The 72,089-nt window shown below is 42.8% G+C and overlaps 1 protein-coding gene across 1 annotated transcript; it reads left to right on the forward strand.

Annotated features, from left to right (window-relative positions):
- The first annotated feature begins 1,186 nt into the window (after window positions 1-1,186).
- On the forward strand, window positions 1,187-40,962 carry LOC142196568 (serine palmitoyltransferase 3-like). Its single transcript, XM_075266537.1, has 12 exons — window positions 1,187-1,351; window positions 13,955-14,143; window positions 14,405-14,559; window positions 15,722-15,870; window positions 17,715-17,839; window positions 25,811-25,904; window positions 34,519-34,624; window positions 35,168-35,387; window positions 36,295-36,415; window positions 36,642-36,777; window positions 38,510-38,639; window positions 40,733-40,962. The coding sequence occupies exons 1-12, from the start codon at window positions 1,250-1,252 to the stop codon at window positions 40,844-40,846; spliced, it is 1,641 nt and encodes a 546-aa protein (XP_075122638.1). The 5' UTR covers window positions 1,187-1,249; the 3' UTR covers window positions 40,847-40,962.
- Window positions 40,963-72,089: the final 31,127 nt, after the last annotated feature.

Here is a 72,089-nt window from a genome sequence, read left to right on the forward strand (position 1 = left end):
CTGATGCGGCCTCTGCCTCAAGTTCCGGTCCAAAAAACCCCGCCTGAACTTACCCCAAGTACAACCAGCAGGAGTAGAGCGGAGTGGGTCATGTGACCAAGAGTCATAGTGCCAACAAAGACGTGGGATTTCTGACTCCCCGATGTTCTGTTAGGATGCGTCTAATGGTCCATTCCATTCCGATGAAATAAAGGAGGTCCCCCAAAAATGGATGCATAGGAGAATGTACTTGTATGTGACTCCAAGTGTCAGTCGACTATATTCCTCAGCAAAATTGGCCCCAACTTGGATGCACACATGGTGCATGGGAATCTAAGTGTACTTATATATTTAGTACACTGCAGAAACATTTTATTCCCCACATAACCCTGTTAGCCCCTATTCACATGTGCGTTCGGAACGGAAACCTTTATGCCTTAAAAAGCGGTTACTGGGAATCCCACAGACCCCATAAACTATAATGGGGTCCGTGTGGTCTCCCCTCAGGTTTCTGCACAAAACGTGCAGAGAGAAAATTCCTGCAAGCAGCACTATTCTCAGGTTTTGTGCGGAAACCACACGGACCCCATTATAGTCTATAGGGTCTGTGGGTTTCCTGAAAGCAACCACTTTTTAATGCATATAGGTTTCCATATGCCTAAGTGGACTCCTTGAACAGAAACCCGAACTCAGATGTGAACCGGCCCTTAAAGTTACGCTGCACACTAATGATACAGTTCTTACTGCTGTCCTGTGTGAACCTGCTTCTATAAACTATTATCCATAGCCTGCGGTGAGTGAATACTAGATCCCCAGTAGTAAATGATTAGCTCCTACACATTTCTCTAGGTCAATACCTTAAACTATACTAAGGTTACAGGTGCCGTGACCGTGCAGCAAACACTCTCTCTTTAAATCAATCTCCTTCACTCTTCCAGCAGTCTTATGTGTCTTGGCAAGGGGCTCCTTAGAAGTGTGTGTTGTTTAGCAACCCTCTCCATCTAGAGGGACATGAGACAGCTGCAGATGAAGTCAACCTGTTGCTATACAGAATGCCTTTCATATGCTCAGAGGACTAAAGGTGTACAAAGGTGACAGTTGATTCAAGGAGTGAGAAATAGGATAAGGAAGGGCTAACTGGCTTCCTCCTCCCCGCACTACCACACCCTTTCCCTGGACAAGCTTGACAGACTGGTTGACTACCTGCGGCTGATCACTTTATTTTCTGTCTATGTCTCTCTACTGCTCGGGTTTAGCGTAATTCTCTTCAATGGCTCAGCCTAAGTTTGCTCACTGCAATGGGACACACAAGCCGCACCAAAGTCATCTAAATGGGATTACCAAGAAGAACGGATATCATAAAACTTTACAGGTAAGTGATGCGACTTATGATGTATCTCAGTATCCGTATACTAACAAAGGGTTTGGGTGCAATATCAAGCACTGCCCAATATAAGGTACAATTCATTTTTGACCCGTATATCACTGGTTCATTTTCTTTCTAAAAGCTCCTCAATCCTTAAAAAGCATCTTATATATTGAGATTATTATTCAATGTACTTTATATCGGGGACTTATTCTAATACCCAGCACCTGCCGGTTTGGGATACATGTGTACTCTGTCACTAAGGAAATAGTAAGCCGGTATCACAGGGAAGAGGTGTTCCGAATTAGGGGAACTTCTGATAAAATGAGGAAGTAAACGTATGTCCTCGGACTTGTACACTAAGCTCTGCTTCTCATTGTGAACACGCCGGTATTGTTGCAAAAGTTTCCGTAACTGGAATTCACATGCATTCATCTGAGTCAATTCATTCTTACACTGTGCAACTTGTTAAGACCAATGTTTTATATGCCAATGTCATTACCCTGCTGGCAAAAGATGTGCTGCAGTTATAAAGATGTGTCCCTGGCCATGCATGCGTTAGATACCAGGGGGGGGTAGATTTTGGGTATAATTGCAGTTTTCTCATAGTGTGTTAGATAAGTTGAAAGCGAGTTATACAACCTTCAAAAAGTTGCTTCAAGCCAGCATGTAGACTCAGACTGACCCACGGGGGAACCAGTGAATACCATTGATCCAGGAGGGCTATTACTTTGCCAAAGTGATGCACGCCACTGGTGCTTCAAACAGCTGATCAGCGGAGGTTCCAGCTTAACCGCTAAACACACACAACCGAGGTGCAAAGTGGCAGTGAAAAATAATCTTGCACCCGTTTTCAAGCATCTTCCATATATTTCCGTGCATGAAGGGATCCGTGAAAATGGCCAAAAATAGCACATGACCTATATAGTGACGACGGAACGTCAAACTAAGTCATGGGACGAACCCTCATTTACTGATGAATGCGGTCAGATTTCACTGTCATGTCAATATAGCCTAAGGCTCAGTGCCCACGTTGCGGAAACGCGCCTTTTGGTGTTGCAGGTTTTGCTGCATTTTTTTGAGCCAAAGCCAAGAATGGCTGCAAAAGGAATAGCAAATACATAGGAAGCTCCTAAACTGTTGCTTAATTCATTCCTGGCTTTGGCTCAAAAAAATCACAGCAAAATCTGCAACAACAAAAAAAGCTGCTTTACTAGAATGTGGGCTCGTTAGGCTTAGGCCCACGTTGCAAAAACGTTGCGTTTTATGGTATCTCCAAAGTAGATGGGGTTCTGGCAAACCCCGTCCACACATTGCAGAATTTTATTTTTTTTTGCAGCATGTCAACTATGCCCGTGGAAAACCTAGCATTTTCCCTATAGGTCTAATAAGGGCAGAAAGTCCACAGAGAAGAACTATGCATTTCTGCTTGAGTTATACCTATAGGGAAACCTCCGGCATTTTTAGTAGGTATAATTGACATGTTGCGTTTTGGAAATTGCAGCGTTTCTGCTGCCCTTATCTTCCTGAAATGTGTGGATGTAATTCATTAGAATCCCATCCACTTTGCAGTGACTGTGAAATGCCACATGGGGCCCCGGCCTTAGGCTAAGGCCCCACATTGCAGAAACGCAGCTTTTCTTTGTTGTAGATTTTTTTTGCATTTTTTTTTTTTTGTTTTTTGTGTCAAAGCCAGGAGTGGATTGAGCAGAAGTTAGAAGCATAAGAGCAATCTTTATATTTCTGATTCCATATGTGGACATTCTTGGCTTTGGCTCAAAAAACCGCGTCAGAATCTGCAACAATAAAAGCTGAGTTTCCGCGATGTGGGACCTCAGCCTTAGGCCGTGGCCCCATAGGGGAGAAACGCCACGATTTGGCCGCAGTGGAAAAATCGCGGTGTTGTACAGTACTTTCAAAGTGGATGGGATTCATGCGAATCCCATGCCCACTTTGCGGAAAAAATCGCAGCGCGGGCACGCTGCGATTTCCAAAACCCTTGCGGTTTTTTAAAATCACAGCATGTCAATTATATCTATGGAAACGCCAGCAGTTTTCCCATAGATATAATTCTCGTGCAGGAAAATTCTGTGAACTTTCTGTTCAAAGCACTGCAGGAAGAACCACAATTCGTTCACGCCAAAATACGGGTAGCCGCTACTGCACTGCATCGGCATCCAGTTGCGCACTCTGCTCCGGATTAGGCCCAATGTATAGGCCTAGTTGGGAGGAGGAAGTGTCTTCAGGCGGATTCGAATGAGCATGTCCGTTCTTTTTTCAGGGAGCCGGAACAAACAGCCCCCAGAAAAAAAGAACTGACTGGCTCCCATTGACTTCAATGGGAGCTGTCTTTTTGGTCAGGATTTTAAGGCGAATTCGGCCTCAAAATCGTGACCAAACAACTACATGTGAACTCGGCCTATAGCAGCCTATAGACCACAAGTTTGCTATTAAAACGCTTAGTGATTCATTACAATAAAAGTTTGCTAAACCAATTATTTCTTTTTGTGCGGAGTCGCAGCACACTTCTGCACTATGTGCTCATGCACCAGTATTTGCCTTACTAACACTTATGATAAAGTCTCTACGGTATTGACTGTACTGGTTTGGACATCTTCTCATTCAATACTGGGACTCAAGGTTTGAATTACCCCTCCCAGACAGGGAATGTGATAGATAGATAGATAGATAGATAGATAGATAGATAGATAGATAGATAGATAGATAATCTATCTATCTATAGACACCTCCTCATAACCTATATAGTGATGATACATTTATAACATAGAGAAGGGTCAGCCAATCTGGACCCCTGTCTATTAGACTCTGTTCACACTAGCATCATCACTTCTGTTCATAGTATAAGCTGTGGTGCAAATATTCTCTAATTGATCCAAACTGACTCTGACTATTGACGCTAATGGGATCTGTCATGGTTTTGGTATTATTGACTTAAAAAAAAACTAAAATCATTGACAGAGGCTCCCAAAGGAAATACAAACAGAGTTTCCGACCCCAAGCACACAAGACAATCCACCCAAAACATCCAGTCCATGTCGTTGGGTTTTCCAAGTCGAGTCCCAGACAGTAGATTGGAACACCCCACCTCATAGTGGTCTATGGGAGACCTGCTTGCCCATGCCTTCACTGTGTATACTATATACCAGACCTGGGCAATGTGCGGCCCTCGGGCTACATCCGGCCCTCTGACTGCTTCTATCCGGCCTGCATAGCTAGTGGAAGGTTTTTCAAGGACCTGTGATGTCATTACAGTCTATCACTAGGATAGGCTATGACTCGTTAGTGGGCGGGGCCACACAGGACTGTGTGCTTTCTGCAAGCTGCCAGCAATAGGGGCTGCAGGATGATAGAGGGAGAAGAGACAGCATGTATGAGCAAGAGGGGGGACTAGGGGCAGATGTAGGGGGGCAGTTACACTGAATGTACATGTAGGGGGACATTAAACTGGGGCTGCTGGAGGAGGATATTAAACCGTGGAGGTAGCTGGAGGAGGACATGTCTGCTTCTAGTTGCCCCCAGTTTAATGTCTCCCTCCAGCTGCCCCAGTTTAATGTCCCCTCTAGTTTCTACTGGGGCACCAGGAGAGGGACTTAATACTGTGGCACATTTGGAGAGAAACGTTATAATGTGTGTGTGTGTGTGGGGGGGGGGGGGTATAATGTTAGGGTGACTGTAGGAGGATTTTACTTTGTGGGGCACATGGAAAAATGATTGAGAATGGGCGGAGTCAGCGGAGAAGTGGGTGGAGCTAAATTTGCCTGTCACGGGATGGTTAGAGTCTATACTATAGGCAATGTGTAATATATATTTCATGTGGAATGTATTCTCTAACCTGTTATATACATCAATGTGTAGTTGGCTGATTAGGGTCTAGTGTGTTAGCACATTGTATGCAAATACCTCTAACTAGTGAGGACCAGTGAGGACAATGGGTGGAGATAATCTGATCAGTGTCTCCAAGAAGATGTTGGATGGTGCATTGTCCATAGTAGATAGGGAGTCTGCTCTCCTTGGTATAGGTGAGGGGGGAAGGATCTGTGACTCAGCCCTTCCCACCCACAGATATAGGTGTAACAGTCTTAGTATATAGTTGTAGCTGGAGTTAGTATGTGTTAGCCGGCCTGTGCACAGCTCTGCAGAGAGCCAGGACTTAGTTACAGGACCAAGGAACCAAAGCTATCATTGGATTGTGACTTCTGTGGACTTATTGTTATTACGGTTGATGTGACCGCCGCCGGCTACTAACTTTGTGGATTACAATAAATTGCTGTTGTCTCCCGACCTCTTGCGTCCGTGTTGATTCAAAAGACCATCCGGAGGAAGACGTATACCTTAGCTCCGTTACAACTGGTTGGCAGCGGTGGGATCAACAGCGGACAGCGAGATGGACTACAGCAGCCCAGCGATTAATGGAGCCACAACCTCAGAATACAGGAACTGGACTATGGCAAGTCTACAAGTAAGGGCCCGGGAACTAAACCTGAGTTACCAGGGAAGAACGAAAGATCAACTGATCGAGGCACTGGAGGAGATGACCCTGCAAAGCGACCATGAGGAGGGCTGCCCCCAGGAGACTGGAGAGATACGGGAGTGGCAGGTACAGACCCAAAAGAGCAGATGGGTTGTTTTGTATGAGGAGGAATTGGCAGTGCTGGGGCTAGGAGCAACTGCAGAGCAAAGGAGTAGAGCATTACAGAGGGCTCAGGAAACGGAGAAGGAGGAACAGAGAATGGCGTATGAAAAGGAAAGAATGGCGCATGAAATGCGAATGGCTGAGATAACTACGCGGAATTATAATCAAACGTCGACCCCCAGCCCAACAGTAAGAGAACCACCATATGTCTCCCATAAACACTTCAAGACCTTTGATGAAGCGGCTGGGGATGTTGATGGATATTTTCAGGACTTCGAACACCAGTGCCACCTGATGGAAGTCCCAGAGAAGGATTGGGTCCGGTATCTGGTGGGGCACCTACGAGATGGGGCTGCGGAAGCTCTCAGAGCTATGGACCCTAGTGATCAGCGGGACTATGAGGCCATTAAAAGAGCGGTGCAGAAGTATTATGCCGTCACTCCAGAGACCTACCGAGTTCAATTCCGCTCTTTGTCTTACAATGGGGGAAGCTCCTTCCACATGTTCGCCCACAAGTTGAAGCAAGCATGCAAGCGCTGGCTAGAAGGAGAGGAGGCTGTCACAGTCGATAAGATCCTCCAAGTCATACTTAAGGAACAGTTCTTTTCCCAGTGCCCCGCTGAGATCCGTGAGTGGGTGCTGGAACGGAACCCAGCCACAGTGGAGCAAGCTGCTTCCCTTGCAGATGAGGGCCTGACCATCAAGCCGCAGTGGAAGAGGTTGTTTGCAGAGGAGCGGAAAACTACCACAGTCCGCCAGACACCCTTCATCCAGCCACCCACCTTTTGTGCCCGGCCTCAGGATTACAATTCCCCCTCTACCCCTGCCCCAGCCCATCGGCCTCCAGCTATGAACAACCCTGTCCCTAGACAACGACCTACTGGAAGAATGCTAGAGCGCAGATGTTTTGGGTGTGGGCGGCCTGGACATTTGCAAGCTAGTTGCCCTGTTAACATGGGGGCACGGGCCACCGTGGCATCCCGGCCTATTCACTACCTGGGAACCACCCCTAGGACTGAAAGTTTGGCCCCATTTCCAGATGACTCCATGAATGACCCATCTGTTCCACCTCCAGGGGTCTATGGGATTCAGCCTTCCGCCACACATCCCGCAAACCTTCAGCGGAAGCACTTGCAGGAGGTCCTACTGGATGGCCGAACAGTTGTTGGATTCCGGGACTCGGGAGCTTTCCTAACGGTAGCGGACCCCCGAGTGGTTCGACCCGAGGCCCTAGAGGAGGGCCCTGGCCTTTCTATCGAGTTGGCAGGAGGTACTCGGAAACGTATTCCTAAAGCTACCGTGGAACTCGACTATGGTTATGGACCAAAACGATGCACAATTGGTGTGATGAGCGGGCTGCCGGCCGATGTTCTGTTAGGCAACGATGTTGGAAATCTACAGTGCCACTTTGTGGGAGCAGTGACCCGAAGCCAAGCTCAGAGAGACGCCAACATGGATCGACCGGATTTTTTGCCAGATGCCAGCCCTTCAACTCTACAACTTTACCATTCAGTACCGCCGAGGGAACCAACACCAGAACGCAGATGGGTTATCCCGGCAGGAGGACATATGAGCTATAGAGACTGATGTGCATTCCCCAATTTACCTGTGTAGGCCAATTGTGTCATGCACATGTTTTGAGAGGGGGAGGGGTTGTCACGGGATGGTTAGAGTCTATACTATAGGCAATGTGTAATATATATTTCATGTGGAATGTATTCTCTAACCTGTTATATACATCAATGTGTAGTTGGCTGATTAGGGTCTAGTGTGTTAGCACATTGTATGCAAATACCTCTAACTAGTGAGGACCAGTGAGGACAATGGGTGGAGATAATCTGATCAGTGTCTCCAAGAAGATGTTGGATGGTGCATTGTCCATAGTAGATAGGGAGTCTGCTCTCCTTGGTATAGGTGAGGGGGGAAGGATCTGTGACTCAGCCCTTCCCACCCACAGATATAGGTGTAACAGTCTTAGTATATAGTTGTAGCTGGAGTTAGTATGTGTTAGCCGGCCTGTGCACAGCTCTGCAGAGAGCCAGGACTTAGTTACAGGACCAAGGAACCAAAGCTATCATTGGATTGTGACTTCTGTGGACTTATTGTTATTACGGTTGATGTGACCGCCGCCGGCTACTAACTTTGTGGATTACAATAAATTGCTGTTGTCTCCCGACCTCTTGCGTCCGTGTTGATTCAAAAGACCATCCGGAGGAAGACGTATACCTTAGCTCCGTTACATTGCCTCTATGCGCATGGCCCTCTAGAACCGTTACAATTTCTCATATAGCCTCATGGGAAAATTAATTGCCCACCCCTGCTCTATACAGTTGGGACAGTGAAGCTGCGGACAGTCTGGAGCTCCCAGCGTCATAGATTAAGGAGCTCTGTTAGTATTAGGAAATCCTGCTGATGTACATGTCACGGGGTGACTAATGCTATACAGTCTCAGAACACTTCTCACTGACAAGTGTGTGATGTGATAATAGCAGTGGTAAAAGGAGATGTTTCTGTAATGAAAAATTCTATTGTAGTAATTCTTTTTGACCACAAGATGCCGCTGTGTTAGGTAAAGGAAAAACCAGGAAGTGACGAGTTGAGGAAGTGGACTGCTGTAGTGGGGGAGAAGAAGCTGGCTGTGAGCAGTGAGAGATCTGAGGGACAATCCATTGCCATCCGCTGCCCTGCAACGCTTGTTTCAGGCCAGGGCCAGCTCTGGAGAAGCCCGAACCTGTTGCTGGTTCCCATGTCAGGAGAGTTGGAGACGATTGCTGTGCAGACGCCGCGGAGCGGATGACAAGAAGGACCAGCCCTTGTGACACCGTGTTCCAGTTGCCTGGAGGCAAAGAAATTCCTGTTTCCTTCGGAAAGTCCATCTGACTGTTCGCCCCCTTGCTAACCCGGGTAAGCGGAGCTCCGATTCACCTTTCATAAGGGTGAATAGTGTATACACGCAGTAAATAGGTTTTTTTTGGCGCCAAAAGCCTAGCATAGACTGGTTCCGGCCATTTTGCTTTAAAGCGAGTTCTATCCAAACGGAGATACAGCACGTGTTGTCCTGCTATTCAAAAGAGACACTATATCCTGGATTATAGTACCAGAAGTATGTCATAAGAGGAGTTATTTGTTTCACTAAGACTTGTGCAGCTAAGCACCAACTTCTGATAAAACAAAACCGGTTGCTGAAGTCTTCCCTGCAGGGTTGGGGTAGTGTGTTGAAATGTGGATATTGGGGAGTGGGTAAGTTAAATAGTAAACTGTGATATTGTTAACCCCAGTGTGACACCGCAGGTGATCTTCCTCTGCATACTTACATTGTTTTGTTAGCTTGGTATTAATAGGTAAATTGCAGCTGCTATATATATGTAGCCGCTAGTTAAAGGCATAGTTCACTAGTTCTGACATATTAGGTCACGGTGCAGTGTCACTCAGGGGTCTCAGCCCTCGGCTGAGTGTCTTGTAATTATTGATTTCATCAGGCCTGTTAGCCTGGAGTTCACCCCAAAAGGGTATAGAGTAAAATTTATATTTCTTACTTCGTGTCTGGTGTGGTTGTGCCTGTCCGTGGAACCGCTGTATCCTAAAAGTTCCTGCAAGAGCCCCGGTAGCCAGTCGGCTGCCGTGTCTTTCCCTTCCTCCTCCCCCCTTACATACAGACTGGCAATCCCATCCAGAAAATCCAATGTACATGGGGTCTTCCAGCCCTAAGACCATCTCTTAGTCTGGTGGATTCACACGTGGCAGTTTCTGTAGTGTCCCATTTTTGCTGCCAAAACAACCCCATTCAGATATCTAAACTAAATTTTTTGTTATAAAATATTTCTTCAACAAAATCTTCCATGTGTGACTGCCATCATTTCTCATATATCCGCAGCCTTACAGCCCCATCACATATTATGTAATAGAAGTTTCCGTACCTTATAATCGGTTCCATTTAGCTTAAGAGAACTAGTGGGAATCCCTGTGTGTAACAAAACCTGCCACAGTCACCGTCCCTGCCTCCTACCTCGCCATAGAATAAATGATTATCTGCCGAGCCTCTGTTTATAGTCGGTGATTATAGGGGACGGTATAGGGGTGAAGATTGAGATTACATACATTTACCCTGAATGGTTTATCGAATGTGGTTATCCACATATGTCTTTCCCTAATAATAATACACGGAATGCACTTGGTAAAGAATATTTTTGAAAATTCTCTAAAACTTACTCTGTTGTCCAATGCAACTTTTACTTTTAAAGAGCCCTATAGTAGATAAAAGCTGCGCTGTGGTTGTTATGGGAAAGTCGGGAAGTTTTTTCTTTTAGACTATTTCTTACATTGCTTTTTTTGATTTTATTCTGTAAATGTAATACAATCAGTGTAAATCTATATTCCAGAAATTGATCAGCCAAAGGAGATCATGAACCTGGTCAAACTCAGTCTATTGTTCGCCTCCGTCGTTCTGAGTATTGTGTACTGTCACCACGGTGACCTAACTGCACATCCTGCCTTCCTTGTTGGTCCCTATTGTTAAGTGTCTTCACGATAAGCATTCGCCTTTATGCTTGTCATATACATTGTGTGTGTGTGTGTGTGTGTGTGTGTATATATATATATATATATATATATATATATATATATATATATATATATATATAGCAATATTTAATGTATCTTGCCATCACAGATCCCACAATGCTTAGCTGTGTACTATATTCATAGTGTGTAAAGTGGCGAATAGTCTGGAACTGACTTATTGACATCCATGGGCGAGTAGATAAGCTTGACATCATTTATGGGTCAGCAGGGGTGTTATCTTCCATTGCAATACCGTTTGCTATATAAATGAGGTGGCTGCTTCAAAAAAAAAAAAAAAAATCTCAACAGAATTGGCAAGTGTCTGTCTATTATTAGGCTTAGTGGTCAGAATAATAATTGCAGGATTTAGTACTTTTTGCCAAATATAGATTGTGACATGGAAAATTTAAAGAATAAATAAATTTAAAATTAAAACTTAATAAAAATATAATTTCTTCTTTTTTTTTTTCTGGTGACCTAAAAGTTAGTACAGCTTTTGATTTTTCCGGCAGGATTTGTGATTATGATAATTTTATTTATATAGCGCCAATATATTCCGTAACACTTTACAAATCAGAGGATACATGAACAGACAATATCCCAAGGATGTTTTGAGAGCTTTGGGACCCTGTGGGCTGCACATATGACGCTCAGAGGGCCTCCCGCGACCCCTGCTTTATAGTAATAGAATGTAGTGCTGCGTTCTCATACATATCAATATGAGATGAAACACTTTCATGTGTGAAGATATTTCATCATGAAGCACTTTGTGTCATAAGGACATGAATATTTCTACTCTCCGGTTCTAGGAAATGCTCCAGTTTTCTAGACAATTGCTATACCTTTGAGATACAGGATATCTATAGAGTTATTCTCATTCCAGAGATATGGTCTTTGACCCAGTGCCAATGCGGCTCAGGAACATGAGGTCACTCCCTGCTGACTTTGTGCAAACAGTTCCAATAGGGAGCGACTGTTTACTCTGACAGAGATTGAACCACTATAGCGTGTTTCCTTTAGGATGGGCTAGTGATGACAACGGCACAATGCAGAATTCACCTGGGTGCATTATTGGTGCAAACTGCACTGCCACGTATAGAAGAAGCCCTATTCTATTCCTGCATGCCAGCCTCTGTAGCAACATTTCAAAGGGTCGCCTATAGGAGGTTCAGATCAGATTTGGGAATCCTTTTCAGCTTCCTGGAGCAGTCTCGCTTCAACAGCACTGTCGGATTGTGATGCTGGTAGTGACAAAACCAGTTGTCCGTGGTAGAGTCAGACCTCGCTGCCAGCAGATGGTACGCCTTTAGTACTCCGGGTACCAAATATTAAGATAACAGAATATCATTTAAGATGTCAAAAGATGTGGAAGGTGCAGATCTATTGTATCATGAAATACAGGGAACGGTGAGACCCCACAATCCCCTGTAAGGGCTCGATCACATCTGCGGCCCGGCACTCCGTACTTAGGTTTCCGTTTCCTGCCTAAAACACAGGCAGGATACGGAAACCTGCAGGAGACTTTCTCACCCATTCATTTGAATGGGTGAGAAAGCTGTCCGGCCGTGCACGGCGGTGAGCGTTTTGCGCTCTCCGCCGCGAAACCGGGTTTTATAATCCGGACACAGAGTCGGACATGCAGTACTCTGTGTCCGGATAAAAAAAAATTCGGTTTCGCGGCGGAGAGCGCAAAACGCTCACCGCCGCGCACGGCCGGACCCGGTCTATGGTTTCCGTCTTCTGGCATGCAGAAGACGGAAACCATAGAACGGAGACCCCAGACGCAGGTGTGAACCCAGCGTAATGTAGAGAATAATAATAGTCGCAGTTCTGATCCCATAGCGCCAACAATATAGTGTACCAGTGCAGCATTCTTAACACTTCGGGCATGATTCTACACGACAAGTCCAACATTCTTTATACATATTTGTGTCACACATTGTGTAATTGCTTATCATTATGTAATCACTATCACAAGTATGTCCACAACTGAGTCACAGAGGGAAACAAAAGGATTATTGAAGACTTACATTTTTACTCTTTAAATGGTCTGTAAGCAAAACCCAACATAACAGATAGGTTAGTGTCACCAGAACCAGCATATCACCCCAGCCCTGCAGATAGATAGGTTAGTGTCACCAGAACCAGCATATCACCCCAGCCCTGCAGATAGATAGGTTACTGTCACCAGAACCAGCATATCACCCCAGCCCTGCAGATAGATAGGTTAGTGTCACCAGAACCAGCATATCACCCCAGCCCTGCAGATAGATAGGTTAGTGTCACCAGAACCAGCATATCACCCCAGCCCTGCAGATAATAGGTTAGTGTCATCAGAACCAGCATATCACCCCAGCCCTGCAGATAGATAGGTTAGTGTCACCAGAACCAGCATATCACCCCAGCCCTGCAGATAGATAGGTTACTGTCACCAGAACCAGCATATCACCCCAGCCCTGCAGATAGATAGGTTAGTGTCACCAGAACCAGCATATCACCCCAGCCCTGCAGATAGATAGGTTAGTGTCATCAGAACCAGCATATCACCCCAGCCCTGCAGATAGATAGGTTAGTGTCATCAGAACCAGCATATCACCCCAGCCCTGCAGATAGATAGGTTAGTGTCATCAGAACCAGCATATCACCCCAGCCCTGCAGATAGATAGGTTACTGTCACCAGAACCAGCATATCACCCCAGCCCTGCAGATAGATAGGTTAGTGTCACCAGAACCAGCATATCACCCCAGCCCTGCAGATAGATAGGTTAGTGTCACCAGAACCAGAATATCACCCCAGCCCAGAGTTGTCCCTGCCTCACCTGAACACCAACAATCAGTCAGTCGTAACTTGGCATTACAAATGCCAGCCATTGTATTGTTCTTGTTCTTCGTGTGTACTACATGAGTCATGTCATCACTGTGTTAAATTACTATTAGGTTACAATTTGGAAATAGATTTCTAAGTTCTCCAGCACCTATTGGATTAAAAACCTGCTAATTAACCTTTTGTTATTGACGATACTATTTGGAGGCCTAAGGCTACAGTCTTTAAAGGGGGTGTCCCCATATGGAATCTTAATACTGATAATGTGATCTCTCGGGTTAAGACACCTGGACAGATCATCGGTTCTACCGTAGCAGCCTTTAGAACTAATGGACGGGCAGCTCCTATACAAACAATAGGATCGGTGCAGCAGCTCCATCCACTGCATAGCGGTGGTCCCAGTCAACTGCTCCTATTACTTGTATTCTTTCTAACCCCTAACCCTAAATGCTCTCTTACTTGCCAGATCAGTAAATCTATAGTCCCACTTTATATTCTACCACTCTACCAAAATGAAGGTATCGCTATGTATTTGTACAAAACTTTTAAGTAAGTTCTTATTTTTCTACAGAATGGAACAGCAAATGGACGTCTATACAAGAAGGAGTTCAAAGAGTCCTTTGAAGAAGCTCCCCTGTATGTTGCAGTACTTACCTATATAGGCTATGGTGTTGTCACGCTGTTTGGCTATCTACGGGATTTCATGAGAGCATGGGGACTGGAGAAATGTCACATGGCTGAAGAAAGGAAAGAACAAAAAGTAAGACTTTGCCACGTAATGTCTTAGATTGGTAATCTCTTCTCTTCACTAAGTGTTGAGCAGGCCCTGGGGAGGTCTTACCCTGAAAGACCTGGGAATAGATGTCTTGCATTATCCTTCTTGCTTATTGCTATTACACTTCTTACGTATTGTTATTAGAACTGCAAACCACAATATTGTCCCTCAAGAGACACATTGGAAACCTCCATCTTCACCGTGAGAATGAACTAATGTGTGACCCTTTCTTCCTTACAATTGTAGAACTTTGTTCCTCTCTACCAAGACTTTGAGAACTTCTACACAAGAAATCTTTACATGAGAGTCCGAGACAATTGGAATCGCCCCATCTGCAGTGTCCCTGGGCCTAGTTTTGACCTTATGGAGAGATTAACTGATGACTACAACTGGACATACAGGTGAATTCTTCTGTCATAACATGGACTGGGGTCCTGGATGTAAATCCAACCAAAAACCACATGTCTATGGAGATTATATATTATTCATGTCTTGATATGGGGATTCCCCCAATGTGCTTGTGTGACCAACGTACTTGTGCGCTATGGGGCTGCTGGGACTATAATCTCTGGCAGCCACATAGAAGTGTATAAAGTGCTAGTCCCACAAGCGCACTGGCAGTCCATTCACAAGAAGACTTTAGGCATACGTTCAGTCTCTCATCCTTCTGATCACTGGAGGAACATGGTGGTCAGTCCCACAGCGATCAATCAATTATCCCCTGTCCTGTGCATGGAACATATGTGTCCATAATGGCACAACCCATTTATTGATTGTTACTTCTTTACTGATGGTAGAGTATGGGTTTGTGAGAAAGTAAATCAAATTGTAAGTTGTGTTATAGGATAGGGACTGTTGTGAAGGATGTTGAGAATATGTAAGTTTTATATAAGCAACAGGCAATAAGAAAACACACCAAAGCTAAAAAGATGGCTATCGTGATGAGACAATGATAGATACACTATCTAAGAAACAAACCACAATGCAGGTTGAAGAAGTCCAGTCTCAACAGGCGAGGTATGCTCTTACCTGGTCTCCCACTCTTGCATGAACTTCCAAGTTAATTTACTATAACTGGCTTCTCCGTAGCTGCCGACCACCATCTACTCCACGTTCCCACCACTGGACCAGAAGTACCATCCACTGACTGCCTTCATCGACTTTGTATGCCTTGTATGCACCAATGGTGATATGGCCTGGACCACCTAGAGAGCCAGCGACCGGCTGCAGTCTCACTAGTGAGACCTTAGTTGTTAAGGCGCCCAGTATGTTCCACAGGTCATGTGTATAGTTTAGGAGTAATATATTTGACTCCTTATTTTAATGCTCAGGAGATAATTGACAGATGTAATGAGTAATATTACCATGACAATGGTCACCAACTCCTATTGAGACCCAGGCATGTTCTTACTAGTATGACCCCAGCAGAATACATTTGGGACACCCTGATGTTGGGACACCCTGATGTTGACTTTTAACACAGATCTGATTTACAAAGAGCTTGATTTATTGTATAAGCGATAGATAAGACAATAAAGCAATATAACTTGTGTTAATTTCAAGGTACACTGGAAAAGTCATTAAGGATGTTATAAACATGGGATCATACAACTATCTGGGGTTCGCGGAGAATGATGAAGAGTCACTAGAAAGTGTGAAGCATGTGCTTGAGAGATATGGTGCTGGTGTCTGTAGTACAAGACAAGAAATGGGTAAGTCTGTCACCCCAGGGTGTTAGTGTGATGTTCTGTTGAAAACGTCAGCTGATCAAATTATTGTTAAATCAATATAAGCCGATTTAATCATTGTTAAATTATTGTCTGGACAACTGTAGCAGCATCGCTCTAACCCGCGCACACACCGTCAATCCATACTCCACTCCACTGGCCATTTCCTCTTGATCCTTTCCTATATCTGCACTGTGCTGCTCTCTTCTCAGACTACTTGCTACCTAGTAAATTTGTTTGCAAAAAGCATAAAATCTATAATTTGGCAATATACAACCTATTCCCTCCATCTTTACCTTAACTGCCTGATACATTATCTCTGGTAAACTTCATAATCTCAGCCCTAATCTTTTCCTCACATTAATCTTAAAGATTTCTTCATTGCATCTCCTAATATTCAATACTATAACAAATTAGATCTTTCTCACCATCGACGCCTTCAAAAGCAACTTGACAATCTATATGGGTCACTTTGGAGGTCCCCATATGGTCAAAATTGTCTGTCTTTTGAGAAGAATGAGGGTGTTTTATCTCCCATTCTGGATTTGAGATTTGGAATGGGGAAGGAATTTTTTCCCCTAACAAGGGCATTTGGCATACGCCTCTTGGGTTATGTTTTTGTCATCCTCTAGATCAACACTGCAGGGTTATAAGTTGGACTTGATGGATGTGTGTCGTCATTCAATTTCATGAAGTGTATGCACCTATCCATTCATTTCAATGAGCGTGCTGGAGTTAGCCAGGTGCTATACTGCGCCATTGAAATAAATGAGTCGGTGTGCTTACTGCCCAACCAGCACTCAATTCAGAACACAGGGCAAAAAACCCATTCTCTAGATTGGTCAGGTCCAACCACAGGGACCCTCACCAATCTGCAAATTATGTCTTGTCCTTCAGATATATGTTCAAATGGGAAATCCTTCCATTTCCCAAGAAAAGTTCTCACCTACAGAACCATTTTGTACCAGTCTTAGCACTTGCCGATTACCATAACTTTTATAGTACAGACCGGGTACAATCACTTGGACCTTATGTACAATGACCTCTATTAACTAAACATTGTCCATATGTACATATTCCATCTTCCATGCAATTTATAATAAATTATAAAATTAATATTCCTCAAATTTGCCAAATGAACTTTGACCCATTTTAAGTCTTGTTCTAGACATCATCAAGTATGTCTCAGAAGTACTAAGTCGCACTGTTTACATCACATTATGTCTTCTATCATGTTACATTTCCCTTAAACACTGGAAAAACCGGTTGCAGTATGGAATGTGTCAAGCTTCTAGCACAACCTCCTTGACCCGGCAACTATGTTTTCCCAAGTGTATGACATTTCTACAAGATTTCCTCATTATTCTCATATACTTCTAATCCTCAAAAATTTTGCTTGCCAGTGGCACTTACCACATATAGTCCAACATTTTCATTAAAAATCTAGATTTGAGACCTTTAATCTAAGACACAAAATATTTTTATTGTTGACAAAAAATTTTGTGAATGCCTTAAATGTCCGTCTATGGTATTGGGCTTTATTTTATGAGATGTCCATGTATGAAATGTAAAAAATATCCTCATGATTTCTTCTAGATATATAGGTGAAGGTGGCCGTTCAGTATAGTCAGTTTGGTTTAATTTTTTGTAATTGTAAAAATCTATATTTATTTAAATCCCTACTCATGCTGAGTTTTGGAGTCCAGTGGGCGGTGCTAATAAGTGACCTAATAAGACCACCAACTGGACTCCAAAGGCAAAATTTGCAAGGAAAAAATAAATCTTTCTGAAAACAGTAATTTAATTCTAGAGTTCTTTCTTTTTTTCAGGACACTTGAGTATTCATCAAGAGCTGGAGGATTTGGTTGCAAAGTTCACCAACACAGAGGCGGCTATGGTATTTAGTATGGGATTTGCTACAAACTCAACAAACATTCCAGCTCTGGTTGGGAAGGTACGACTTTATACTTTATTATAGAAAATGACCTGTTTATTCACCTATTTATCTACTTCTGTGACTGATCAAATCTGTACATTAAAATCTATGGAGAGGGAAGGGGGAGCAAGAAGGCAGAAAGACCTCTGCACTGTAGAGAGACAGTTTATCAGGAATTACTATCCAGTTTTCTCCCACCAGAAATGACTCCTTTAATTCAGTAGACAGCCACATATCCGTGTCTCCTTTCCCTCCTCCCCCCTCCCCCCTCCCCTCTCTATAGATTCATTGTAAACTGATACTGCTTGCGTATGGAATGTGGACTGAAGTTACACAAATAAAGGAAGCAGTAATGGTTAAAGACACAGGTACTTTCCTTTAGTGAAATAAACTCATTGACAAAAAATAATGCGGAAAGAATTCAAAAATGTCAAATTGGTGCAAAGAGCAACATGCAGTTGTGGCTCAGATATGTAAATGCTTATAGGTATGGTGTAACTAAACACTAGGTCTTGCCACAAAGGGGCTTAAAAAAGCTTTCCCTGCTGCCCCGTGAAAAGACTGATGATCTGGGGAGCCATCGCATGTGACATCCGTTACCCTAGTAGTGATATGATGGACGCTAACAGTGATATGTGCAGGAAATTCTGCGGCCATGTGTTACCTCTCATGACAGGGCTTCCAACTGGCCTTTTTCCGCAGGATAATGCTTTCCCACACGCAGCAAGGTATTCCCAGAAATATCCACCAACATCTGTGGGCAAATGTGCTGCAGGATAGCATACAGAACCCGCACTCAGTCATTATGCCTTGATGGGACTTGGCAGCACTGTCGGTGACCGTCTGCTTCACCCCAAGTGTGAGAAGGAGCTATCGCAGGTCCTTCCTTCCAACCACAATCAGGCTGTATAATCTACATCAGACCAAGCGAAGACACTCCGCACAGTAAACTAATGATTATGATTATGAAGTCTTCCTTCTTTCTTCTTCTGTTCCTTAGGGCTCTGTGTCCGGTTTTAAAAAAAAAAAAAACGTTTTTGCGTCGGAGAGCATAAAACGCTCACCGACACTCACAGCCAGACCCGGTCTGACAGCTTTCTGTCTTCTGCATGTAGAAGACAGAAAGCTGAGAACGGACTCCGGGCGCTAGTGTGAACCTAGCGTTAGCTGCTATGGGCTCCTAGTATATCTTCTCTTCTCAGCTTATGTGTGTCTACATCTGTAATATATTATCCTGTATCTGTATTACTATGCTGCTGTAACATACTTAAATTTCCCCACTGTGGGACTATTAAAGGACTATCTTATTTTATCTTATTAACATCTTAAAAAGAACCTTAAGGGATTATACGGGGTAAAACATTTATGAAGGCAACTGCAGGGGAGGGTGAAAAAGGAAAAAGTCAACTCTGTTCCTGTGTCTGTGCTCCTGTCATCACCGCTCTCTTTGTATACATAGAGGATACAGCTTGACTACAGCATGATATAATCTATCAATGGCCTCACTACTGCAGCTTTATACAAGCGACTGGTGACCGGAGCCCAGACGCAGAAATAAAGTTGAGTACAGAGGTCTATATAACCCCTTTTTTGCATGCACATCCTTCTCTGCTGATACCCACATAAAAGTTTGATCCAGGACAACCCCTTTAAGGCCATCTGCACTCAGGTTTTTGTGGTGTTCAAAAAAAACGCTCCGTATATTGACTACATCCAGTGCAGTTCAGGAAATCTAGCCAATATATGGACCATTTTTTGCACACCAAAAAATTTATCAAGCCTTGATTTCCAGAATTATCGCAGCCTCCCACATGACCATGAACTAGGGCCTCAAAATATGGAACCATTCCTATTCCTGTCTGATTTTTGTGGCCGTGCTTCTGTGACTCCTATTCATAGAAGCTAGCTAAAAGATTGTATAAGCTATGACTAGACAGTCTGAAGAAGACCCACCAGCAGCGTATGTGATAAATGTATCTTAATACTGACTACTCTTAGTTTGCACTGTCCTACTATTCATAAATCTGGGCCAGTGACTCTGTCAGAATGACCAGCGTGTATTACAGCATTCTGTATAGCATGCCGCCGCCAGGGGAATCTTAGTGTTATATTTAGAAATCTTTCCCCAGGTGACATACAGTAAATCTGATACTGCCAAGTGAGTTGTTTCTATACTGTCTTGCTTGCAAATGGTTGATAATAAAGCTGACTTGCAAGTGCCCTTCTGCTACAGTCTTATTTTGTGTTTTAGTACATAGTGAGTAGATTTACTAAGACCATATTTTTGGTGAACATTGGGTGTGTTTGACACAAAACAATTACTAATCAAATTAGGATAATGGCCAGTTAATGTCTGTATTAGATAAAGGTGTTACAGTATAGGTATACATACCGTATATACTCGAGTATAAGCCGAGTTTTTCAGCACAGTTTTTGTGCTGAAAAAGTGCGCCTTGGCTTATACTCTCATCAATACGGTAATTGAAAATGTCGCATGACTGGTCCGCAGTGAAAGACATCTGTGGGAGGGCGCTGTAGCAGCGCTGCTGCCGATAGGTGAGTGGTGAGGCGTCGCTGCCTCCAGGACCGCCCCAAGATGTTTCCAGAGCATCTTCTCTGCCTTGGAAACATCTTAAGGCGGCCCTGGAGACAGCGCTGCCTCACCACCCACCTATTGGCAGCAGCGTTGTTCCAGCGGCCTCCCACACATCTTTTACTGCTGACCAGTTAAATTACCACTCGAGTCAATACGGTAATTGACTCGAACGTATTGACTCGCTGCAGTGGGCCTCCGCTCCAGTTCCGGCCCCCTCCCCCAGCTATCAACACACGCCGGGTGACGTGGACACGTTAGCTCAGGCCCGCACCCGGCGTGTGTCGATGACGTCTTACTGTGTCTCAGCACAGGCGGCGTCATCACGCCCCCTACGCTGAGACGCAGGAGCAGCCGCGGGAGAAGATGAGCAGTGGCGGGAGCAGCAGCGCAAGGTCGGTAAGTATGAGAACTTAATGTTTGTTTGTTTTATAATAGGCCACTACCTGCTGGAGTATTCCCAGCAGGTATCGGCCTATTCACCGACCTCCCCAGGCCTGCTCGCTGCTGACCCCCACGTCACCTTGTACTATAGGCCGTGGAGGCCGGCAGTGAGTAGGCCTGAGCCCCAGCCACGATCCCACTGCCGCTATTACTATACTCGGTGGGGCTGGGGTCAGACCCCCCCGAGTATAATAATTAGGAGCCCCAGGGGAGGTGAGAGAACATAATAAACAGTTTTACTCATCTCTCCGGGATTTGATGTTAATCCTAGCCAGCTTCAGGCCTATATGGTAATGCCCAGACGTCATGTGGTCTGGGATATTACCATATAGGCCCAAAGCCTGTGGTAGTAGTAATAGCCTGTTACTGCTAGCACAGGCTTTGGGCCTGTAAGGCAACAGGCTGCTACTGCTACCATAAGGCTTTGGGCCTGTATGATAATGCCCCAGCAAAGGCTTTTGGCCTGTATGGCAACAGGCTGCTACCATAAGGCTTTGGGCCTATATGGTAATATCCCAGACCACATGACGTCTGAGATATTACCATATAGGCCTGAAGCCGGCTAGGATTAACATGAGCACAAATGGAATGTCATGCATTTTCCCCCCCTCGGCTTATACTCGAGTCAATAAGTTTTTACCACAAAAAACGGGGAAATTAGGGGGGCGGCTTATATTCGGGTCAACTTATACTCAAGTATATACGGTAATCTTCATATAATGGAGTTTTATTTTATTACTAGTAGGTTGCGTCAAGTTTTTACCTTCATTAAAATTGAGGTATGTGAGTAATAGTGCAGTATGTATTGTCTTTCTGCTTCTGATCTGTAGTTCTAATAACTTAGTATCCCGAGTAACCAGATTTCTCTTGGCTGTGATCGCCGGTGAGGTCAGGAGTTACCCAGTGACATCTATAAATAAACCTGAGGTCACACTCAGACAATAAAAACCTAAACAAGTACACTAATTAGAGATGACAACCATTAGAAGATTTCCCACGAGGACTGTATTGTTGTTCTTTATGGAGGCTTGAGAAAAATGAATCGAGGTGTCAATAGACTGCGGATTATCAGGGTGATCATTCTTACATCTTAATAGTGACCCAGATGGGCAAACAAAAATATCTTCGTTCTCAAATTTATCAGACAGGATGCAATCCAATTACCAATGTAGCCTTTATGGTCTCTGCCCTCTGTGAGTATCTACTGGTGTGTATTGCCAGAATAGAAGCTGTAGGTCTTGTTTTGTACATATGAGATTTTTTTTTTTTTTTTTTGGTATGTGAAGTGAGTGCTTTTAATTGTTTGTTTTTACCTAGCTTTATGATTTTTTGCTACATGTTTAGAGGGGTCTAACAAATCCCAGAGGAGGCTGAGATAGGTAGAACATTAAAAAAAAAAAAAAAAAAATCATACCTGTCCCCAATGCTCGGCTGTGCACCATCAGAGGTCCTGCGCTCCACATGACTGTAGGATAGCACTCGGTGATGGGTCGTTCCCAGCCACTGATTTGCATTTTTTTATGTTACACGTTTCCCAGCTTCCTGTGGAATTTGTTCAATTCCTGGACAACCGCTAAGCCAAATAATAGTCTAATAGTGTAGCCCATGTTCTGTATGAGGTTTTTTGCGGCAGTACCCTCATTATCAGCAAACAGGAGTACAATGATGGTTATCTACACAGTGTATAGATATTTATAGTGAGCACCATTCACAATACGTGATGATTTACTCCCCTTATCTAGAAATTTCTCCCATAAACTTTGATAAATATTTCCAGACTATTACATCCGTGGTCCATGTGGCTATATAAAAATTTTTGCAACAAATGTATAATACGTTGTTAAAATATCTGGTGCCCATACTTTTCATCATTTTGGTTTGGTTTCTCAAGATTTGCATTCCACTCTTCATTTCCACAAAATGGCCACCCACTTCTTAGACTAGTCTCTCCACACTCCCAAGGGGAGACGGTCTCAAACTACTAAACATGGAGTGCATGAAGTGGTCTGAGACTGCTCATATCTTGGATAGACAAGCCAAGAACAGAGAGAGTATCTGAGACTATGAAAGCATAGTGTGCATAGATAGAGTAGTCTGAGAAGTTGGGGGCCACTTCGAAGACACGAAGAAGGGACTCTGTAAACCTGTCAGGGTATTTTCTGCTGTCTGAGAGCAAGATACGGAGAGTCTGAGATCCGTTCTGTATTCTTTTATATGGTCTTAACCATTTCTGAGTGAAAAACAGAGAAAGTAATGACCGGACTAGCTGTGAGAGTCCTGGTTACCCCGCCCACACACGGTGATTGACAGCCTTCTGTATACATACATCAACATAAGTAAGGTAGTCAACCACTTTTTGTGGGCAAGATAAGCCAAGCTGTGATCCTAAAGGAGCCCCTTTAGGACTTACAAGGTCTATATAAACCTATATTTCACAAAGCTTAGCATTTCCTGCTCGGTCTTGCCCTGCACTCAGATAGGGCAGCATGTATCACCCAATAGGCTTGTTTAAGGAGTTTTACTGGTGGTGACTAGGGTTGACCAATCGGGATCAGAAAAGATCGGATTCTGATTGGCGATCGAGTAAATTTCACTTTCGGGATTGAGATCGGAGGTTATCTCAAGATCGGCTCAACCCTAAAAGTGACTTTTCCCATAGAGAAGCATTGACTAGGGTTGAGGGTCGGGATCGGAAAAGATCGGATTCCAATCAGCGCTCGTGGAAAATGATCGGAAATTGGATTTTAAAATGGATCTTGAAATCTCAAGATCGGTTCAACCCTAGTGGTGACCCTACCATGGCATTCCCTTGGAGGGCAGTTCTGAGATCCTTTTCTAAGACTGCAGTCTCTAGAGGTCGCTATATCATGTAAACAAACGTTCTACTCGAGGATGAATTGGATTTAACCCTTTAAGGATTCAGTAGTGTTTTTACGTTTCCATCTGCACATTTTAAAAGCAATAACTTTTATTTTTCTGTCGCCATAGCCAGAGGAGGGCTTGTTTTTTGCATGGCAGGTAATATTTTTAGACTGCTCTATTTTGGGGTACATGCAATGTTTTATTTTTTTATTGTATTTATTACGTCAGGGTATTATTTAAATTAAGTTGGGAATTCATTATTGTTTAAACCCCAGGATTTTTGGTGTCAATAGTCGCAACCTGGCGATTTTTGACTATTTAACACCAACAATTGCAGTGAAAGAGGGTCTTCTATTGGGTCGTTCTCAATAGAATAGATAGTGGGTGAACTGAAAATCCTCAGATATTTGGTTTCGATCGGGGGTGGTCTTCTCAAAGAGGTGGTTTTGGAGAGTTTACTTCTTTAATAGACCTTATTGGATGTAGTTAACACTTGGTTTTGCCTCATTTTCTCTGCAGGTTTTTTTGTGTGTGTGCTTTGATGTATTTCTCCCAACAACCCAGACCTTTGTAATAATACACAAGCAAAACAGTATTCCAGTATTAATCTCAGCAAAAAAAATATATATTTCTAGATCCAAAAATTTGAGAGCTACACCCAGGTATTTTCGGAACGCCTTAGTGTTTGGGTATTCTTTATTTCCTACAGAACATTCCTTATGCAAATCCAACTGTGAGGTTTCCTCTGATTGTATTACTACAGGAGGGATCAGGATCGTGTTTTGCTCTCTTTTATTTAATTTGGCTCTTGCTGGTGTTTGGGGTAGAGCTAGAGTCTACAAGTGACATATAAGAAGAGTGCTGTATGAATACAATGTTTGTAGACTCGTACTAAGTTGCATACAATCTCTTTTCATGCATCATTATAAATGGGTGTAAAAGAATTAGGCCGCACAAATGATACTATGTATCAATTACACACAAAAAAACATTGTTTAAAAAAAAAATCTATAAAATGATGAGTTTACTCTGATTGATCACTTGTTAGTGAATTAGCCCTGTCCATTTAAAGGGGGTTGGCCAAGAAAGCAGCTTATCCCCTATACACAGGATAAGTTGTGGATCTGTGGGAGTCTGGCCACTAAAATCTCCACTGAAGGGTTGAAGTCCAGCACTTGGTTATTCCCAGCAGTCCCATAGATATTAATGGATCGGCAGTGGCTATTCTTACGGAGCAGCCCCATTCTTGTGATCAGTGGGCTCCCAGCTGTCAGATGCCCGCTGATCTACACCATATAAGATGATCCTTTAATATCCTCTGTCCTGTAGATAAATTGCACTCATGGGCAAAACCTTTCCAGTAAAGGGGACCGAAGTGCAATACCAGGGGGCAGTCCTTGGACAAGAGTGGTAGCGTTTCTGAAAAATAAAAAAACTTTAGGGCTTTCATTTTAATCTTGTATATTATTTATGGGTTTATTCACATAGATGCAAAAGTCAGGACATGACTGCAACATGTGAATAAACCCTAATAAAACTTGTATATGTATACACATAACTTGGCAGATACTGTTTCCATTGTGGGTGATGACTTCGGTTGTCCAGTGTAATCTAAACTCGACACCTTTTTGGCACGATACTGAAATTGTAGCAGAATTGTGAGGTTTGTATATTTATTTTTTTTATCAAAACTACCCCACAAACTACTATTCTTTTTCCCTGTGCACACTATTCTTTTTCATCAACTTCTAGTTTTTAAGGACACGTTGATCCAGGGTTTTATACTGACTGCCAGATTTGGAGTCGGGAAGGAATTTTTTCCCCTGAAATAGGACAATTGGTATGAGCCTCATGGGGTTTTTTGCCTTCCCCTGGATCAACACTGTAGGGATTGTAGGGTTATAGGTTGGACTTGATGGACTAATGTCTTTATCCAACCTCATCAACTATGTAAATATATATATATATATATATATATATATATATATATATATATATATATATATGTAACTTATTTTCTCTAATTAAATTATTTTTTTTTTTGTATCATTTATTTTATCTTTTATTTTATTTGTATTTTTACTTTTCAGGGCTGCCTTATACTAAGTGATGAGCTGAACCATACTTCTCTAGTTCTTGGTGCTAGACTTTCAGGGGCAACTATTCGAATCTTCAAGCACAATAGTAAGTGCCCAGTTATTGTCTGTTTTGCAATGTAAAGAATTATCATAAAAAGGCATAAAAGTGACTGATAACACTGTATTGTTTCTGCCTATAAATAATATCCTGTAACGAAATGCAGATGACCATAAAACGTTTCTCATTAAAGAGGACCTTTCATCAGATCGGGCACCGGCAGTTTTATATACTGCTGGAAAGCTGGCAGTGCGCTGAATTCAGCGCACTATTGGCTTTCCCGATCTGTGCCCCGGGTAAAGCGCTATCGGTCCCGAGACCGTAGCATCAGAAGGGCGTTTCTGACACTTAGCCAGGGACGTCCTTCTGCCCAGCAGTGCCTATCGCGCTGTGCTGTGGAGCGGGGAGGAACTCCCCCCTCCTGCTCCTGATAATACTCGTCTATGGACGAGCTGTGTGAGCAGAGGGAGGGGGCGTTCCTCCCCGCTCCACAGTACAGCGCGATAGGCGCTGCTGGGCAGAAGGGCGTCCCTGGCTAAGTGTCAGAAACGCCCTTCTGACTGTAAAGCCCTACGGTACCGGGACCGATGGCGCTTTACACCGGGCACAGATCGGGAAAGCCGATAGTGCACTGAATTCAGCGCACTGTCAGCTTTCCAGCAGTATATAGAACTGCCTGTGCCCGATCTGATGAAAGGTCCTCATTAAATGTCATTTCTAGATACTGTATTTTGCAACGAAAGCGTAAATGGAGTCATTGTGGTTATGGCTGTAGCTTCAGCTTCTGTGTGTCCTGATCTAATTCACTGCTATTAGAAATCAGTCATGGTCAAGATGGGAATACAAGGGCAATGTGGGATGGTCCTGCCGACTAGGATGGTAGTTAAAGGGGTTGAGGCATTACAGACACTTTTCCAATCCATGGGATAATTTCAGGAGAATTGGATCCCAAAAGTCCCCCTGCATCCTCTCTGTGAATGAAGCTCCAGTGTGCTTGTGTTGCTGGTGCTTCATTCCCTTCTATAGAACTGCTGGTAATTGCAGTCTTGACAGCCCCATAGAAGTGTATGGAGCATCGGTTACGTGAGCGCACTGGTGTTCCATTCGCAGGAAGGATGATCTCCTGATCGCTGGGGGTCACAGTAGTCAGATTGCAGACAAGGTTACAATATACAGTGCTATGTCTGGTATACAGTGAAGAGGCTGCAGCACTCCCCCATGCGGCATGGCCCCTACAATCAGCTGATCAGGGCGGGTGCAGTCGGTTGGACTCCTGCAATTTGATATTGATCTATACTAAGGACTGTTTGCTAAAATAAAAATCTCAGAGGACCTTTTTATATATAACATGTCTTACTCGCTTACTCTAAGCTCATTTTAGAAACGCTTGTATGTATTTCTAAGCTTATGTGACTAGTACAGGCACAGATGTCTTGGCACTCAAGGGAATCTTGTTTCCTAGGAGTCCTTGATACTGTATTTCTATAAGGAGTTCACTAACTATTGCTAGCAATCTTTGGATCCATCCAATACAGGATTTCGGCTCCAAAAATGGTGACCCTGTCCCTGATAATAAACCTTTTAAAGGGGATGTCCTAGATGTCCAAGCCAATGACATTATATCTACAGGATTATGATACAACTCAGTCCAATTCAGGTGAATGGGGCTGAAGTGTAATACTAAGCACATCTGCTATATAATGTACAGTGCGGTGCTTGGTAAGTAGTGAAGAGGTCACAGCAATCCATAGCATGATCTGGACAACCCCTTTAAATCACCCCTTACAACAATCTTTGTGTATTTAGTGTGACTATAGTCAAATAAGTCAATGGATAACATGACTGAGCAACAAAAGGGGTCAGAGGGCATTGGGTTGTATAATGGATACTAACTGAACTAACTAACTCCAGTGACTTTTATTGGGCCAATAAGGTTTTATTTTGTCAATGGGAAATATTATTGCAGCAGTCTGTTATAATTACCATCACCGGCTTTGCAGAACAACCTACACAATAGTAAAGAAGATCAGAAGTCCAACTATAATAAGCTAACCAGTGTTACATTGCCCCCGTAGTCCTGAAGTGCCATGAACCTTTGCTGTAGTTAACCATTCACTGCATACAAATGTAGTACATTCACTAAATTCTCACTTACACGTTATGACATAGGGGTAAAGCTGTCTTTTTAGTAAAGTCAGGCTGGATTCACATTAGCATTGGTGTTTCCGTGCTTTCTGTGATCCATCGACATGGTGTACGTCTGGAGCATTTCCGCCATGTATCCACTCTTTTGGATAAAGACAAAAGTCGAACTTGCAGCAATTTTTCACTGTCCAAAAAAACTTAGGATACACAACAGACAGCAACAAATCTGTCTTTTTTTAAAATTGAGGTCTATGGAAGGCAGATACAAGTGGATGGTAATCTATGTCCATTTTTCCCGCGTATGCTCAGAATGAAAAAAAAAATATTTTTTTTTTGTCTGATATCCATTGACGAAATCCATCAAAAACGTCAGATTACGGCATGCATTGTGTAACTATTTGTATCTGGATTTTGACAAATCCGTTGTTCTTTCTTTTAGACGGATACACAACAGGTAGACACTCAGGACAGTTGTGAACATAACCTCACTTTTCTATGCACAGAGCATTGCAACATTATATTATGTTATAATATGTGAGCTATTATACCAAAGGAAATCTATATTCCCATTTCCATGTATATGTAGTACTAGCAGGAGGACCCGGCTTCGCACGGGTATATTACATTTTATGTTTGTGTAGTGGCCCCATAAGAATTGTCCAATTTTGCACTGGTGTATTTTGTATGTGGTTTGTGTGTATGTCCATAAGCTTCATGTGATTATGTGTATCTCATTTTGGATATCAGTGAAAAACCTGTGATCAGTTGTTATGGATATCTGGAGTAAAGCTGTATCTAATCCTTCCCCGTGTAGTACTGTGCTTAGACGCAAGTATCTAATCCTTGTTGGTGTGGTACTGTGTGCAGATGCACATATCTAATCCTCTGGCGTGTGGTACTGTGTGCAGATGCGCGTATCTAATCCTCCCCTGTGTAGTATTGTGTGAAGAGGCGCAAAAAGTCAGTGTCAGACTAGGCTCACTATCAGGAACTTGAGATTGTTTTGAGAGCCATCTCTCTCTCCTATAGAAAACGTGCGCATCACTTTATCATTGTACACTCAGGGCATACTGAATTATCTAAGGGTTAATGGACTGTTTCTGAAATAACCCAGGGGAAATAGACCCTAGTGGTAAGAGAAGGACTCCGAAATTATAAAGCAGGATTGTTCGTATGCACTTTATAACTGTCCACAGAAGCCCCATGTGGTACCACCAACACTTTTTGTACTAATCTGCATTCACAACTAATGCAAAAAAAACAAAACCAGAAGCTTTTTTTCTTTCATGTCTTTACTTTTATGATTTATGAAAAAAAAATTCACACGGGGTTCTGTGGATCGGAAGCTGAGGCGGAGGCCGCCTCAGGTTCCGATCCAAAAACGGGTAGCCACGACTGAAAGTCGGTGCACTGCATCGGCATCCAGCCGCGCATTCTGCTCTGGATTAGGCCCAATGAATGGGCCTAGTCAGGAGTGTCTTCAGGCCGAATCGCGAGGCGAAACTGCCTAAGGAATGAGCATCTCGCTTCTTGACCTGAGCGGCTCCCATTGATTTCGAGCCCAATTTTTGTGCCAGATCATTGGTTGACTATTTGAACCTTTGGTACACAAGCGGTCTGCATTTAGATTTCAATCTCTTCAAGATACATTTTTTGTGTATTAGCTCAAGTGGAAATCAAAACATCAAATCCCAAAATTGTAGTTGTGGACATATTAGACTTTTTTGGGATTGTTCCCAATGGTTTACACCACATATTTGTATAAACACATATTTCCAGTTTATCTATCAAATCTAAGACTTGATGTTCTGCCGTCACTTCCAAGCTTAAACTCCATGTGACACTTGACATTTGCCTGTTTCTTCTGCATGTTCAGACCGCCTTGATGTGCCCTTTGTAAGATGTGGTGTGATCTGTTCCTTCCAGTATTTCTTTTGCTTTATTCCATATTTATGACAACTTTGAGATGGCGCTAATGTTTTGAAAAATAATATTTTGGAGAATTCCTGAAGCAAGTTGTAATTGCCTTTGGATAGGAGGACTTTAGAAAAGGTTTGCAATAGTTCATCATGATTTTTGTACTTAAAAAATACGCTTGATATATCAGTAAAAAAGACTTACTATAGATTGTTAGTATACAGTAGGGGGTCTTTGTCCTCTTTGTCTTTTGGTAGATCCTTGCCTTCAATGCAGAAATCTAGGTGATTCCAAAGGGTTCACTTAATTTTTCCTGCAACTGTATATAGATTTAAATGGGTTTTCTAAGCATAGTTCATAGGCATCAGTATTAAAGTAATAGGAAACCCTATATAAACTAATGTTCCAAATTTTTTGTGCAAAAATAATATATGAATGCAACATCATATCTTATTCTCCAGGACTTTGAGCAGATCCGATCAGAATTATTTATTTAATCACTTCCTAATAGTACAACAGATGTCAGGTCTTTATTAGAGATGAGCGAGTAGTACTCGATCGAGTAGGTATTCGATCGAATACTACGGTATTCAAAATATTCGTACTCCATCGAGTACCACTCGCTATTTGAATGGAAAAGTTTGATGCAGAACCAGCATTGATTGGCTGAATGCTATACAGTCGGCCAATCAACGCTGGTTCTTCTCCTACCTTTAGAAGTCTTCTCCGTGCAGCTTCCCCGCGGCGTCTTCCGGCTCTGAATTCACTCTGCCAGGCATCGGGCCTGGGCAGAGCCGACTGCGCATGTCCGCTTGTAGTGTAGGCATGCGCAGTCGGCTCTGCCCAGGCCCGATGCCTGGCAGAGTGAATTCAGAGCCGGAAGATGCCGCGGGGACGCTGCAAGGAGAAGACTTCTCGGAGGATCCAGCCCGACCCTCACTCATGGACTTGGTAAGTATAATTTGATCGAACGTTGCCTACCCCTGAAACGAGCATTTCCCCCATAGACTATAATGGGGTTCGATATTCGATTCGAGTAGTCGAATATTGAGGGGCAACTCGAAAAGATTATCGAATCTCGAACATTTTACTGTTTGCTCATCTCTAGTCTTTATATATGGCGCCTGCTCAAACTGAGCAAGCGCCATAACCGCCAAGTCCAGTGGTATATTCAGTGGAAATGCCCATGATCAGAGTCCTCTCATCTCAGGCAGTAGGACCATTAGGTTGGAATGGGCCTACCAAAGTACCAGAAGATCCTTCAGTGGGCCCAGGATCTGACGCCATAGTGGGCACCAATGATCTATAAGAAATCCACAATGTTTGGAGTTAATCGCTTCTCGTCAGGACCTGCCTCATATAAGACTGATTCACAAATAGCCAATTCGTCATGTCCTGTGTGTACAACGGTAACAACAAAAATTATGATGCAATAAAAATATGACACCTTCTTTATACAAGTGTAAGGTGGGTCCTCATAAACATCGTAGACCAATCATATTGGCTGTGACATCTTTCCATGCAATTTATTAGCTCAGCTACTGTAACTAAATACCTTTAGGCCTCCGCTTTGTTCTTATGACATTTTTCTCTGAAAAGTTAATAAAAAAAACTTAAGTGACCTATTTTCTTTCAGCGCTGACTTCAGGACTCTTTATTATCACACAGAGCAAACACTCGGTTGCGTTCAGTGCTGCGGAGTAATGGGTGACCTTGGTGATGCAATTTCTTATGTAAACCCTAGCACTGACTGGCTCAATATATACACGATGAGACTATAACCTGTGCTTACGGTGTGGTCAAATGTGTCACATTGCATGAAGGACATTGTTTTACCATACATATATGGATAGATGGACACATACGTCTTTATTGTCAAGATAGTTTATCTATGGGGTAGATTCCAATGTCAAGAACTATTCTGGCTAATGGGGATCTATAGATGGCATCCATGTAATAAAGCCAGTTATGATCCTGCTGTACGTGCCCCGCACAGAGGAGTGGGGTAATGAAGTCTTGTCGGAAACACCAAAAATGATCGGAAAAATACTCAACCAAGACTTTACTTTTCCTTATTGCAGATACACAGGGCAAGGTCAAATATACACAATGTTGCAGCGCACTCCAACAAGTAACTCCAGTCACCCCAAGTTATATGCATAAGCCGGTGGGCAGCACTCCTGTTGCCACACTCCCTAATGTACTCATGGACTAGGCCTCTAGTTTTCATGTCACAGTAACCACTTTATGGCATGTGAAAACCAGGAGACCAAATGGGATGGACTCTCTGTCCTCTTTGGTCATGTCTTCATCTATTGTGCATGATGGTGCAAACACCATACTTCAGGAAGTGCCAAACATCTCTTCCCAAGGTACAACCCCCCCCGCCGGGACAACTACAATCCTCAATGTGCATCCCATAGCAATGAGTAGAGATTAGAGAAATTAGAGTCAGATGGGGAGATTCATGAAAACTGGGGTTTCCAACAACATTCTTCGAATTTATGGAACCGAGGGTGAACCTTGTTTATGAGACTCTGTCCTCTTCAAAAACCAGACGCACCCTCTGCAGGGCTGTGCGCATGTACTGGATAATAATATATTTTGTAACACTTTACATATCAGAGAGAATATCATGAACAACAACAATGGTCCAGCCATCTTTTAATAAATGGTCATATAACTGAAGCTGTATGAGCCCTTCACCAGCCGCTATCTGTGAATATACAGATACTAAGTGCATGGAGTGCAGGGTAACTTTTAGATGGAGGGCTCAGGTTTTGAGGAATAGAGTAGGAAGTATAAGAGTTACACATGTTAGCTTAGAGTGAGGAAATGTATAACTATGAATTCAGGTCGTGTGATAACCCTTCCTAAAATTATGAGTTTTTAGAGCTTGTTTGAAGCAAAATTGGATATTAATCAGATTGTCCGGGGTAAAGCATTCCAGAGCACCGATGCAGCTCAAGAAATGTCTTGGAGACAGGAGTGGGATGTTCAGACAACAGAGGACACAAGTCTAAGATCATTGGCAGAACAGAGAGGACGGTTGTGGTGGTAGACGGGGACAAGGGAGGTGATGTAGGGAGGTGAATGGATTTGTGGGTGACTGTGATCATTTTATATTGTATTCTCCAGTGCAGCAACTGGCACAAGGTAGATGCGTCTGTGTATAGGTTTGCATCTGTGATCAGTCTGGCGGCCGTAAGAGGAAGAACAATTAGTAGAGAATTACATTAGAGAAGACGAGAGAGAATCAGAGCGACAATGAGGGGGTTTGATGTTTCCACAGAAGGGTCAAATTCTGGAAATGTTTTTAAGGTGCAGATGACAAGACTGTGCTAGAGCCTGAATATGTGGGATGAAGGAGAGTTCCAAGTCAAATACAACCCCAAGACAGGGAGCGTACTGCCTCCGTGTAATAGTAAGACCACAGATGGAAATGGAGATATCAGTGTTAGGTCAGGTAGAGATGGAGGGATCTTCACCAGCTCACAGAGAATAAATGGGACAGAGATGAAACGACCTTAATGCATAAAACCCTGAATAAGTGGATGTTGAACCTCTCAGACTCTGACTTTTTATTACGCTATTATTTTATTACTCCTCCCAGGGTATACTGTAGACTTTTCTTTGTTTTATATCTCCGAGAAATGTCTTCATACCTAAAATTTTTATTGTGCACTGACCTTTGTGGAGTTCACACCACGTTCTCATGTGCTGCAAACACTTCCTGGCAGATTGTGATATTTAACATTGTGAACCATACAGCGAGTTTATTTTGTAGACTGTAAGAATTATGTGTAAGAACTATTTTTAGCATTCCATGAAAGTCGGACCTGAAAGTCCTTTTATGTATTTATCGGTAGTTAAAGGAATAATTCAGGAAAAAGTAATACCCTGTCGTGTTTCTTTAACATTTACCTTGAAGTTGCCACCTGCAGTTTCTTATGACGCGCGGGTTCCGTTCCTTCAGCAGACATTTAGTGCCATCTAGAGGGGACACTTATATTTTACTGCATTACGCTGGTAATACACATTGGAAGCTAAAATACTTCAAGGCGGTTTCCGTTTTTTCTTTTGATATGTCATATAGTGATTTGACAATTAGGGGGGATTTGTGTACTGGAGTCTTCTTCAGTTCCAAGGATAAAGAGGGATAGGTTCATCGTTAATATGATGTGTAATTCATAGGATCTGACAAATTTTCTCTGCACAGTGTCCAATTTTCTCTGTGCAGTGGCCAGACCCCGCTATTGTACTTTCTTTTCACGGGCTCCTCTGCAGCATCCTTCAGTGTTCTGGTCTTCTCCCCCAACTTTCTGCCATCTGGTCGTCAGGTCACCTCCTAAGGTTTATGATTAGGCATCAGTGTTCACATGGGGGTTTTGACACTATTGAGTCATTGCCATGAACACCCGGCAGACCCTGTTATAGTCTATGGAGTCCAAGGGTAACCTCGGCTTTTGCAGATTGGGTCTCCATCGTTTGGACCCCTGGGAGACCCATATAACAGAGAGCCCATTGCAGGTGTAAACCTAGCCTAAGCAAAATGTCTGTTATGCAAATGACATTTATATATCCAACCTTTTTTCCTTAGACATGCAAAATCTGGAGAAATTATTGCGGGATGCCGTGGTCTATGGTCAGCCGCGCACTCACAGGGCCTGGAAGAAAATCCTAATCCTTGTTGAAGGAATTTACAGGTATGAGCTAAAGTGCGAGGAATTAAGATACAGCAGCAACATGGACAAGACTAAAGGGGTGCAAAGGTAGCAGTTAGAGATGAGCGAGTACTGTTCGGATCAGCCGATCCGAACAGCACGCTCGCATAGAAATGAATGGACGTAGCCGGCACGCGGGGGGTTAAGCGGCCGGCCAACACCAAAGTGGAAGTACCAGGTGCATCCATTCATTTCTATGGAGCGTGCTGTTCAGATCGGCTGATCCGAACAGTACTCTCTCATCTCTAGTAGCAGTCAAATCGCATCCAACATGTGATGATGGCTTGAGCTTTCACTACCACACTTTTATTATAAATGGCTTGTTTTAGGTGGGGGGCCCGATTAAAGAGTTTGCATTGGGGCCTAGGAACTTAAAGTTACATGTCCGGTTACTACATGTTAAGTCAATCACACGTACGGCCATTGGGGCCTATTTGTAGCAATGAATGTGCAATGTCTGTTTTCAGGACTTCTTCAGATCTATAAAACAATATAAACTTTCCCTTTTGCATTGTTCTTTTCCAGCATGGAAGGATCTATTGTCCGTCTTCCAGAAATAATTGCATTAAAGAAGAAATATAAAGCGTATCTGTACTTGGATGAAGCGCACAGTATCGGAGCGGTGGGGCCTACAGGGCGCGGCGTGGTGGAATACTTTGGAGTGATACCTGAAGATGTCGATGTGATGATGGGAACGTTTACCAAAAGCTTTGGAGCCATGGGAGGATATATTGCTGGAAAAAAGGTATTTGTCTTTAGGAAAACTGAATTTCTATTGAATATTAAGATTTCTATAAATTCTAAAATTTAATAAATGGGCATACAAACCATTCTAGGCATAATAATACAATTTATACTACACCAAACAGTTTTAAAACTGGTGTTACCCAAGTGAAGTTCATAGTAAGATGTAGAGATTTACTTAATTTTTTAAATATTTTTCTCCCATGATTCCTTATACAGCCAATAGTGTGTCTCATCATACATTACCCCTGCAAGACCTTTCTTCTATGTCATTGATAGTACTATATTCTTCATTTCTATATATTCTAGTATTATTTTACAGCACTAATCTGGAAGAACATTTGTTGCTTGTTTGCCCTCATTTACTGTATTTTCCATGATCCTTTGGTTAATGCCCCATGTCCTTTTTCAATCCTATGATGAGGTCCGTGTAGAAGGGATCACACTATGCAGCCACATGAACTACATCCATGGTACACACACCCTTACTTAAGAATCTACCATTAACTTTCACCATTAAATTTGGTTCTACTAAAAAGCTAAATAGAAGCTTTCTATCACGGCCAAAGCCCATTACTCCCATCCGTGTAGGTCCACACTTCTCTGCATATGTCCTGCACAGTCCTGGGGCTGTTTCTGAGTAAGGTAGAGGATAGATCAGAGTTCTCCTCTATTTACTGTGTGCAGCGTATGGAGGGCCAAGTTCTACCCATCAGCTCAGATAGAATTGTGAACTATAGCTATGCACAGGGGGAAATCACTAAAAACTGCAGAATATAAGTCACACAATGACCAGAAATAGTGTTACATCTCTTGTATACAAACAGCTTATCCTGAAAAGTGAAATGAAATGACAGATACATTTTAAACATTTGGTTTCTACAAACCTGTGTTTCTTTCTTCTATAGGATCTTGTGGATTATTTAAGAACCCATTCCCACAGCGCACTATATGCATCATCTATGTCTCCACCTGTGACAGAGCAGACTATCAGAGTAATGAAGTGCATCATGGCCCATGATGGGACAGGTAAGAGATTTATAATTGTAATTAGCTCATTACAATTTAGTCTCTAAAAGTGGCCATGTGCGCACAGACTGTATTCACAACAGAAGAAAACACTCCCTTAACACTTTCAGGATTGGTGGGGGATATGGAGGCCAAACCTATGGCTAGTGAATATATACTCTTCATGGCATAACCCCTTTATTGCTGCCAGATGACTCAGAATATTCCATTATTTCATTTGCGTTAGGTCCACAAAGAATACAGCAGCTCATTGCGAATACCAAATACTTCAGACAAAGACTACATGACTTAGGATTCATAATATACGGCAATGAAGATTCTCCCGTCGTCCCTGTTCTCTTATACATGCCAGGAAAAGTAGGGTAAGTATGATCCGGAAAGTTGGGTTCTCAAAGTCTAATTTCCTTGTTCAACAATTTTGCCAAAGGTCTATCTATTAATACTGTCAGGGTCTGGGGTTGCTAAGTGGGGTGGCATAGACTCCAAAAGTCCAGTTTCTTTAGTCCAAACGAAGGTAAAGTTTATTTTCACTCAAACAGGTAGTGCAGCAATAAAGGAAACAATACAAAAATAAATACCTGCCCAGCTAGACTCTTACTAAACATAGAATAGGTTACCTCACCTAGAGTAACAGAAATCCAAAAGCCAGTTGATTCACTCAGGACACAGCTCCAAAAATATGACCTCTTTCTTTGGCTCTCCAGCCAAACTCTGCCCCCAGTCTGCTGCTGGAGCTGACTTCTTAAGCCTCCATGATGAGGAGACTCTCAACAGCTGAGTCGCTGCCGGAACATCCCCAAAGTGTGGACTGGAGGGGGGTGGAATGACAGGTCCCACTACCAACCTACCTGCCATTCCTATATACAATAGCTATCTGCTGAGAAACATTATTTCTGGAGTTTTCTCATCTCACCCACCTTAGTAGTCTGGGTGAGATGTACACCCCTCCATTACATGGCCGGCCATCAGCTTACAATACAAAATGCATTATCAAAGTCAACATATAGGTTTTCCACATGGGTAGTTAGTACTATACATTTGCCTAGGAATTATATATATATATATATATATATATATATATATATATATATATATATATATATACACAGTGTGTGTGTGTGTGTGTGTATATATATATATATATATATATATATATATATATATAATATAGCAATATGTAAGTGGGGATTTATCTCTAGTTGGAGGCATTTAAAATGATCCCCTATCAGCAATAAGAGGATAACTTTTGATCAGTGGTGTTTCATTGCTTGGACTCCACCTATTGCAAGAATACTTGTACCCTTGTCTAACAGATTTGCTGGTCAACATGCATAGCAGCTCAAGTGACCTCTGTGGGGCTGCTGCTTCATTAAAATAGGGGAACAGAGCCCCACTTTGTCATTAAAAGGGTTTTCAGATATTTTTTTTTTTTTATTAAATAAAAAAAAAAAAAAAAAATTCACACCTTGCCCTCCACTCCTAGTGGTGCAGGATGGGTCTTCTGTTAAGGTCCCCTGCCTGACTTCGGCACTGACATCCATTGTGTGCCAAGTGATCACTCCAGACAGTTACAGGATTTGATGGTGACCTCTTCGCAAACAGCTTATCAGTGTTGAGTCCGATCAGAAGACTGGAGCTTTTTTATTGTGCTCCCTCTAACACCAGCTCAATAAAATGTTAAAAAATTCCCAGAAAACCCATTACCCCTTAGGGACATTTCACTTCTAGTAGATGTTCTGGTGGAGGTCTTCGCCCAGAGAACCCCATACAATAACTAGAATATGTGTATAAAGTTGAACTGAATGGGAGATTTCAGGAACCAACTCTGATGATGAAGGGGCACTATGCTCGAAGTAGATTCCCCAGCTTTTATTTTAGCATTCTTTGGTTGGAGAGGATAGAGTAAGTTCACACGTGAGTTTTTTGGACCAGAATTTGATGCGGAAGTTGCCTCTAGACTGGACTTTACCTTGCTTAATTATTATCGTAGAGAAAATTCCTTACATAGTTAAAAAAAGAAAATAAAAGTAAAAATATTCTTGATATATTTAGTTAATGTATAAAATTTCCCTTTTTTCATTATTACATCCATAGAGCCTTTGCACGACACATGCTAGAGAAGAAAATTGGTGTTGTAGTTGTTGGTTTTCCAGCCACTCCGATCACAGAAGCCAGAGCGAGGTTTTGCATTTCAGCCGCACATTCCAAGAAGATGCTGGACATTGTATGTATACTGAAGAAATAACAAATGGTTCATCGTAATCTTTTTTTCTGCTCAAATTAAATCACTATAATGTTAGCATTGTATGGTGGATATTCTCAGTAATGTAGAGTAGAAAAGCCAACCTTAACTGTGTACTTAAAAAAGGAGTCTGTCACTGGTATCCAGCATATCAACTCAGCCCAGCAGATAGATAGGTTATGGTCACCTGAATCAAACAGTGTTTTCTCCTTGTGAATCACTACCTCCGTTACCAAAGTATCACTGTTTTTGTCCGTACACACATGAGCTATTTGGAGCAGTGAGAGTGTTGCCGCTTACCTCTTTGGAGCAACGACAATGACTTTACTCCAAAGAGCTCATTTGCATATTGAAAAAACCTCAATATCTATAAATCACAAGGGGGAAACTCTGTTTGATTCAGGTGAACCTACCTTATCTGTCTGCTGAGCTGGGTTGATATATCAGGGTCTGGTGACAGATTCCGTCAAATTGTACCCCCAATTCTAAAACCACTTTGTGAAAATAATATTACAGGTGAATGTAAGAAACAATGTAATATATCTTTATTAAAGAAATACTGTATGTTCCTTCTCCACTTATTAGGATATTTTCCTCCTCCTTCCCTTCACTCAGACTCTTATTTCTAGTAGCATTCATAACCCTATTCAGCCTCACACAAGTCTATGGAGAGGGGAGGGAAAGAGGAGGCTGCTGCAGGCTACTAATGGATTCACTGCTTCATCCTGTACAGAGGTAGATCATTATCTTACAAGAGTAATACAAGATCTTACAAGCTATACAAGATATCACGGTTACAATGTGAAGCAGCTGCAATATGTGTCTTCTACAGCATCCTCCTCCTCCTCCCTCCCCTCTCCAAAAACTTCTGTGTATGAAACTTGGCTTGATAAGTGGAGAAAGAAATCTATTTCTTTAATTATACAATATAGCCACCTGTACTATTCATTTATGAGAAGTTGTTTTATAATAGGAGGTACTCTACCAAGTCGGTGAAAATTCTACTTTTCAGCCCCATGATTCTTTTCTTTATTTTACATTTCTATCATTATGAAAACTGTTGTCTGAAAATGATCTAATTTTTTTTTAAATCAAGTTTTTGTGTTACTGTTGCACATATTTTAAACATATACGGCAAAATTTTTACATTTTCCATGTCAATACTATGAAAGAGTAGCCAAATTGTACCCTGTGGTACATTACTTGACCCAATTGAATATGCCGTGTACATGTAGCGGACCTTGGAGAGTACATATCATCAGGGGTAAGCACATACTTGCCAACTCTCCTGGCGGCTATGAGAGGCTCGCGGATAAAGGGGTGACCACTTGGACTTCCAGACAAGTAGGCAAATCTCCCTGGCCACTAGGGTTGCTGTTACCGAGTATAAGCCGACCCGAATATAAGCCGAGGCCCCTAATTTTACCACAAAAAACTGGGAAAACTTATTGACTCGAGTATAAGCCTAGGGGGGAAATGCAGCAGCTACTGGAAAATTTCAAAAATTAAAATGGTCGGAGTTTTTGGGTGCAGTAGTTTCTGGGTGCTGGGAAAGGGGAGGGTTGTTTTGGTTATCTGTCTAACCCTTCCCTGAGCTTGAGGACTGTTTTTTTTCTTCCCCCACGTAGAATTCAGCCTGGCTGAATATAGGAGATCCGCAGTGCTCCTATTAACCCCTTCCCGACGGAATAGGAGCACTGCAGATACCCTATATTCAGTAGACCGGGCACCTTCAGACACAGGGATACCCAATGTGTATGTGTGTCACAGTCATTTTCTACTTTTATATGTATTCTAGGGAAAGGAGGGATTTAGAACTTTTATTTATTTTGCACTATTTTATGGGAGATTCTATACATTAATATTGTGGCTGGTCATAGACCCCCCCTCCTAAAAAAAAAATAAAATAAATAAAAATTAAAAAAAAATAAAAAAAATTTCTGACTCAAGTATAAGCCGAGGGGGGCTTTTTCAGCACAAAAACTGGGCTTATACTCGAGTATATACCGTAATTTATATATGACTTGTTTATATGTTTTTGGATCGATTTACTCATGATCATCTTTATCTTTCAGGTTCTGGATTCACTGGATGAGATGGGAGACTTTCTTCGACTGAAGTATTCCCGTCAATCCAGATCAAATCGTGGAATGGTTTCCGATGAGCCAAATGTTGATCTAGATGCTTGAAACATTTTTGTGTGTAACTACATTCTCCACTATCGTGGAGTTCCCTGACATTGGTTGATAAAAGTCCACTATGGCATAGTACAAAGCCATGAGCCAAACCCAAAGCAACATCTCAATGGAGACAATTTAGTGTTTTATAAAAAGTTAGGTCTTCGATGCCCATTGTTATCTGTCCAGTGTTGTTTTACCATAGCGAGTCCAGGTTAGTATGCACTGCGACCTGAATGTAATAGTAATATCACAGGGAAGGAAAACCAGGAAATGTGAATTTCTACCTCTTTATTTATGATACTAAAAACAAGTTTACTATAAAGTAATATATATGATTTTAGGACTGCTACTACTACATATGTGCCAATATCCAGATTGGATCTATATTTTCTAGGCATTCTTGGAAAATACAGTATTAACATGAAGGTAGTCACAGAGACACAGAATCTGGGTACATTGTTTGTGTAGACAGATGCAAACAAAAAAGATCCTTAAAGGGGTGGTCTGCATTGGATAGTCTGTATTTTTTTTTAAACATGTTTGTAAATAATATGATGTTGTGATGTCTAGCAACTAGCTGTAATTTTCAGGCAAATTTGTAAGTGTTTAATTTCCCTGCAGCACCCCTACAGGGGAAATGGCGTATTACACAAATGGGACAAATGGGTTGACTGTGTAATATAGGACATAACAGGTCTTCTAGAAGGGGAATGACTTCAAACAGTCTTTCTCTTTAGGATTTTATTATTATTTTCTATTAAATGTCCATGCTTTGCGTTGTCCATGTCCACGTTAAGTAACTGTACTTGGGTTCTAGGCCTAAGACTGTGAAAAATGTGGACCATTCCATTTCACTATGTCGGTGTACTTCAGACCAGCCATGGTATGATAGGGTTATACAAAATCATTAGCTTGTAATGTCTTAGTTGTACGTACTATTTATAGTTTTGGATGCATGAGTGGCAGAAAATAACTTAGTGCATATCTTCATGTATGAGATTGCTCAGGGTAATGGTCATGATGAATGTGAAGGATTTATCTATTATGTATAACAAGTACTTGTTTTGCACTGACGATTGTCTATATTCAGTGTTTGCCTAACGGTAGATGGACTGAATTTGTTAAATATTCATGACGTATAGCGGTGTGTCTGATGGGTGATGATATAATAGTATTTTTTAGTTTTACATTACTCATATAATTAGTATTCTTCTACCTATCTTTTTTAATGTACAAAATCTTTAGTAACTCTCCATCTCACAAAAACGTATCATGTGAGAGGATATGGCTTGGACCGTCATCGATTTCCAAACCACACCATTGGTCAATGGCGTAGAAAAAGAAGTCGTTGCCAGACCCTAAGAGGTCCCCAAAGGCCTTAAAATAGATCACGATACTGGATGGCACAAGGTAGATAGGGAGCCCCATTATAGTTTTTGCATTGTGGCCCAGGACTTTCAAGTTATGCCTCTGGGTGCCGTAGTACACTTTTTTGTTTTAGAGACTTCTAAAGGTTTTCCTTCTGATCTCCATTTTCATTAGTATTACAGAAATATGTTAAAAAACAGGGTTTAGGGCATGTAAAGGTAGCTGTCCTGCTGCTTGAGGGGGCCCAAGTGACCCTTAGAAGAAGGCACCATTAGAGTTTTTCAATACATCAAAATTAGATTCAATGGAGATACATATGGAGAGTATTAACATGACAAAAGTTTGGTCACCTCTACCCAATGGCTCAGTGCTTCAGTGCACTTCAGTCACTGCTTGGATCCCCACTTCTTCCTCACATACACAAAATGCTTGGATGTTCTTGTTTCAGCCAACAATGGCCAATGACCAACTTCAGCCACTGATTCACTAAGTGAAAATCTTTGAGCATTTCCTGAGTGTCAGACATCCGAATACGTAGTGCAACAGGGACCCAGGCAGCGCCTCTTATGTTAGCACCCCCATATGTTGATCTATTAAATTCCATTTTCATCATCCGTGTTATCAGAATGGAATGGATCCCGAAGCCCCATAGACATGAATGTGTCATAGATGGCATTCCGTGAAAAACTCTGCCCCCTACCTGGCTGTACACTATCCATGGATGTACACTATCTATCTGACTCCCATTGAAATGAATTCGAGAATTGGGAGGCATTTGTGCCTACAAAAACCCCTTAGGTTGCCAGTCACCCATTACTGACTGCAGCTTGCGGACCGACACTATGCGATATGTCCGGTAACTTTAGGGTCATCTGGATTAATCTGCGGGACTGGGCTTTGGTGACACTCCCTTTAAGGCAACTATTCTTTATTTATAAGTGATCCTTTATTATTTAAAGGTACCAGATTAGAAGACATGGCAGCTTTATGTATAATAGCGTCACATCTGTCCATGTGGTGTATCGGGTATTTCTGCTCCGCTCCTTTGAAGATAATGGGACTAAGCTGCAGTACCACACATAGACAGCTGTGGCACTGTTCTTGAAAGAAAGCAGCCATGTTTATTAATCCTGTAAACCCTTTAAGGACTGCTTATTTTAGGGTGTCGGCAACATGGCAACTGCTGATCAGCAACTGTATTCATCTGAAACCCTGCCCACCCATGGCAGCCATATTACTGTACAATACCTATTGTGCAGTCACTGGATGGCTTTACCCGCATACGGTTGGCGGTACTGCAGCCGCTATATGTGCCACTGTTCTCACTCTCATTATACAAGGTCAAACTTATATAATAACGTATATGCAATGTGTAATACATGTATATAGCATTGGACACTCATTCCAGACAGAGAATTTACTCCGTAGTCATGGATTTTCTTAATAAGTGCACTGCATATTTTTATATCTCTATCAAACTATTGTATATAACTATAGAACTGTCCATATATATAACCGATATCTCCTACTGTATACAGCCGGTCCTATCATAATGTAAATAGGGGGTTTTATTGCTGGGGTATATTGTTTTTTAATCTGTTCTCATCATTCAATGTGCAATAAAGTTGTCTGACATTTTACTACACACTGTATGCTGTATACTTGTAGTCATTTTATAGATTCATTACTTTGGAGTTGATATTGGAATTTAGGACCAATGTTTTTGGTTTTCCTTATTCCAAATATCAAAAAAAAAATTAACGTGGACCTGTCATCTTGACATGTTGTTATATATAGGGCAGAATATTACTGCTACAGGTCCTCACCACTAGTAGTCAAAATGGCGTACAAAATGATTGAATACGGGGGACTCATAGTTACGGTGTATTCACTTGGAGAGAACAATCCCACCTCCCCCTCCCCTTAAGGTGATGATTGATAGGCTACAGTCCTTATGTGCATATACAATAACTTGTCAGTCACAGAGGAGGCGATCAATCGAGGCTCGGGTATTTAGCACATGAATACACTGGACTCATAACAATTAGAGATGAGCGAACACTGTTCGGATAAGCCGTTCCGAACAGCACGCACCCATAGAAATGAATGGAAGCACCTGGCACGTACGCTTTGCCGGCGGCCGGTCGCCGTGCCAGGTGCTTCCATTCATTTCTATTGAAGCGTACTGTTCGGAACGGCTGATCCGAACAGTGTTCGCTCATCTCTAATAACTATAAGCCAGCTGCATTCTTTCAGTGGTCCTACTGGCCAAACAGCACAATTTGTGAGCCAATTTGGTTCCTAGGAGTGAGCACCCGTAGCGGTAATAAACCAACCTCACATCGGGACGCCTCATAAAGTGGTTCTGAAGGATCTGGTATTACAGTTCAGCTCCACTGAAGCGAATAGGACTGAGCTGCAATACTACACACAACCTGTGGAGTGGGGTGGCGCTGTTTTTGGCCAACCTCTTTAAGATAACAAATCCACTTTAATTTTTCCTCCTATATAGTTGTATAATACCACTTTGTTTTTATTTTCCTAAGATGTGTTTTTAAGTAGCATTTTGCATTTAAAATGACATATTTATATAGTAAAAAATTGTAAAAATGATTTTTATACCTAGATAAAAAAATACATGAAATAGAAATGTTATGAAATTTCCTGTACATGTTTTATAGCTATGGTAATGGAAAATGATATGTATACTATGATTGATACGTTTGATAATTTTTTTTAATATGGCTAATAAACTTGTTGAATTAGTTTTTGTTGTATTTCCTATTATTTATAATTATATATATATATATATATATATATATATATATATATAGAGAGAGAGAGAGAGAGATACAGAGAGATGCAGTGTGTGTGTGTGTGTGTTTGTGTGTATGTGTGTATATATATATATATATATATGTGTGTGTATATATATATATATATATATATATAATTTTTTTTATTTTTTTTTATACCATCCCTTGCTTTTCATTCTTCCTCCACTTTCCCAGGTTGCCAGTGCTGTTCAGGGATGACATACTGTATGCCCGGGCCCTGCTATGTAGAAGATGATACGTTTTACTTGCTGTTTCTATAACAGACATTTAGCACCATCTAGAGGATAATTGTATTTTATTGCACTATATATATACAGTATATCCTTCCAAAGGTTCCAGAGAAGATTATGATCACATAACTAAAGAGAAATAAATGGATTTCTCCTATAAGATTGTTCACTCCAAGTCACAGAATCCAAAAACTTTACGTGAGCAATTTTAATACCTAATAAAAGAAATCAGAACAAAGTGTTTATAGTTTGCGATTTATCCCAATGTATGCTAATGTATTCATGGAGATTACTAGCAGATATAAATGTATATCTAACGAAACAAAAATGTTATACATGACCGTAAATCCATAGGAGAGTTTATAGGTGTAGTTGTATTGTAAATGCTTCAACCACAGCGGTGAGCAGACAGAAATCAAATGCATAAAGGCAAACTAATCGTCATCTCCATAGACAAACCTTATCCTAAGAATGGGTAATACCGAAGCCCTCGTTCACATCAGTGTTTGGATTCCATCCAGGGGGAGTCCGCATGGGGAACCCTGATTGGAATACCAAATAGAGATGAGCGAACACTAAAATGTTCGAGGTTCGAAATTCGATTCGAACAGCCGCTCACTGTTCGAGTGTTCGAATGGGTTTCGAACCCCATTATAGTCTATGGGGAACATAAACTCGTTAAGGGGGAAACCCAAATTCGTGTCTGGAGGGTCACCAAGTCCACTATGACACCCCAGGAAATGATACCAACACCCTGGAATGACACTGGGACAGCAGGGGAAGCATGTCTGGGGGCATAAAAGTCACTTTATTTCATGGAAATCCCTGTCAGTTTGCGATTTTCGCAAGCTAACTTTTCCCCATAGAAATGCATTGGCCAGTGCTGATTGGCCAGAGTACGGAACTCGACCAATCAGCGCTGGCTCTGCTGGAGGAGGCGGAGTCTAAGATAGCTCCACACCAGTCTCCATTCAGGTCCGACCTTAGACTCCGCCTCCTCCGGCAGAGCCAGCGCTGATTGGCCGAAGGCTGGCCAATGCATTCCTATGCGAATGCAGACTTAGCAGTGCTGAGTCAGTTTTGCTCAACTACACATCTGATGCACACTCGGCACTGCTACATCAGATGTAGCAATCTGATGTAGCAGAGCCGAGGGTGCACTAGAACCCCTGTGCAAACTCAGTTCACGCTAATAGAATGCATTGGCCAGCGCTGATTGGCCAATGCATTCTATTAGCCCGATGAAGTAGAGCTGAATGTGTGTGCTAAGCACACACATTCAGCACTGCTTCATCAAGCCAATACAATGCATTAGCCAGTGCTGATTGGCCAGAGTACGGAATTCGGCCAATCAGCGCTGGCTCTGCTGGAGGAGGCGGAGTCTAAGATCGCTCCACACCAGTCTCCATTCAGGTCCGACCTTAGACTCCGCCTCCTCCGGCAGAGCCAGCGCTGATTGGCCGAAGGCTGGCCAATGCATTCCTATGCGAATGCAGACTTAGCAGTGCTGAGTCAGTTTTGCTCAACTACACATCTGATGCACACTCGGCACTGCTACATCAGATGTAGCAATCTGATGTAGCAGAGCCGAGGGTGCACTAGAACCCCTGTGCAAACTCAGTTCACGCTAATAGAATGCATTGGCCAGCGCTGATTGGCCAATGCATTCTATTAGCCCGATGAAGTAGAGCTGAATGTGTGTGCTAAGCACACACATTCAGCACTGCTTCATCAAGCCAATACAATGCATTAGCCAGTGCTGATTGGCCAGAGTACGGAATTCGGCCAATCAGCGCTGGCCAATGCATTCTATTAGCCCGATGAAGTAGAGCTGAATGTGTGTGCTAAGCACACACATTCAGCACTGCTTCATCAAGCCAATACAATGCATTAGCCAGTGCTGATTGGCCAGAGTACGGAATTCGGCCAATCAGCGCTGGCTCTGCTGGAGGAGGCGGAGTCTAAGGTCGGACCTGAATGGAGACTGGTGTGGAGCGATCTTAGACTCCGCCTCCTCCAGCAGAGCCAGCGCTGATTGGCCGAATTCCGTACTCTGGCCAATCAGCACTGGCTAATGCATTGTATTGGCGTGATGAAGCAGTGCTGAATGTGTGTGCTTAGCACACACATTCAGCTCTACTTCATCGGGCTAATAGAATGCATTGGCCAGCGCTGATTGGCCGAATTCCGTACTCTGGCCAATCAGTGCTGGCCAATGCATTCTATTAGCTTGATGAAGCAGAGTGTGCACAAGGGTTCAAGCGCACCCTCGGCTCTGATGTAGCAGAGCCGAGGCTGCACAAGGGTTCAAGCGCACCCTCGGCTCTGATGTAGGAGAGCCGAGGGTGCACTTGAACCCTTGTGCAGCCTCGGCTCTGCTACATCAGAGCCGAGGGTGCGCTTGAACCCTTGTGCACACTCTGCTTCATCAAGCTAATAGAATGCATTGGCCAGCGCTGATTGGCCAATGTATTCTATTAGCCTGATGAAGTAGAGCTGAATGTGTGTGCTAAGCACACACATTCAGCTCTACTTCATCGGGCTAATAGAATGCATTGGCCAGCGCTGATTGGCCAGAGTACGGAACTCGACCAATCAGCGCTGGCTCTGCTGGAGGAGGCGGAGTCTAAGATCGCTCCACACCAGTCTCCATTCAGGTCCGACCTTAGACTCCGCCTCCTCCAGCAGAGCCAGCGCTGATTGGCCGAATTCCGTACTCTGGCCAATCAGCACTGGCTAATGCATTGTATTGGCGTGATGAAGCAGTGCTGAATGTGTGTGCTTAGCACACACATTCAGCTCTACTTCATCGGGCTAATAGAATGCATTGGCCAATCAGCGCTGGCCAATGCATTCTATTAGCGTGAACTGAGTTTGCACAGGGGTTCTAGTGCACCCTCGGCTCTGCTACATCAGATTGCTACATCTGATGTAGCAGTGCCGAGTGTGCATCAGATGTGTAGTTGAGCAAAACTGACTCAGCACTGCTAAGTCTCTGCATTCGCATAGGAATGCATTGGCCAGCCTTCGGCCAATCAGCGCTGGCTCTGCCGGAGGAGGCGGAGTCTAAGGTCGGACCTGAATGGAGACTGGTGTGGAGCGATCTTAGACTCCGCCTCCTCCAGCAGAGCCAGCGCTGATTGGTCGAGTTCCGTACTCTGGCCAATCAGCGCTGGCCAATGCATTCTATTAGCCCGATGAAGTAGAGCTGAATGTGTGTGCTTAGCACACACATTCAGCTCTACTTCATCAGGCTAATAGAATACATTGGCCAATCAGCGCTGGCCAATGCATTCTATTAGCTTGATGAAGCAGAGTGTGCACAAGGGTTCAAGCGCACCCTCGGCTCTGATGTAGCAGAGCTGAGGGTGCACAAGGGTTCAAGTGCACCCTCGGCTCTCCTACATCAGAGCCGAGGGTGCGCTTGAACCCTTGTGCAGCCTCGGCTCTGCTACATCAGAGCCGAGGGTGCGCTTGAACCCTTGTGCACACTCTGCTTCATCAAGCTAATAGAATGCATTGGCCAGCACTGATTGGCCAGAGTACGGAATTCGGCCAATCAGCGCTGGCCAATGCATCCCTATGGGAAAAAGTTTATCTCACAAAAATCACAATTACACACCCGATAGAGCCCCAAAAAGTTATTTTTAATAACATTCCCCCCTAAATAAAGGTTATCCCTAGCTATCCCTGCCTGTACAGCTATCCCTGTCTCATAGTCACAAAGTTCACATTCTCATATGACCCGGATTTGAAATCCACTATTCGTCTAAAATGGAGGTCACCTGATTTCGGCAGCCAATGACTTTTTCCAATTTTTTTCAATGCCCCCAGTGTCGTAGTTCCTGTCCCACCTCCCCTGCGCTGTTATTGGTGCAAAAAAGGCGCCAGGGAAGGTGGGAGGGGAATCGAATTTTGGCGCACTTTACCACGTGGTGTTCGATTCGATTCGAACATGGCGAACACCCTGATATCCGATCGAACATGTGTTCGATAGAACACTGTTCGCTCATCTCTAATACCAAACACAAATGCAAAGCGCTGTACTGTAAAAGCGCATGGACCCCATAGACTATAATGGGGTCCGTGTGCTTACCGCCAGATCTCTGCAGGGATCATGTGGACAGGAAAGTAATTCCCAATCTGCGGGCAGCGCGTGGCAAGCACACGGACCCCATTATAGTCTATGGGGTCCGTGTGCTTTGACAGCACAGCACTTTCCACTTGCGTTTGGTATTCCGTTAGGGGGTTCCTCATGTGGACTCCCCTGGATGGAATCCAAACGCAGATGTGAACAGGGCATAAGAATCAGCGATGCAAAACAGAATCCCATTGACTTCAATGGGTTTCGATTAATGTGCATAACACATTGAAATGAATGGGAGGCTTTTTAACCCATTGATTGCAATCTGTTACGCGCATTAAACGGAACCCATTGAAGTCAATGGGATTCTGTTTTGCAGCGCTGATTCATATGTGAGTTATCATGCCGGAATCAGCACCGCGTTACTCATGTGAATGCTCCCTGAAAGAGGTTTTTACAGGCTGGGAGCATTTGGATACTGTGACCTTTCCTCAGTACAAAAACGTATCTTACACAGATCAAAAATGACAATTCAATAAGATGTACGACATCCGTTTTTTTTTTTGTTTGTGGCTCCCAATTTGTATTGTTGATGTGAAAGTGGCCTAATAGATATACCCAAGCGCGCTTTGAGAGGTCTTGAAAGCCTCACAATATAAATGATTTTACTAATGTGCCTTTAAAGTGTACCAAGAGCAGCAGACGGGGCACAGGAAAAGGCTCATTTTGGCTTATGGGCCGACAATGTCATTAGTCATGAGAGTTAACCAGATTTCCTCATCACTTCTCTGGCACATATTGAATCAATAGTGAGTGCTGTGCACATATTTAGTTATACACACACTTCGCATCTCCTCCCTGTTAGGAGCTATTGACATTTTCTTTGAGATTTGGAGGATATTTTGTCCGGGTCCCCTGTGCCTTGGCTGGAGAATTCAGCAGCAGAATTTGGAGCGTTATCAGCCGCAGACAAACATTGGAGACCAGCCTTTATCCAAACACCTGTCATTCAATTCCAGCACATTATTACTAGGCTGACCCTGGGATCGCAGCAGTCTGGACATCGCCAGATTCTCTGTAATCTGATTAAATGTTAAGTAAACACAGTTTGGCTCAAGAGTAAGAAACTTAAAGTTTTCCAAGTGCTTTGATCATCTACAGATTCTGCAGACCACCAACGTGTGGATGTCAAATATGGCATTCTATTATGTGGCACCTAGACCCCAGCGCAGCTGCTGTTCTTCTAAGATCTGCCAAATTACTTTAATTAATATGATGGGCACCGAGTCACATGGGCGTTTTCATTCTAGATGACTTTCGACTTCCAAAAATTGTTTTTCAATTTGGCAATTTTTAGGATTCTACATAATTGACACAGTCACATATAATACGATAGAGAAAGACGGGGCCCTGGATTGTATATGAAAGCATGACATTATTGTTATTGGGATTTCATGCTGATATATCCCTTGGTTGTGCATCGATGTATTGCGGAGTCCACCTCTTGGAGTGCCAGCAACTATTTAAAGGAGCTGTCTTACAAATAGATATTGATATACTGAGTAGATCAGATACAAAAATAACAAGAAAAAAAAATGTCTCTTCAGTCTAGATGTTGCTGATATATACTTGTTATGGAGCTATATTGATTCACTAGCAGTTACCTGCGACTTCGTCTGCGGGTTGGCGGTGGCGCTGAACCGCTTATATTTCTTGTCCCCCCATCTCTGCCCCAAGATTCTTGTCCTCCCATCTCTGCCTCCAATTTCTTGCCCCCCCATCTCTTCCCCCAGTTTCTTGTCCCCCCCTTCATCTGCCCCCAGTTTCTTGTCCTCCCCTTCATCTGCCCCCAGTTTCTTGTCCCCCCCATCTCTGCCCCCAGTTTCTTGTCCCCCATCTCTGCTCCCAGTTTCTTGTCCCCCATCTCTGCCCCCAGTTTCTTGTCCCCCCATCTCTGCCCCCAGTTTCTTGTCCCCCCCTTCATCTGCCCCCAGTTTCTTGTCCCCCCATCTCTGCCCCCAGTTTCTTGTCCCCCCATCTCTGCTCCCAGTTTCTTGTCCCCCCTTCATCTGCCCCCAGTTTCTTGTCCCCCCATCTCTGCCGCCAGTTTCTTGTCCCCCCATCTCTGCTCCCAGTTTCTTGTCCCCCCATCTCTGCCCCCAGTTTCTTGTCCCCCCTTCATCTGCCCCCAGTTTCTTGTCCCCCCATCTCTGCCCCCAGTTTCTTGTCCCCCCATCTCTGCCCCCAGTTTCTTGTCCCCCATCTCTGCTCCCAGTTTCTTGTCCCCCCATCTCTGCCCCCAGTTTCTTGTCCCCCCTTCATCTGCCCCCAGTTTCTTGTCCCCCCATCTCTGCCCCCAGTTTCTTGTCCCCCCATCTCTGCTCCCAGTTTCTTGTCCCCCCTTCATCTGCCCCCCGTTTCTTGTCCCCCCATCTCTGCCCCCAGTTTCTTGTCCCCCCATCTCTGCTCCCAGTTTCTTGTCCCCCCATCTCTGCCCCCAGTTTCTTGTCCCCCCATCTCTGCCCCCAGTTTCTTGTCCCCCATCTCTGCTCCCAGTTTCTTGTCCCCCCATCTCTGCCCCCAGTTTCTTGTCCCCCCATCTCTGCTCCCAGTTTCTTGTCCCCCCATCTCTGCCCCCAGTTTCTTGTCCCCCCATCTCTGCTCCCAATTTCTTGTCCCCCCATCTCTGCCCCCAGTTTCTTGTCCCCCCATCTCTGCCCCCAGTTTCTTGTCCCCCCATCTCTGCTCCCAGTTTCTTGTCCCCCCATCTCTGCCCCCAGTTTCTTGTCCCCCCATCTCTGCCCCCAGTTTCTTGTCCCCCCATCTCTGCCCCCAGTTTCTTGTCCCCCCAACTCTGCTCCCAGTTTCTTGTCCCCCCATCTCTTCCCCCAGTTTCTTGTCCTCCCATCTCTTCCCCCAATTTCTTGTCTAGGGGCCACACGGTGGCTCTGTGGTTAGCACTGCAGCCTTGCAGCGCTGAAGTCCTTGGTTCGAATCCTGACAAGGGCAAAAAAACCATCTGCAGGGAGTTTGTATGTTCTCTCCGTGTTTGCGTGGATTTCCATCCCATACCTCAAAGACATACTGATAGGGAAAAATGTGCATTGTGAGCTCTATGTGGGACTCACAATCTACATAAAAAAAATAAAAAATCAATGGAAATCTGGTGGACACCATTATAGGTTTCCACGTGTAACCGCTGTTTAAGCAGATAAGGTTTTTGTCTTTCAGGATCTCAAGCAGACCCGGAAGATGGAAACCCGAATACCAATGTGAACCTAGTGTTCCGAAAACAGGCAACAATGGCCAAATATATACTATCAAATTGGGCTTCTAGAGATAGTCTGAAGGATAATCTATTTATTAAGCTCTGACCATGGGTCTGCCATATTTTCCCTCCATCACTTATATATTATTCAAAGATTCCTCTCGAGAACAAAAGGTGGAGTAGTACTAAGACTTGCACAATAACTATATATAAGGATAAAACGGAACTACACCTGATAATCCTAGAAATAGACTACAGCTAACGCATTTCTACACTTTATTAACACTATCATGCACAGCATTAGGAACACTTTCCCCTGCTCCATTGATGTATTTCTGCTGAGAGGGGTAAATCTAGTAAAAGATGTGCATCACAGAGTAAATACAATGATCCATATACTTGTGTGAACCTCTACTAACGCACTAGAAATTAATAGTGCAGAAACAAAGATTTATTAGATTAACAGAATAAGGCCTAGTTCACATCTGCTTTTGGTATTCCATTCGGGGAGTCCGCATGGGGAACTCCCTTGAACGGAATACCGAACGCATTGGCAAGCGGTGAGCACACAGACCCCATAGACTATAATGGGGTCCGTGTGTTTTCCGCGCGTTGTACACACGAGTCATGCTTAGAGGAAAGTAGTACATAACATAATTTTCTCTCCGCATGTTCTATGCAGAAAACACTTGGATCCCATTATAGTCTATAGCCAGTGCTTTCATAATCTCACCGCTTGCCAATGCATTTGTTTTTCTGTTCGGGGGGTCCCCTTGCAGACTCCCCAAATGGAATACCAAATGAAGATGTGAACCAGGAGTAAAGCATATTGTAGATACTCCACTAAAACCTTCTAACTTTTGGGATTACACTGGTCAACAGCCAAAATGTTTCGGGCATCAAACCAGTTGTTCTTAACTAATTTTGGGGTGCTAAGATTGAAATTGATGCAAAAATTTTAAAATTGGCTTTACTTTTCATGATATAGACGTGCATTTTATATTTCTATTTATATTTGGTTAAGAAAGCCTACCACCTGTATTTTGGCTGCAAAATAGGCGACCAGGACAAGAGTTGGGCTCCACACATATGCTGTAATACATGTTCTTCAAATCTCAGACAGTGATTGAACCGGAAGAGACAGTCTATGCCGTTTGCAGTGCCAATGGTCTGGAGAGAGCCATCTGACCATAGTGACAATTGCTACTTCTGCAAGGTGCCTCCAATTGGGAAAGGAATTTCAAAAAGAAAGAAATGGACTTTACAGTATCCGAATATTCTATCTGCGATACGCCCAGTAACATTCTCCAGAAACATTCTCGCTCGATTCCACTGACGAGGAAGAAGAAGGAGTTTGTCATGAACCATCTACCTCGTCAGATCCAGATTTTCCTGCATCACTCTCCACTGAACCGCACCTTATATCGCAAAGTGAACTTAACGATCTTGTTAGAGATCTAGACCTGCCCAAGAGTAAGGCCGAGCTCTTAGGTTCCAGACTTCAACAGTGGAATCTGTTGGCAGATGATGTTCAAATTTCTTTCTTTAGGAACCGTCAACAGTCTCTTGTCCAATTCTTCTTCATGGAGGGTCATCTTGTTGTATGCAATAACGTTTGTGGTTTAATGGATGCTCTCAAAATCAGCTATAACCCCGATGAGTGGAGGCTATTTATCGATTCATCAAAGCTAAGTCTTAAAGCTGTCTTACTTCACAATGGCAATGCACTACCATCAGTTCCAATTGGTTATGCTGTTCACATGAAGGAAACCTATAACAACATGAAAGAGCTCTTGAGATGCATAAACTATGATCAACATCTGTGGTGCCTCTGTGGTGACTTGAAGGTGGTAGCGCTAGTGCTTGGTCTATAGGGAGGAGACACCAAGTACTGCTGCTTCCTATGTGAGTGGGACAGTCGTGCAAGATCAGAACACTACAAGAAAAGAGACTGGTCACTCAGAAAGTCACTGCAGCCAGGGGCTAAAAATGTTATGCATCCAGCACTTGTTCAAGCAGGAAAGATTCTGTTACCTCCTTTACATATCAAGCTTGGTCTTATGAAGAATTTTGTAAAGGCAATGGATAGAAATGAAGAGGCATTCAAATATCTCCTCTGTAAGTTCCAAGGTTGAGTGAAGCGAAGATAAAAGCAGGAGTCTTTATTGGTCCTCAGATTCGTATGCTTCTTCAAGATGACGAGTTTTGCCATTTGCTGCGTGGCAAAGAAAAGACTGCATGGGAAGCATTCAAGTTAGTCGTGACTAATTTCTTGGGAAACACCAAAGCAGATAATTATGAAGAGTTGGTTGAAAATCTCCTGAAGGCATATAAAAACCTGGGATGTAACATGTCTTTAAAGATTCATTTCTTACACTCTCATCTAGACTTCTTTGCACCAAAGTGTGGAGCGGTGAGCGATGAACATGGTGAACGATTTCATCAGGAAATTGCGACTATGGAAAAGAGATATCAGGGTAAATGGAACCCATCAATGCTTGCAGACTACTGCTGGACAATTATCAGAGACAATCCCATGTCTGAATACAAGAGACGTGAGTAAAGGAGCCGAATAGCAATTCAATAAGGATCTACGTTCCAAAGTTCAATAAACATACTTCATTTGTAAAAAATTCTTAGATATGACTATAAATTATAGTTGATTTTAGATAGAACTAAGTTTCCTAAGAATATATTTCCAAAATTTTAAAAACAGTAAACTTGCACCTCTATTATTGCAGAAGTAATAAATATGTATCATATTCTATACAATTCACAAAACAGTAAAATGAGAACTCTTCGATATCATAGAAACTAGAGCCAATTGACACTTTTCCTTGTGATATTTGAATTCAGCACATAAAAATCATTAGGGAATGACTCATTTCATTTCAGAAACAAACAACTTTTGAAAATTTGTTGACCAGTGTTATCAGATATGAGCATGAGTTCCCACAGCTCCACAGATTCCATGGCTGACGTTAGGTTCATACTAACATTCGGGTTTACGTTGTAAGCGGACTCGAAAAAACAAAAACCCAATCTGTTAAAATAGTGGTTTCCTGTGGAAACATCCAGACCCCATAGATTATAATAGGGTCCGCTGGGTTTCCGCCTGAAATTTTTTTCAAATGAAATGGGGGACTGAATCCCTGAACGGAACCTAGCCTAATTCAGCAACAGAGTCTATGGCTTGAGACTCCCCATTGATTAGGCTCATTGATCTGGGCTTAATCAATGGAAGAAAGCCACGGCAGAATGCCGATGTCGTGGGGCATGGAAAACGAAGAGGAATCTGAGGTGGATAACCTCTCTTCCTTTTATACCATGTCTACTTACCCTTAGACAGTTTTTATAAATTGGTTCCGATATACCAGTTTTGCTTGGAGTTTTGATCATATTATGTAGGGTGGGGTTACAAAGTTAGGGACCAGTTGGGGTTATAACATTTATCTCCTATCGAATGGAAAATGTTTTAGGCCAGGTAACCACTTAATAGTAGATATAGTTCAACAAGTTATTCCAACCTCTGACTCCACAATTGTTCCTTAACCCTGGGCCAGTGAAATGTTTTTTGGGAACCCAGTTGACCAGTTATTCGAAGATTGAATCAGTCTTGGCGCTTCAAAGATAGAATGAACCTTTAGTCTTCCATGGCCAGACCAATTGTTTCTGCTATATAACATCTGGTCTTCCATTCTTTTACATAAAGATAAGTAACACTGTTCCCTATAAATGACTTACTATGACGGCAACTGGTCAGAGGTTGTCAGCTACAGGAAATACTACAATGTTCCCAATTTGTTCCTGATCAATATATATCATTCGTGGGATCAGAGTCCTGAAGAACTGAGCATTTGAGGTGGATTAGTTGACAAACTCTCATAATATTTGCTTATGCCCCTTGCGCTCTGGTTTTTCCACTCTATGTAGTCAGGAGCATATAATGTGAATGATTAAAGGTCCTGCTTTGATCTGTCAGGACAGCAAGAATTTAGTTTGATCTACAATGTCTGGTTTGGTTTAAGACTTATTTAATTCCTTCCATATTGAGGTCACATTTCCTTAGATAATAAACACTTTTCATGATAAATGCTGAAAGTGGGAACCAAAACAGAATATATACAAAGTGCCGAAGCTTCTACAGTTCATCATAGGAGTGTAAAAAGAAAACGTGCAAAATGAACATGAGTATTCAGATATGTATTGTTCTTGGCCTTTGTCGTGACTTGTCATATCATGAAATTTGTGGCTCAAGATGAACAGCTTTGAAAAAAACATGGTTTTGTGATATATGTGCTCTATAAGTGTATTTGTGGTCACCCAGTGGTTGTGAATGGAGGCCTATCAAGGGTTTTGCTGATATATTCCCATAATGGATCGAATGTATATCCTAAACTAATTATCCTAAACAATATTCTCAGAAAGTTAAAAGGGATTCCAAGGAATTTCATTCCCTGCGCAAACTGAAATATAATAAAAATGCACCTCTCAGTTTGGCTGGAGATCCAATGGAGAGTTTCCATTCAGGTTCCTGATCTCTCTACATGTGAACGACACAGCCAGTCAGTGCTTGAAGAGTGATACTCCATTGCAACTGATTGGCTCATGCAGGAAAGACCAGGGACTCTTAGAACTGAGAGGTGAGTATGTAATTTTTTTTTATTTTAAACCTCTGTAGGGTAAAAAAAAAAATCTTGGAACACCCCTTAAAGTTTGGACACATTGTACATTAGGAGCAATTCCAAGATCTCACAGCTTACAGTGCTATAAGGCCCCGTTGACACAGGGCACGGATGGCGGATTTTGGTCCTGATTCTGACACAGAAAGCCGTGTCAGAATATGGCCAAAATCCGCCTGCCACAACCTCTGACAGTTGCGGCACACTGGTCCGGCGTAGGCCCAAATGAATGGGCCTAGTCCGGAGGGTGCTGCTGCGAGGCCGCGGAATCCGCCTAAGGACAGGGCAGCTCGCTTCTTTTTTCCATGAGCGGAACATTCACATGATAATAACACACTTTAGAATAAACTGCATTGCCCAATGCAGAAATCTAAAGCTGAACCTTATTGCAGGCTGTATTTTCTGTCGGTCAGTTCTCTGATTGGCCCCATTCAAATGGACACAATGGCTACCTGTAGCATTTACAGTTTTTTTCCAGACCTAAAGCCACAATACTATAGGTCAGGACATGAAATGAGCAAATCTTTCAAGATTCAGTTCCGGCTTGGATTTTCCAGTTCGGACCAAAAGTTCAGGTTCGGGTTGGGTTGGTTTGGATCAGATCTTTGATTTGTTCTGTACTGGTTTGTTTCAGGCAAGAAGTGCAAATAGATTGTTTGAAAAAGTTGTGTAAGACACTCCAAGGGCTCCTAAGACGTTCTAGCCCCTTATATGAGTTAGGGTAATGAATATGGAATGGTTAGCAAAGCCCAACTGGTCCAAAGACAATTTTAAAACTTTCATCGAGAAATGGCGCTGGTGTGTGAATTCCGGTATAGCCCATTTCTTAGCATTACAGCAATCTTATATATGTGCCCCTTTCTATTTTTGGACATAGATCATAGAACAAAGAACTTAAAGCAATCACTGAACAGCCTGTAAACAATTTGTGTTCTATTCTGGGCCATGTAGCATTAATACTAGCTGTTAGTATACAGTAGCGGCTGCTACTGCTTAGTGAATGACTATTAAGTGTGTCTGAACTAGCGCGTGCAGTAATGTCCATGTGATACTCACTGGAATGGCTTCATTCACAAACTGGAAGCATATGTTCACTATCGCCCCGGGCCAGCGCTGATTTATTAGCCGTGGCTGTAGCTGTGCTTCTGATTTAAGAAGAAAAGACAGTAGCTTTCCGCACTTTCTTGGTTTTGCAGTTGTGAATCTGCCTTCCACATGGGCCCTTGATCTGCTGTTAAAAAATAGCCCAAGATAAGAACGAACTGCTCTGCACATTTTTCACTATATCGTCAGATAAATCTTATTTTTGTTTTCCCTTAGGCAATAGGTGTAACTTTATGTAAGATTTATGGGAGGAATGAGGCTATGCCTGTGAGATGTGTTGTGGGCAGGGCTGGTTTTAGACAAAGGTGGCCTGGGGCAAAATGAAAAGCGGGGCCCGAATTGCTGATATACCAACAACGTCATCATGTTCAGTGAATTTAGAAGGCAATGCAACACTTCCAGTCTCAACCCCTTTAATAATGCCCCCTTTCTGCCCCCAAAACAGTAATAACAAGCCCCATTTTCCAACATACAATTCAAATATTCACCTATGTACCGCCTAATAGATTTTTGCACCCCCTCATCAGTTATTGTATCGCCTCCTTATAGATAACTAGCCTCTGCCTGCAACTTCGTCTGCAGGTTGTTGGAGTGGAAGATCCGTCTATATTCAACAAATTGCTGGCATTGATGGTTTGCCTGCTCTGGCGTTTTGGCAGCTCTTAAGCTGTCCTGCTGCTGAACTTGTTCCTCACACCATGCCTGTGATTATTCGGGCATCTCAGCAGCTCACTGGGACACCATATAATGAGCATGTTGTTGGCGTTGATGATTCGCATGCTCCGACGTTCCAGCAACTCTCAATCTTGCCTGCCGCTGAACTCGTTCCTCGCGCTGTGCCCGTGATTGTTGCAGCATCTCAGCAGCTCGCTGGGATGCCATATAATGAGCAGAGGCTGTTTCTGTAAATCCGGACTTGGTGGTCAGTAGAGTCTCATATGGCTGAGATAGGAATACTCCTTTAAGATATATCTGAAAGAAAGGCATGAAACAAACATTTGCAATAGAATGATAGCCCTCTTTCATCTAATAAATATAAATTGGGATCTATTCCCTTAGACAGTGGAGCTGGCAGCTTCTGGGATGTAATCCAAATTCAGTCAATGCATCACCGTAAATAAATAAATAAAAAGACGACTGAGGCTTCAACACTATTACAATAAATCAATTTCAGGAGTCCTCGTACACGGACAGCCACATCTAAGGGAATAAATGAGTCAGAATCAAATCAATGTGCCATTTCAGAGTTAGTCCCAATTGTTATGACCTGTAGTTCCGTTCGTCTTCAGTTCCGAATGCTGAATATGTCAGTGCACCAGTAACTTGACGCATGAGAGGCTTGAAAGTCAACACAGCTATACTTCATCATATCAAATGCATCTTTTCAGTCTAGATTTTGGTGCCTATTGATTACCATCAAGGTGGCTATGGGTATACTGAATATAATATATTAAATAAATAAATATATATATCGTATAGTATATGTGCGATATGATTTCCAGAGAGTCATATACCACTTCAAAGATGTTGGTGGTCTCACAGATGAATGTAATGTGAAATGCACTTTTTTAGGATGCAATGTGAACTGTAGATTGGGTAAAAAGGTGTCACGACCTGTAGACTAGTATAAAAAGTGTGTTTTTCTGGTGGGGCTTTGATCCGGTGGTCTGGGGTCTTCCAGTGGTTTCCTTGCCATTGGGCCATCTGTTTGGGCATTGAGTATCGGCCTTCAGAATTTACTTGAGGGTTTTTGGATCGAACCTCAGGTGTTGGTTGTTACCATTATCCTATGGGATGATTCTGGGGCCTTTATTAGGAGGAGGGCTGGCTTCACTAGTTGCTGGTTTTCGTTGTTACCACCTAGAATTTTTGGCTCTGGGAGGAGGATTGTTCTGTGGAATTACAGCTGACTAGGAAGTGGTGTGAGTGTTGCCTTGTGTGTGAGTCTGATTTGTCCCTCCACACTTCTACTCTACCCTGTCCTTCAGTTCTCTTTGCCTGGCATTATCTGGTTATTTGTGAGGTTTGGGTTCCAGTTTGTTTTGCCCCAGTCCTGTGTTAACTCTTTCTTCACCTCTCCACTGTCCCTCTCCTCATTCTCTTGTTGCGTATTGTGTTGTGTTGCGTGTCTGTTGTCCAGCACATCCCATCCTGTTTGTTTTGTCTGCAGCTGCACATTGGTTTCGGTAGCGGTGACCACCTTCGTATCCCAGTCCCTAGCTCTCTTTTAGCTCTCCCCCTATCTTTCGGCTAGGCCTTCGTGTTAGAGAGCCAGGAGTTGTCAGGGCCAAGGCTAGCTTGGGAACAGCTGACCACCATCTGCAGGCAGGGCCTAGCCAGCCGCCGTAGCGTCAGGGAAAGTCTCCTTCCCCTGTTCCCTTAGCGGTGCAGTCTGCAGTCCGGATTCTGGGTCTGGGCATAGACACGAACATAACAAAAGGCCAGTGTGTATAGAATTGTTACAGGACTTGGTTATCAGCTGGTAGGCAAAGATCCCATTTGCTCTATTACCTTGGTAGCCTTGAGTATATTACCATAGTGTTTCCCAGTTCTCACATCCATGAACTAAATAGTCATACTTGCTAAAGTAGAAACCCCTGATGTGCCTTATATAAAGAGAAGACAAACCAGGTTGAGCTTAAACTTTCCAAAACTTATGGGGTAAACTAAAGCAAACATTTTGCAATTTGACAAAATCAGAGAGGAAGATTTAGATGATAAGTGGACCTCGCCATAATACCTTACAATCATCCTTCACGACGACAGACAGCCAATCATGAGGGACAATATGCTAGAGGTCAATGACTCATTGGTTGTATAAAAACCCCAGGCAGGAATGAAAGACGTCCATTCTGTGGGGAGAGATTAGAGAGATAGGGTCTCAGATAGTTCTACGGAGAGAGATAGGAACTAATACACAATTGTAGGGACTTGTAATGTTAGAACTGGAGAAGACTTTGATTTAATCGATTGAGAGAGAGTCACTCTGACTGTTTCTGTGAAGTAATATGTTAGAGTGACTGTGCTGCAGCAGATACAGAAATCTCAATCCCAATTTTTAGTTTAAATATTGAAATTCAATTTGTACTGGGTTTCACTGGGTTTCCACCCACATGCCAAAAATATACTGATCGATAAAAACAACTGACACCCCAGTTCACTCCCTGTTCTTTGAGTCTCCATCAGAAAAGCTCATTACAAATGTTTTTCATTGTCGTTCCTAGAAAAGGGTTAGATAGAATTTTAGACAATCTGATTTCATTTCAAGTTTGGACCAAACCAGCTCTGAACAAACAAATCTTTTGGCCCAAACTGACAATCCCAAACCTGAATATGAATCATAAAAAGGTTCGCTGATCTTTAGTCCCAATGGTACTGAGAATAAGCTTCGTGTAAAACCCATAAGGTCTCAGCAGTTTTTACAGTAATGGCTGTGACCAAGACTCCCGAAGAGATATGACAATACTTACTGCCAATACTTTCACTGAGAAGGAAATTTAGGGGCAGGTGTTTTGTCTCTCAGTTGACTGGGTGCAATGAAGCCACTTTGCAGGTTCTATAATGCCCATCTGACTATAGTACCTGTATACATTTGTTGTTACTCGGAGTAGCTGGATTGCTGCAGCTGTGTTCAATAAATTGTCACAAGGGTCAGAGATTATAATCTGAATCTTTACAAGAGACTTTGCTGTTTGTTAATTTCCTGAAGCTACAAGTTATATTCCTCTAAAACAGCAGACTGTAATTTGTAAGGCTGAAAAAAGACATGTATCCACCCAATTCAGTTTATTATATACAGTGTTGATCCAGAAGAAGGCAAAAACCGCATGAGACGAAAGTAAAAATTTTCTTTCCTACTCCAAATCTGGCAATCAGTCAAAATCCATCAATAATAATAATAATAATAATAAATTTTATTTGTATAGCACCAACATATTCCACAGCGCTGTACAATTTGTAGGGTTCAAATACAGTCAGATACATAACAAAGAACTTCATTTCACACAATGGGACTGAGGGCCCTGCTCGCAAGAGCTTACAATCTATGGAACCTAGTAACATTAAAAAGGGGTTATCCAGGAACTAATAAAAAGTACCAGTGCAATATTACTAACATACCCTCCCCAATGGCCCTGTTTATTACATTTTTAGGGGTAGCTGGGGAGGCAGAAACTCTTGTTCCTCTCTCAACCCTGCTGATGCTCCAACTCTCAACCTGATCAAGAGTTGAAGTATCAGCAGAAGAGGCCGAGGAACCAGAGCTGCGGACTCTCCATCTACCCTCCACAAAGGTTATAATTAGAGATGAGTGAGTAGTGTTCGATCGAGTAGGTCTTCGATCGAATACTACGGTATTCGAGATACTCGTACTTGATCGAACACTACTAGCTGTTTCAAGTTTAAGGTTCGATGCAGAACCAGCGTTGATTGGCAGAATGCTATACATTCTGCCAATCAACGCTAGTTCTTCTCTTACCTTTAGAAGTCTTCTCCGCGCTGCGTCCCCACGTCTTCTTCCGGGTGGAATTCACTCTGCCTAGGCATCCGGCCTAGACAGAGCCGACTGCATATGCGAGGGCATGCCCGCGCATGCACAGTCGGCTCTGCCTAGGCCGGATGCCTAGGCAGAATGAATTCCACCCAGAAGAAGACACGGGGACCCTGCGCCGAGAGAAGACTTCAAGCAGAATCCAGCCCGACCGTCGTGGACTTGGTAAGTATGATTTTATCGAATTTTGCGTACCCCTGAAACGAGCATTTCCCCCCCCTAGACTATAATGGGGTTCGAAATCCGTTCGAACAGTGAGCGGCTGTTCGAATCGGATTTCGAACCTCGGACATTTTAGTGTTCGCTCATCTCTAGTTATAAACAGGGCTCTAGGGCATAGGGGTGCATAATAGTAATAAAGCTTAACCAATCTAGGGAATGCACTGGTAAGTTTTATTATTGGAAGATTTATCTGGATGATCCCTTTAAAAAATTATTACATTCAACAAAGACATCCAAACTCCTTTTGGGTGAGTTCACTATGACACCTTCGCCTAATCTCATTGCCTTCTGTACAACCCTTACTGACGCTGGGTATGGGGGCACCCTACTGTTACTGTACATGTAGGGAACTTTGCTGTCACTATTTATAGAGATAATCTGCTTCTACTTTTGTTCAGAAAGTTACTATTCTGGCACAGTTTATGGAGACACCTTGTGGCCCCATATGTGTATAGGGAAATTTTGATGGTGTTAATGGAGGTGCCTTGTCTGGTATGTGGACGCATCATTGACTTTTGGGCATGGTTTACATAGAGCAAAGAGAAATGACAGTATGTTAGATTACTGGATAAATGGATTCCTACAAATCCTGTTGGATCTCATGGACTAATCCCACTAACTTCCAAAGCAGTGCTGTAGACTGTTGTTTTCATCAACCAAAAACAACGGAACCCTTTAAGAGTCAAACACAAAAATGTAACCAGATGGCAACCAAATATTTTGTGAGACGAAAACTATTTTAAAACTCTCGCTCTTTATATGACATAGGTGCCTTACCTTATTAAATACCCTATGCAATAGCTCGGAAATCGAAATAGTAATGAATTGCAATGTGAAAACTTTCCATTGGTGGAACCCACTTTCCAAAACAAGCTTGTTTTTCTCAGAGTGGCTGCCTTGGTATGTACCAGCAGATGTGTTTACAGCTTGGCATAGAGGACAGATAGAACGATGATATCATCCTTGTCTTGTAATAATCACTACTTGGAGAAGGGCGGATAGTCAGAATGTCGCTTATTGGGGCTTGTAACTGGCTTCAGGGATAGGAGTCTCTCATTGCCTTTATTGTCAAACCACAGGAACTTTTTTTTCCTTTTTTATTTGGTTTGGCTTTGTCTGAGAATCAGAACAAAAGAGTGAAACATGCAAAACAGGAAACGGTGCACATTACTAATGTGTCCTCAGATGGTATTAGAGAGGATATTTTTAGCCCTTTTTATACTTGAAAAGGGAGTCTGTTGTGGTGGGATTATATTGTAGATAGTCTCTTGTGTTCTAAGACTGGATGAGAATTGGTACATTGAGACTCGTGCACAAAAAGAAAATAGAGTAAAATACTAGGTGTATATTTCGGTATGTAAAAGAAACTCCTCCCTTAGGCTGAGGCCACACGTTGCGGAAAAGCAGCTTTTTTGTTGCAGATTTTGGTGCATTTTTTTGATCCAAAGCCAGGAATGGATAGAGAAGAAGGGAGAACTTCTTAGATATTCCCCATTCTTTTTTCCTTACATTTGACTGAGAGGTTATCAGTCAGGGACCAGTCCATGGTCAGAGATCCCCAGATCATAACATCCATGCTAACTACCTTTCACCTCACTCCCTCCTCTGTCCCTCCATCTCTCCCATACATCCCATCCCTGTCTCTCTAGCTATCCCGCCCACTTCTAGTCCTTCCTTACCTACTCAGCCGACCCCACCTCTATGCTATAGAGAAAGTGCTGCTCTGTAGCTGATGATCCAGCTCTACTGCACAGGTCTATGATGCTGCCCTCACACCTGTGCAGTAGAGGTGGATTCAGCTGCACAGAGCAGCGCTGGGTCTATAGCATTTGCCAGCAGTCAGAAAACAAGGAGGAGCCACCCTGCAGGAAGAAGCCTGGAAGGAAGAAGTAGGGGGGGGAGTAGTAGTCATGTTCCTTTTCTGGAAACGGGGAAACCCTCAAAATGTCCCTTTGGCGGTCACATGACTACCCCAGGTATATGGGTAAATATTAGTGTTGAGCGAATAGTATTCGTCGAATACCTCGCTCCCATAGGAGTGTGTGTAAGCGGCCAAACACTAAGGGGTTAAGCGCATCAAATATTCACTGCGTGTAACCCCTTGGTGTCCGGCCGCTTACACGCATTCCTATGGGAGCGAGGTATTCGACGAACACTATTTGCTCATCTCTAGTAAATATACATTGTTGATAAATAATGTTATTTAGAAAGTAGACATGGGATGTTTAGATTAGTGTAGGGATTTACTTTTTATCTTGGACATCCCCTTTAACTGAGCTGACAATCCATCTTGGGGCAGCAAGACAAAATTCTGCAGAGATTGCCGAGTACATATCAGTTATCAGACACATTGCAAAGTTTCTTATATTGCCCTACTGAAACATGCAAAGTATATTGAAAAGTTAGTGACCATTTATGCTTTATATGCTGTAACAATAATACCCATTTAAAGTATATTTTCTGATGCTTTCTATATTACAATTGTGTATAACTTCTCTATGAATTAGCAATTACCCACCCAACACCAGATTCTACACCGAGATACTACAAAAATACTATAAAAAATAAAATTGCATTATTATATGAGTATTATATGTCGTCCTCTCCTCGAAGCAAACTGTGCTGTTATGTTTACTCTGCATTATGCTAATATTATCACTAGAGGGCGCTGTCCCTCTAAATGTTTTTGTTTTTTATTAAGACGCTGTCATCTCCTCCTTAGTACAATTGATCATGGACTGAACAGTACTGTAGTGTTCCGTTTTTCCAATCACGCGTAACGCTAGTTGCGAAGATATAATAAATTAACCAATTAATGAGTGATAGACTAAGTGAATGCACATGTAGCGGATATTAGCAATTGTGCTCTTTATCCTATTACAAGGTACGGCTATCATAATCAGTCAATGAAGTGGAGTAATAACATTGAGACTGTGTTTCTTTATGCTCCGTTCTGTTTGCATTTAATTATACAGATTGCAATTACAAGGCCTTGCTATTACTGTACGTGGTCAATAGCACCAGGAAGCCTACAGCTTTTACTAGGATTTCAATGGCTGCTGTATTCTTGTTGCAATATGCACTAATATACATAAACATAAGTAGATATATCATGCTCATTCACAGTGACAACCCCATGAATGAAGCCAGTCTATCAGCTTAAAATCCCGGGCCGCACATGTTCATATTACATGATATGTATTGCAATGAATGGATGACCATATAGGAAGTCTAGCGACAGAATCAGCCATATTTATCCATACTGTACATTTCTTTATACAATATGATACTCCAATGTAGAGAAACTGTGATGCAGATTTGCCTCAAGTACTCCTTGGTGTGTTTCTTTCAGGTTGAGGTGCCCAGGTTCTCTTCCCAGTCCTTTGCTCCTTGTCATTTGCTGTTTGCGCCTTGTAAATACTCCTTGCCTTTTCAAACTACTCCCCACCTCTAGCCCAATCTCAAATATATATAGGCACTTCCTAATCCTGGGTGCATGCGCTGTACAGTCACCTGTGAAGCTGCTGGAGATGAGTACTGTACTAAACAAGGATTCTCCAATACATTTAAATACTTATCCCCTATACAAATGATCACTGGAACCCACAGCGGTCAGAAGAAAGGGAGCCCAAAACTCCTCTATTCTTCATGCATGTGAGTAAAGACCCAGTGCGCATGATCGACCATCACTCTATAGACTTCTATACAGTTTCTCATCCAAAAGCTATATAGAATTGACTGCGGTCAGAAGAAAGGAGGCCCAAAACTCTGCTATGTCTCATGTATGTGAATAAAAACCCATTGAGCATGATCTACCATCACTCCATAGACTTCTATGGGGCTTTTGGTCTGAAAACTATATAGAATTGACTGGAGTTCTGGTCATGGAACACATTTGCTTACATGGAGGATTGTTTGGCCCACGTTCACCTGATTGCTGGGAAAGTAATTATAGAACCGCTTTAACGGTATAGGGTATAGAATAGAAACTCATTTTACAGTAACTGCACCGGTAACTGCACAATGCAAGCACTGTGTGTCCTTTCCGTGTATGCGGTCCTGTCTGTGCTGTGTATGTTCCCAGCCGCACAGTTCAAGGGCAGGTGCGGCTGGGGTTGTTCGGGCCGGGTGCACTGCTGCATGCTACGCCGGGCGGCATGTCAGCGGCGTTCGGAAGCATGCGGGCAGCCACCATGTTCAGCGAGGAGTCCCCACGCGCTGGCCACGCCCACAATTCAGCGCCAACCTATGGGCCGCTGTGCTGGCTCCCTATCCCGCCCACACACTTCATGCATCAATAGGAGTGGCGTCTAACTACTTGCGCTGACGTCATGCCCGGCCCGACAGTGGACCAAGCAACAACTTTGGAGGGTCGCGGTGGCGTTTTGGGGTGAGTGAGACACTTTTAAAGTAGCCTACTACCCCTTCCTGGCCAATATGTAGGTGTGTGTGAAATTTCTAGGAAATCCATTCCGCCATTCGAGTGTGATTGAGGAACAAACATCCAAACACACAAACCCACAAACATCCACAAACTTTCACATTTATAATATTAATAGGATGACAGAGGACTAGACCTTAGACTAGAGCCAAGCCCTATCCATTAAAGGGGTTATCCATGACGGTCCAACAGCTAGAACCCTGCAGATCAGCTATTCCAACATAACACATCTTCCGGTAGTGTCCACATCTATAAGACATTTACAGTATATAATATGGATCACTAGAATTGGAATCCTTTGTTCTCCATATGAAGGCAGCAGCCACTCCAATAAATTTTGCAGGACCGCAGAAGATACAAGTACGGTACTCAGCATCTCTGCGTCAGCCTTATCGAGATGATTGGAGTGAAAATATGTATATATGTGACCGGTCCCTCTTTTTATAAAGGACACACAAGACCCCCATCTTCGGCATCCCAGCGGTCAGACCCATCAATCTAATTCTTAACACCTAGTCCCTAGATAGGAGATAAGGCGCAGTTACTGTATACTGGTCTACAGAGAAGAAATTCCACTCGGTTGCACTGAGATATCTTCTTACCAAGATGTCTGGGCACAGGATTGGAACTCTGAGTAACTAAGAAAAACATTTCCATTGTTGTGCTGCTTGAGTTGCCGACAAACGTGGCCCTAGCGTTGTTCTACTCATCTTCGTGTGGAGCTGATGGTCTGCTGGCGCTAGATCCTTCTTCTGCCTTTTTTTGTACATCCAACTGGCAGCCTGTTATCAGTTTGAGAGAAAAAAAAAATTCCAATGTTTTGAGATCGCTGGCATTTTAGGAATACGTAATACCAAACAGATGGAGAACAATATGTGCTGGATGTTTCTCTCGCAGAACCTGGCGCATTGGTTGATTGATCACCTGTTCATGACCATGTGTAGAAGAAGTAGACTAGGAGGACGGCTGATATATGGACTAAGACATTACAAATCGCAAGAAATGATTTTCAGGTGCAATAATTGCATAATGGAGCAATCAACTGTTACATAACATTTACTATCAGATGCAGGAGATGTAAACTTGGGGCCCCAAAGCAAAGCATGGGAAGGGGCCAAGCATGACCATGGACAGCAGAACGTGTTTACAGGGCTCTGCAGTTTTTTCTGTATTCCTTGTCTGGTCAGTTCATTGCATTACATTATCTGTTGCCACTTTGACCTTCTAGAGTATACTCCATTTCTCTATCCCCCAGCATCTAAATGTCTCTTATTTCCAGTAGCAACACCAAATGATCATCCCAGAGAGTAAAGCTGGCCATCAGATTACTGAGGAACGCTTTTTCAGCCAACAGTTACTTCTTCTGACCCCTTCATACACAAGTATAATGTGGAATGCAAACCCCCAGGGTGCTGCTGGTCTTACTGCTGTGGCCCTGCCATTAGGTGTGGGAGTCTGGAGGCAGCGGAGGCATGGCATATAAAAACTCAGGATGTGGCGTGCACTTGGTACTAGAGGACAGTTCACTCTGAAGCAAGAAGCTGTCACCAGTTCTGGAGGATAAGATGTGAAGAGGACAAGCCCTGCAACCTGGAAAATTACAGTATGGAGGTTTAACCCAGAGGTGCCCAGTGGCATCCATTGAGAAACAGCAGGATCCACCAAGTGAAGACAGTTTTCACAATCCCATGATGTACTTCATGTGAAAGAGTGACTAGCCTTACACTGGCCGGTGGCAACCATGTGCTCATATGAGTTTCAGTGTGCGCTAATATGCCTCATTGTACTGCCCATATGTACACTTAGTCCAAAGATACCACCATGTAAATATAGCCATATAGCCAGGGGTTGTTCATTCGTAGGAATTTGATGCAGCCTCAAAATCCGCTTCAAATTCCACCTGAAATCTGCCTCCTATTCATTTCAATGGGAGACAGTAGCTGATTTCTTCCAACACCTGATTTTTTTCAGCTAGCAGAAAAAAAATAGGCATCCTGTTTGTTTCATCTGAGAAAATACACCATTTCCATCTGTGTAGAATTGGATGGCGAATTGGATGGCCTTGGTCCGTAAAGACAAAATATGGCACTTTTCACCAAATTCTGCTTCAAATTCAGCGCCAATATCCGTGTAGTTTTATTGACAAGCAGAAAAAAATCTGCTTCCAATTCCTGAAGCATAAATGATCTGCTAGACAAATTCAGCATCTAATTCCTACACGTGAATACTCCCTTATAATTCAGTGCCGATCACACCCACCCATTTTCCAAAAAATAATATGGGCATTTTACCTGGAAATCCTCTCCAATGTGTAGTATTTCTGTTTTGCAGTATTAAGGTCCTTTATTCTGGATGCTTTGGTTACAGATCACAGAACTACGGGGCGTGCAAGTGACAGGATTGCCAATACATGAGTTACTAATTTTCAGAAAGCGACTTGTCACTTTCTTCGCAGGCGTTTGATGCGTTTCCAGTTTCCTAATAATTCCGCAGAGTCCTTTTATCATTTAAACTTGCAAGGACTTCATACAGTTTTCATGGCACAATATGAAGGTCCCGAACGATTATCTGTAAATGTGGATAATCACTTGCTTGTTCCTTCACTTCACCCTCCCTTTTAGGAATCATTAGGGAAAGTATGCTTTGCTTGCATCCATTAGGCTTGTAAACATTCTGGAGATCCATAGAGCGAGCAGTCTGTGCACATGCAAATGCCACATGCTTACTCGCAAAGGGGTCTATGAGATTAAAAAGGCATGGTTGCTTTCTACCAGAAACAGCACTATTCTTGGCTATAGCCGGGGTCTGGAATTACATGGTTACATAGTAGATGAGGTTGGATGAAGACATCAGTCCATCCTATAACCCTACAGACCCCTACAGTGTTGATCCAGAAGAAGGCAAAAAATCCCTAAGGCCAATTGCTGCATTTCAGGGGAAAAATCACTTCCTGACTCCAATTTTACAGTCAGTATAAACCCTGGATTAACCTGACCTTAACAAAATCTAAAACCATAACCCGTATAATTGTTCTGTTCGAGAAAGGCATCCAGTCCCTCTTTGAACTTGTTTAACCCCTTCCCGACATTCGCCGTAATAGTACGGCGCGGCAGGGAAGGGCTTCCCGCAAACCGCCGTACTATTACTGTGGATACATGGTGCGCACCATGCACAGCGGGTGTCAGCCGTAATACACGGCTGACAATTCCCTGTAACACCCGCGGTCGGAACCGGGTCCGATCGCGGGTGTTAACCCCTGATATGCCGGCGATCAACATGACCGCCGGCACCTCCGGGGTTACAGTGTAGTATGGTGCCGATCGGCACCCCCCGCGCCGGTTTCCGGGGGTGCCGGTGTTCGTAGGGGGCAGACCCCGGGTCTGCCCCATCACTTACCCCGTCCTCGCTCCTGGCTGATCCTGCCGTAAATGAAGCTGTCAACCTGTGCGTCTACACAGGCTGACAGCTTCCTATACACTGCAATACACGTGTAACACGTGTATTGCAGCGTATCTCTATTGAAGCAGTGATCAGCCGATCACTGCTTCAATCCCCCATGGGGACAGAAAAAAAAAGTTAGAAAAAAGTAAAAATAAAAAAGTTTAAATAAGTTTAAAATAAATTATAAATAAATAAAGCCCCAAAAATCCAATTTTCCCCATATAAAATGTTTTATTATGTAAAATAAAGAAAAATAGAAAAAAACATTACATATTTGGTATCGCCGCGTCCGTAATAACCTGAACAATAAAATTAAAACATTATTTAACCCGAACGGCGAACGGCGTAAAAAAAAAATGTAGAAAACCGCACAAAATAATGATTATTCACCACCTTTCCCTTACAAAATGCTCAATAAAAAGTAATCAAATGGTCAGATGAAAACCAAAATGGTACCAATAAAAAGAAGAGGTGTTCCCGCAAAAAATAAGCCCTCAACCAGCTCTGTCTAGCGAAAAATAAAAATGTTATGCCTTTCAGAAGATGGCGATGCAAAAATAATGATTTTTTTTCCCTAAATTGAATTTTATTCTGCACAAATAGCAAAGCATTAAAAAATCATATAAATGAGGTATCGCTGTAACCGTACCGACCCGCAGAATAAAGGTAACATGTTACTTATGCTGTACGCTGCACGGGAAAAAAAATAAATGCTAAAAAGCAATCCCAGAATTGATGTTTCCTTTTACATCCCACCCAGAAAGAGTTAATAAAATGTAGTCAATAAGTTACAGGCCCCAAAATGGCGGCATTGAGAAGCACATCTAATACCGCAAACAACAAGCCCTCATATGGCCACATTGCCAGAAAATAAAAATAAAAATCTAGCTTGTACAATGTGAAGACAAAAACACTAAAAGTCGCCAAATCATTAGGACATAAGTAGCTGCGACTAGAAGGAAATGTGTAAGCGGTGCGAGCGTTTTCAGGGGACCCCCCATATTTAGAGCTTATGAGGGATAATAC

The sequence above is a fragment of the Leptodactylus fuscus genome, chromosome 3 (assembly GCF_031893055.1).
Source record: "Leptodactylus fuscus isolate aLepFus1 chromosome 3, aLepFus1.hap2, whole genome shotgun sequence".
Lineage (NCBI taxonomy): Eukaryota > Metazoa > Chordata > Amphibia > Anura > Leptodactylidae > Leptodactylus > Leptodactylus fuscus.

Bases quoted from the DNA above. Each gene is read 5' to 3' on its own strand.
- LOC142196568 (XM_075266537.1), top strand. From the start codon at position 1,250: ATGGCTCAGCCTAAGTTTGCTCACTGCAATGGGACACACAAGCCGCAC. The intron at 14,560-15,721 runs GTGAATTCTTCT...GTTAATTTCAAG, and splicing joins GACTACAACTGGACATACAG to GTACACTGGAAAAGTCATTA. The intron at 36,416-36,641 runs GTAAGAGATTTA...CATTTGCGTTAG, and splicing joins CATGGCCCATGATGGGACAG to GTCCACAAAGAATACAGCAG.